General features: G+C 41.0%; 1 pseudogene; it reads right to left on the bottom strand.

The window, feature by feature from the left end:
* Positions 1-40939: 40939 nt before the first annotated feature.
* On the bottom strand, positions 40940-41016 carry LOC112298209 (U4 spliceosomal RNA; annotated as a pseudogene).
* Between the last annotated feature and the right edge of the window lie 31073 nt (positions 41017-72089).

Here is a 72089-nt window from a genome sequence, read left to right as displayed (position 1 = left end):
ATGACTATTTCTACATAGGGTGGTTTATATAAGCAGTTTGTTTTTGTCGTAGTTGTTAACTCTCTTGCATTTTAGGTTTCCGAGTATTTTAATGGTTGTTAGTAATTACAGGTAGATGAGCTTCCTTGCTTTCTCACAAAAGAATTTTTCTCCCTTTTCTCTACTATTGCTTAGTGATTTCTAGGCCAGCTGCCTGGTGTGACAGGGCAACCGTTCTATATCCAAATCCTCCCACCTGATGGTCATTTTTTGTCCAATATCTGAGCTCATTTTCCTGTCATGTAAATCTTTCTACTCTACATTGAAGTTTGTTTTTTCAGCTATCCTGGCTGTTCTTTTAGATTTCAAAGCCCCTACATTTAGAACATCGAATGGAGGAGAGAGAGGAGAAAGGGAGGAGGTCTGAGATGCTGCTTTCTGACGCGTTCCCACTTGGAACAGAGTTCAGGCAAAGCCAGGTGTGCTCGAGTGCAGGGTAGCACTTGGGTCCCTTCTGGCTTTTCATAGAGCGGCGCTTCCTGTTGCCGACCAGACAACCAGGCCCGTTGGCAGAGGTTGTTCTGAGCATCCATCTCCTGCCTGCCCAGGGGAGAGGAGCTCACAGTGTGTTCCAAGCACTTTTTAAAAGACTCAGAGTCAAAAATTACTGATTTTTTTTCACAGAGACTTTTGTCTCTTTCTACATGCAGGGTTTCTCCTGCAGGGCAGATTTGCACAAGAAGCAGCCTATACTGTAAATGTCACATTGCCAGTATGGAAGCAAATCTGAAGTCATATTCTTGGTTAGATGTTTTAGTTGAAGGAAGATTGTCCTCGAAAATGAGAGGTAGCTAAGTTAGTTCTGAGCATTTTCTATGAGGCGTCATGTTCTTTGGGGATGACGTGCAGGTAAATCACGTTGATTATACTGAGCAACACTGGGCAGTTACAGTCAGTGAAAGCTCAGGACAACAGAGTGGAGGCATTGCCTACAAGGGTAAACTTCCCCATTGAAACTTACCCTAAGCCTGGTAAGTTCAAGAATCCTGAAAGGCAATACACTCCATGTAGGGATGGGAGAAAGATTCTCCCCTCTTTCACCTTTAGTGAGTTAGGTACCAAAAGGAATAGATAGTTACAAGAGGGGAGGAGGAGACACGGGAAGGAAGGCTACCTCCATCTGCTAGCCTCTTTGGGGAAACTAGCAGAGAACAGACCCTGCAAACCCATCTACGTGGACTTGAATCTCAGGTCTGCTGCCTCCCAGCTCTGCAGCACAGGGAGGGCTACGTGACCTCCATTCGACTCAGTTTTCCCACCTGTGCATGGGGACTCGTGCAAACCTGCTGTTCATATGTGTGTTGTCTCCATGAAATGAGTTAATCTGCTCAAGAACCTAGTGCTTGGCATGCAAAAACTTTATTTCAATTGATGGGTTCTTTACTGTGTAAATTATACATGTTCTCTGAAGGCATCCACAGCAGTGAAGACCTGTATTAATGTGGAGGTCGCTGTCTACTTCAATCTTGTATTTCTCCCCATTTTTTTTTCTTTTTTTTTTTTTTTTACTTTTTTTTTTTTATTGTTATGCAATTACAGTTGTATGCCTTTTCTCCCCATCCCTCTACCCCACCCCAGGTGAACCCACCTCCCTCCCCCCTCTCCACCCTCCCCCTTGGTTTTGTCCATGTGTCCTTTATAGTAGTTCCTGTAATACCCTCTTCCCACTATCCCCGCCCCCACCCCCCACCCCCGCCCTGGCTATTGTTAGATTGTTCTTAACTTCAATGTCTCTGGTTATATTTTGTTTGCTTTTTTCTTCTATTGCTTATGTTCCAGTTAAAGGTGAGATCATATGGTACTTGTCCCTCACTTCCTGGCTTATTTCACTTAGCATAATGCTCTCCAGTTTCATCCATGCTGTTGCAAAGGGTATAAGCTGCTTCTTTCTCTCTGCTGCGTAGAATTCCATTGTGTAAATATACCATAGTTTTTGGATCCACTCGTTTGCTGATGGGCACTTCGGTTGCTTCCAGTACTTGGCTATTGTAAATTGTGCTGCTATGAACATTGGGGTGCACAGATTCTTTTGGATTGGTGTTTCAGTGTTCTTAGGGTATAATCCCAGCAGCGGAATTACTGGGTCAAAGGGCAGTTCCATTTTTAGTTTTCTGAGGAAATTCCATATTGTTTTCCACAGTGGCCTCACCAGTCTGCATTCCCACCAACAGTGCACAAGGGTTCCCTTTTCTCCGCATCCTCTCCAACATTTGTTTGTGGATTTGTTTATGTTGGCCATTCTGACTGGTGTGAGATGATACCTCATTGTGGTTTTAATTTGCATCTCTCTGATGGCTAGTGATGCTGAGCATCTTTTCATATGTCTCTGGGCCCTCTGTATGTCTTCCTTGGAGAAGTGTCTGTTCAAGTCCTTTGCCCATTTTTTAATTGGGTTGTTTGTCTTCCTGGAGTGGAGTCGAGTGAGTTCTTTATATATTTTGGAGATCAGGCCCTTGTCTGAGGTATCGTTGGCAAATATGTTTTCCCATACTGTTGGTACTCTTTGTAATTTGGTGCTGTTTTCTTTAGCCATGCAGAAGCTTTTTATTTTGATGAGGTCCCATTTGTTTATTCTTTCCTTTATGTCCCTTGTTTTAGGGGATGTGTCTGTGAGGATGTTGCTGCGTGGAATGTCTGAGATTTTCCTGCCAATGTTTTCCTCAAGGACTTTTATGGTGTTACGGCTTATATTTAAGTCTTTTATCCATCTTGAGTTTATTTTCGTGTATGGCGTAAGTTGGTGATCGAGTTTCATTTTTTTGCACGTAGCTGTCCAGATCTCCCAACACCATTTGTTGAAGAGGCTGTTTTTGCTCCATTTTATGCTCCTGCCTCCTTTGTCAAATATTAATTGATCGTATAGACTTGAGTTTATTTCTGGGCTCTCTATTCTGTTCCATTGGTCTATGTGCCTGTTTTTATGCCAGTACCAGGCTGTTTTGATTACAGTGGCCTTGTAATACAGTTTGATATCAGGTATTGTGATCCCTCCTGCTTTGTTTTTCTTTCTCAAAATTGCTGCAGCTATTCGAGGTCGTTTATGGTTCCATATGAATTTCTGCAATGTTTGTTCTATATCTGTGAAATATGTCATGGGTACTCTAATAGGGATTGCATTGAATCTATAAATTGCTTTGGGTAGTATGGCCATTTTGATAATGTTGATTCTTCCAATCCATGAACATGGTACATGCTTCCATTTGTTTGTATCTTCCTTAATTTCTTTCTTCAGTGTTGTGTAGTTTTCTGAGTACAGGTCTTTTACTTCCTTGGTTAGGTTTATTCCTAGGTACTTTATTTTTCTTGTTGCTATATCGAATGGGATTTTTTTCCTGATTTCTGTTTCTGCAGTTTCGTTGCTGGTGTACAGGAATGCCTTTGATTTCTGGGTATTGACTCTGTATCCAGCTGTTTTGCCAAATTCATTTATTAGGTCGAGTAGTTTTTGAGTGGAGTCTATAGGGTTTTCCATGTACACTATCATGTCGTCTGCAAACAGTGACAGTTTCATTTCCTCCTTTCCAATTTGGATGCCTTTTATTGCTTTTTCTTGTCTGATTGCTGTGGCTAGGACTTCCAATACTATGTTGAATAGGAGTGGTGAGAGAGGGCATCCTTGTCTAGTTCCTGATCTTAGTGGGAAAGCTCTAAGTTTTTGTCCATTGAGTGTGATGTTGGCTGTAGGTCTCTCATATATGGCCTTAATTATGTTGAGGACTGCTCCCTTTATTCCCACTTTGCTGAGTGTTTTTATCAGAAATGGGTGCTGTATCTTATCAAATGCTTTTTCCGCATCTATTGATATGATCATGTGATTTTTGTCTTTGCTGTTGTTGATGTGATGTATTATGTTTATTGATTTGCGAATATTGTACCATCCTTGCATCCCTGGGATGAATCCCACTTGTTCATGGTGGATGATCTTTTTAATATATTGCTGGATGCGGTTTGCTAATATTTTGTTGAGAATTTTAGCGTCTATGTTCATCAGCGATATTGGCCTGAAGTTTTCTTTCTTCATTGTGTCTTTATCTGGTTTTGGGATTAGGATGATGTTGGCTTCATAAAAAGAGTTTGGGAGTCTTCCATCAGTTTGGATTTTTTCGAATAGTCTGTGAAGGATAGGGGTTAGTTCTTCCTTAAATGCTTTGTAGAAATCTCCTGTGAAACCATCTGGTCCAGGGCTTTTGTGTGATGGGAGTTTCTTGATGACTGCTTCAATTTCCTTTGCTGATATTGGTCTGTTCAGGTTTTCTGCTTCTTCTTCATTCAGTTTTGGAAGATTATATTTTTCTAGAAATGTGTCCATTTCATCTAGGTTTTCAAATTTCTTAGCATACAGGTCTTCATAGTAATTTCTTACGATCCTTTGTATTTCTGTGGTATCAGTTGTAATCTCTCCACTTTCATTTCTAATTCTGTTTATTTGGATCCTCTCTCTTTTTTTCTTGATGAGCCTACTTAAAGGCTTGTCGATTTTGTTTATCTTTTCAAAGAACCAGCTCCTGGATTCATTGATCCTTACAATTGTGCTTTTAGTCTCTATGTCATTTAGTTCTGCTCTGATCTTGGTTATTTCCTTCCTTCTGCTTGCTCTGGGCTGTCTTTGTTGTTGTTCCTCCAGTTCTTGTAGGCGTAGGGTTAGGTTGTTTGTTTGAACTGTTTCTAACTTCTTAAGGTAGGCCTGTATTGCTATGAACTTCCCTCTCAGGACTGCCTTTGCTGTGTCCCATAGGTTTTGGGTTGTTGTGAGTTCGTTTTCATTTGTTTCTAGGAAGTTTTTGATTTCTTCCCTAATCTCATTCTTGACCCATTCATTGTTTAATAGCATGCTATTCAGTCTCCATGCTTTTGAGTGTTTTGGGTTTTTACCCTTGGCATTGGTTTCTAGTTTCAGACCCTTGTGGTCAGAGAAGATGCTTGATATGATTTCAATTTTCTTGAATTTGTTGAGGCTTGCTTTGTGTCCTATCATGTGGTCTATCTTTGAAAAAGTTCCATGGACACTTGAAAAGAACGTGTATTTTGCTTCTTTGGGATGAAAAGCTCTGTATATATCAGTTAAGTCCATTTCCTCTAAGGTATTGTTAAGTGACACAATATCTTTGTTGATCTTTTGTTTGGAAGACCTGTCCATTTTTGATAGTGGGGTGTTAAAATCCCCTACTATAATTGTGTTGCTGTCAATATCTTTCTTGAAATCCTCCAAGATTTTCTTTATGTATTTGGGTGCTCCTATGTTGGGTGCATATATATTTACAATGTTTATGTCTTCTTGGTGGATTCTTCCTTTGAGTATTATGAAGTGACCTTCTGGGTCTCTCTTTATGGCCCTTCTTTGGAAGTCTATTTTGTCAGATATGAGTATTGCTACCCCTGCTTTTTTTTCCTGTCCGTTTGCTTGGAAGATTTGTTTCCAGCCCTTCACTTTCAGTCTGTGTAAGTCTTTTGTCCTGAGATGGGTTTCTTGTAGGCAGCATATGTGTGGGTCATGTTTTCTTATCCATTCAGCTGTTCTATGTCTTTTGATTGGAGCATTTAATCCATTTACGTTTAAGGTTATTATCGATAGGTAGTTATTCATTGCCATTATTTCCTACCTGTGTTCCTCTGTCTTTCTCTTTTCCTTCCTTTCCTTAAAGCAGTCCCTTTAGCATCTCTTGCAGAGCTGGTTTGGTGGAGCTGTATTCTTTTAGACTTCTTTTGTCTGGGAAACTCTTTATTTGGTCTTCTATCTTGATTGAGAGCCTTGCTGGGTAAAGTAGTCTTGGTTGCAGGCCTCTGGTTCTCAGTACTTGGAATATTTTTTGCCATTCTCTTCTGGCTTGGAGCGTTTCCATTGAGAAGTCAGTTGCTAACCTTATTGGGGCTCCCTTGTATGTTACTTCCTTTTTCTCCCTTGCTGCCTTTAAGATCCTCTCTTTGTCTTGGAAATTTGCCATTTTAATTATGATGTGTCTTGCAGTGGGTCTCTTTGGGTTCCTCTTGTTTGGGACTCTCTGTGATTCCTGGATTTGGGTGACTTTTTCTCTTCTCAGATTAGGGAAATTTTCCATCATTACTTTTTCAAACAGGTTTTCTATCCCTTGCTCTTCTTCTTCTCCTTCTGGTATTCCTATTATACGGATATTGTTACGTTTCATGTTGTCCTGCATTTCCCTTATTGCCTCTTCATTCTTTCTGAGCCTCTTTTCCTTTTCTTGCTCCTTCTGGGTGTTTTTTTCTACTTTGTCCTCCAGCTCGCTGATCCGATCCTCTGCTTCGTCAAGTCTGCTTTTAATTCCTTCTACTGTGTTCTTCAATTCAGAAATTGTATTCTTCATTTCCGCTTGGCTCTTGTTGATATTTTCTATTTCCTTTTTCATGTTGATATAGTTTGCAGTGAGTTCATTGTAGTTTCCTTGTAGTTTCTGGTAGTTCTCTTTGAGCTCAGAGAGCTCAGTGAGTTTCCTGATGACCATTGCTTTGAACTCAGTATCTGATAGTTGACTTGCCTCTTTTTCGGTTAGTATTCTTTCTGAGACTTCCTCCTTTCCTTTCATTTGGGAATTATTTCTTTGTCTTCCCATTGTTTGTGAGGCTCTTCTTGTTGGCCTCTGTGTCTTAAATTGCTTTGTTCTGACTCCCTGGATTTATGATATGAACTTCTATGGTAGAATGCCAATGGGATTCGGTGGTGCTGTCTCCTTACTCTCCTGTGCTCACTGGTCTTGAGCTGACGTTTATGTGTTTAACACGGTCTAACTCTAGTCTTTTCAGCACTCCAGGTTTTGTTGTCTCACCTGCTAATCTCAAGAGAGGAATAGCGCTCCAGCAAACCCTGAAGGCAGGACTGGAAGAACCGGTCCTGCCGACCCCTCAGCAACTCCAGCAGCTTTACCTCACATTCACCCACCAACCACTCAACCTCCGTTCTCTATTTCTCCCCATTTTTTACAAGCCTCCTAACAGTATCTCTGTTTGAGGTCTTCATGTTTCAAACCAGTCTTCCGACAGGCAGCCACAGTCATCGTGCCCTTTCCGAGTCAGTCTTTGTCATCATTCTTTTGATAAAAACCCTAAGTCTTGTCCCACTGCCCACCAAGCCCGAACCACCAAGTATGATGCTCAAGGCACCCACAACATGGTCTCAGCTGTCCTGCGTGTTGCGATCCACCTCATCCCGCCCTCTCCCAGGTCCTCTCCCACGTCAGCGATCCTGGAATGACGTTTCCTCTGCCTGCCTGTGCCATGCATGCATATCTATATTTCACCGCAACTTCTATTCCTTTGGCCTTAGACTTTCTTTTAAAATCTACTCGTGAAAATATAAGCAATATTAGAAAACATAAAAAAGGAGGTAAAAAGATGTTCTCTGTTCTTTAAAAGTCTGGGTGAAGATACATGAAAAACATTATATATTAATATCTGATTAATTCTAATTTATCAATCTCTTAATTACTGTATTTACTACACTAGGTACCTAAAGAGGGACACATCTTACTACAAGTCAATTCACCATGAGTTCAAAAGTTTCTTCCCTTCCAAACCTTCTCTCCTTTTCTCCATGCCTCTATCGCATATCCAAGTCTATTCAAGAATTCCTTCTCAGCACTTCTTCAGTGGGTTCCTTCTTCTCCATTGCCATAGCCCAGGTCTCATTACCGGAAACCTGAATTTTCACAACTGCTCCTGCATCTAGTCATATACTTGTCCTAAATGCTAATTCATGTTGCCTATCTGATGAATATTCATCAGTAGATTTCTCATCACCGGAGTACAGTCCAATCCCCTTTAGCTGATACAGGAAACATGGTTTTAGGAGTCTCAGTTATGTCCATCCTTGTTCCAGGCATGTATGAGCAGCTATGGGGACTGCAAGATGGGCTATCCATATAGGTTTGCAATGAGGACCACACGAGCCTGTTGGGAAGGGCTTTCCTGAAAGGGCACAGTAGTCAGGCACATGGGAGTGATCCCATCACATTATCGCAGCTGTGGAGGATGCTGAGCACAGACCAGTGCGTATGGTCAGAATGTGGTCTAGCCAGCCCCCTGGAGACATAGCTAAGCTTGAAGGGAAAAGACTGCAATAAGAAAATTACAGACTTTAGAGGTTCTTAAAAAGAGGAAGAAAGTGACCTTTCAGATATTGAGAGAACAAAAGAGGAATGATATGATAGAAACATGGACCCCATGACTTCTGACTTCATCCCAGCATTCCAGTCTCTTGGACAAAACAAGGCAGGGAGTGGGGTGACGAGTGGTCCAGACAGGTCAATAATGCAGTTTGGGAGTAATGAAGAGGGTTCTCCCCTTTATGTTTCTGGTATCTGCATGACAAGGAGAGTGCTTGGGTTTCAGATCTCCCAGGAAGACTTTGCTCTACTTTGAATGTTTTTATAAACTCACTGTGTGGCCCTGAGCAAGCCACTTCCTCCCAGGAGGCCTTGACTTCCTCCTCTGTCACCAAAGAGTCTTAGATGAGAAGTTTAGGGTTACTCACATACCAAACATTTTTTCCCACTACAGAGCATTGATTCTGCATAGAATCCCAGCTCTGTAGCAACTGATGCCACTGTCCTCTGTGACTCCGAATCAATGCAGAAGCCTCACGGTGCCACAGAGCTAGCACACGTAGGGACACTCACCCAGGTCTTTCTGTCTTTTCCTGTACGCCACTTCTGAAAATGCAAGAATTCTCTTCCCTTTCAGTCAATGATCCATCACTCAACCAAACCCTGAGAGGTAACACAAGTTCTTGGCTCACATTACATGTGACATAACATCTGTGAATCCACTAAGGATTGGAATAACTTGTATGACTAATAATTTAGAAGGGAAGAAAGGGAGAGGAAGGGAGGGAGGAGGAAGGGAAAAGGGGAAGGGAGGGAGGAAGGAAGGAAGGAAACATACCCCTCTAATTCTAACTAAATCCAGCTGAACATATAGACAAAGTGTCCGTGACATACAAAGACAGATAATTTTTGTTGAAAGCAAAGCAGTCACTCAGTGGGATTTAACATATACAATCATACTTCATTCAAATAAACAGATCTTACTTCTGATGTGTCTTATCATAATCCTTAGCAGGTCTGTTTACTTAAGATCTAAAAATATTGTCCTCAAGAAGAGTTACCCCAGGTAACTAGCTGGTTACTTATTTCTGCCTGCTTACCATCGCAATTTGTGTTTTGTGAACTTCATTTTGCGTTTCTGGTGGAAAACAAAACAAACGAGATCAGCTAGATCTCGTCTGACCAGCAATGTCCCGAGGCATATCTCTAGGGGAAGGAAAGAAAGAACAGGCCCTAGAACCTATAAATGGGGCACACTTTGTGATGAAGTAAAAATGGACATTGAGCAGCCTTCAGAAGTTGTGGATAAAAATCCATTTTTGCTAAGGAATCTTCACTTTTCCTTTAGTTCTCTTCTCTAGGCAAGTGGCTCTGGGTGTAGTGCATGTGGTAATTGAGCAATCAGTTTTGTTTTAAAGAACAAAAATAAGAGTGCCTTTACTCTCACTGCTAAATGACTCATTCTTACTCAATAGTTTTGTCTTTTTCAGGATATTAGAATCGTGCCTTATGTACTATTGATACAATTTTGTCTCCCTTGTTTCATTTTAAACCTAGATCCACATAAAATTGACATTCAGGCGTTTTCTATACATGGCAGACATTTCTACATTTTCTCAAATCATTGGGCTAAGTGATTGTTAGTACCAATTTTTTTCAGTATCTTTTTCATGTTGTATACTTCTAAGGCAACGGGAATTTCTTGGGGATATTTTAATGCTAGAAACAAAGTCTTAAAAAATAAATTCTAGTTGTTGGTTATCTTCCATGGGACAGGCACTGTGCTAGTTAACCTAAATTTATCCTTTGAATTATTCCGAGCAATACTGCAAATACGTGTCATTTCACAGATGATAAGATGGTTGTTTATCGATGGCAGCAGTATTAGTTCAGTCGTTTTATAGCTACAGACACCAGAAAAATATTTAGACATGCCTGAGTGAGTCTCTGTTCTTCTTTCACACTTTAAGCCTTACCCATCTTCTTGACCAGAATTAGACCTTTCCCTTGTTACCTCAAATGGTTTAAAAATGTTTGGCATCTCCCCAAGACTAGGCTTTCTGTTGGCCAATTATAATCTTAAACATGAAGGTCTCGAGTTGTCCTTCAGGGGCCATTGAGAAAAAATACCTACATGCTCTGTTCCTTAATAGCTCTACTGCCATAAATAATGCATGCGACATGGCCTCTATATCAGGCCTCATTAAAGACGATGAAGTTCCCAACCACTCGCTCGTGTAGCCAGCTATGGATCAAAGACACCGTGTGATTAACTGGGAGCTCCTGCTTGCTGGTTGCCTGGTTGGTTGCTTGGTCTCTGTACCTTCAAAGTCAATCACTTGATCTTAAATAATAATTATCGATGTTATACAGTTCTTTTTTTTTTTACTGAAAACATTTAATATTTTCCCAATTTATTTTTACTTGTAGCACATACAGATAAAATTTCTTTCAATCAGCTTTTGTTTTACAAAGGTTTCTATTTTTAAATTTAATTGTAGTATAATTATATACAATTCTTTTTGCAAAGTTAAAAGGCAAAAAAAAAAAAAGCATATTGAACAAAGTCAAACTCCTGTCCTTGTTTTTTCCATCATGTTTTCTTCACGCCCTTAAGTGTAACTTCTGTTGTTTTGTTTTATTTTTGGTTCTTCCCATTTTTATTGGTAAAACATATATGATATGAAATTTACCATTTTAATCATTTTTAATATACAGGTCACTGGCTGTAATTATAACATTGTTTTGCAACTACCCCCAGTATCTATTTCCAGAAATTTTCCATCATCCAATACTGAAAGTCTATACCCGTTAAACACTAACTCCACATCTCCCTTCCCGGACACCTCTCCTCAAAGGAACCATTGTTCTAATTTCCGTCTCAATGAATTTGGTTACTCTAGGTACCTCATATAATTGGAACCATATAGTATTTGTCTTGTGTTGTATAGCTTATTTCGCTTTGCATGGTGTCTTCAAGGTTTATACATATTGTTGTTATACAGTTCTATGTGCCTGGTCCCTATCAGCCATGCTGCTGTGGTGTTGGTGAAGGGGCGAGGAGCTATAGTTCATAAGTGAGACAGTGAAGGGGTGAGGAGCTATAGTTCATAAGTGAGATGGTAGAGGGCACGGACCAGAGTTGAGGCTTTAAGGAACGACTACTTACTTGGCAAATAGAAATCAAGGTATTTTCAAAAACCAAAGATCTAAAGTTTACTGTCACCTGGTTTACCACTACATTCAGGCAGGATGTGTTTGCAGGTCTGACTGGTTGGCGAAGCCTAGAGTCTGTCCTGAGGGAGCCCAGGAAACCTCCTGGGACTGAGGAAGAGAGCTTCCAAGTGCACAAGTTTCTTCCAAGGCCAGCGTGTTGAGTCATAAAGAGTGTACGTAATTTGGAGGTACTGTCTTGTCTGCTTCTTAAAACTTTTAATTTCTCAGTCCCTAGGGAACTGTACTTAAATTCTAAGTAGGGTTGTGATAAAAGAGTAAGGAGAAGGTAAAAGATCTAGAAACTGGGGAGTTCGTCTTAGCAGTTTCTGCAACAATTAGGTGAGGCACCGTGGGCCGACCAAAGAGCCTCGCGTTGGGTCCGGCAGAGGTGCCGACAGTGCTGGGGATGCCCTCAGAGGGCGCTCACGTAGGGCACCAGCGCTGTGGCAGCCTTCAGGTGATCTGCCACTTCCCTCCTCTTCTCCTGGTGCTCAGAAGAGGAGGGAAATGTCAGATGTCATGGGTTGCCAAAGGACTAACTTAATTAGTGTGCTGGAGACCCTCTATGGAATCTGCCAGGTAGGGAGACTGAATTGACCTTCACAGGAGAGAAACGGGAGTTGGGGAATAGGATCGAACAGCTGAGGGTGTGGATGGGCCCACAGATAGGTTCCATATTACCTACCTTTAGAGGGTTTTACTCACTCAGTGAGCATGTGACAGGCTGTGTATTAGTTAGATTTCTAAATCCCTGTGGGATTGGGGTGTGGGGCTGAGCCAGTAGAATGTAAACCAAAGGGTTTGGCACCCAAAGGTTAATACTCAGAGAGAAAAATAAAGACTTGAATTTATCATGTGAACAGATAGAAAATAATTAATACCTAAGAGAATTAAGAGTTAATATTCTGTAGAGACATAAGGAATTTAGAGAAATTACAAACTCTATTAGGTGAATAATATAAGGGGTGTATTTAAATAAAAAGAAGAAGGATTATTACCAAAACAAGAAATCACCATTCTAAATATTCTAAGAATTCGAGAAAACAGCCCACACAGGTATATAAGGGCGATTATTAAATAAGCTATATAAACCACCCTGAAAACTCTTCATTTTGCACAGTCAGTCAATCACTAAAGGGTTTTTTGGTCAGCTAAATTCAAGGCTTGCTAATTTATCCCAACCTTTCTACATTCTCAGGTGAGTGCCAAGGCCCGTGGGTGCTCACCCTGCTGAGTTTAAGCAAAGCTGCAGAAGGAATGGTTCAGGGATGGGGAGGAGGAGGTGGTACCTGTGTCTCCATGGAGTTGATATGAAGCATTAAGGCTAAGATGGGGACTAATCAATACAATCTCTAAGTAGATATAGTTTCTCAATTAGCTGTCCTAACTTTGAACTTCTTTAGTTTGTCTAGAGATGTTACCTGAGCCAGAGCTGCTGGTCCCAGTTTTCATCAAACCAGATGCATGAGTGGCAAGAGGCCGCTTCGTTTATCAGCCTGTGTTAAGGGCGGTGCGCGTCTGAAACAGCGCCCATGTTCTCCCAGGGCTCAGATCGCTAGTTAATTGTGTGAGTTTTACAAGAGTTCTTATGGGTCCACTCCTTGCACAGGGCGTGGTGATGCTCAACAATCCACAGCTCAGTGAGGGAGTTGACAGACGAACGTGAAACTGTAGTTCAGCTTAACAAGAGTTTTGGTAAAAGGCCATGGTGAGCCATGACGAAAACAATGAAGGGCCATGAGCCCCACTGGGGCGTGGAGCTGGAGTTCCTGGAAGAGGTTTCACATAACCTGCGTGGTGGAGGACCCCCGTGACAAATGGAGCAGACAGTGAACTGGAAATACTGATGGGCAGTGTTATTCTCTGCTTTGCAAAACTCAAAATGCTCCCCCAGAAGTTACCTCCAGCAAGTTGTAAACATGTCGAGGGGCAGGACCACCTCCTGCCAGGCCGAAGGAGGAAAAGAATAAATAAACATCCACCATTAAAAAAAAAACAAGTCCTTTTCTTCTATAAGAGTGCATTTGTTTAGAGTTGAAAGTGGAAAACCAGGGTGCCCAGGTTCCCAGACCAGCTTACAGGCTGCTGGCATAGCCCTTAAGAACGGACTCAGCCACCAGATTGTCTGACACCAGAAAACCCCGTCATGTAGTGTCAGGCCAAACTCAGCGGCTACCTGACCAGGGCTGGTGGTCTGTCAAAGGGATGGATTCTTGTGATGGCGTCTGTGGTGAGCCGGCCTTCCCTGTGCGATTCACTGTGCTCTGCCCGGACACTCTGGTTAGGTGCACCCAGGGTCTGTCACTTCTCAAACGATAAGAACGCCACTGCCACGGAACGGCCGAGGCCCGGATCTCAGAACGTGTCCTATGATTACAGTGTTTCCTCTTAGAGAACACTAATATACTTCCTGTCCCTGCAGAGTTGCCTATTCTGGACACTTCCTGTGAGTGGAATTGTATCACATGTGGTCCTTTGCGACTAGCTTCCTTGCCTTAGCAATTTGGTTCAATGTTTTCCACAGCCATCCACATTTTAGCATTAGTTACTTGATTCCTTCAGTTGGTCTTATATTTAATAGGATGCTTTACCCCTTGGTCCTAACATTGTCCAGATACACACATACAAAAGTATATTTAGTATAACTTCACAGGTTTGTCTTAGTATGGTAAAGCCTCACTGGAGTTTAGGGCTAATACGTTTGAAAGTGTGTTCTAGTCCTGGATAGTTTTCAAAAAATATTTTTTGAATTAGTAGAATCTCTCTCTCTCTTTCCACCCCCCTCCTCTTGTCTCACAGAACTTTTCCCCCTGACATGTAAAACCTATGAGAATTGAACTGCTTTGGTTGAAGTCTGCACGCCGAATGTCTGCTCTATGATCTGCTGGGTGATAACTGAGCTGCACACTGCAAGCATTTAGCTTTTGCATCTAGCATGAAATTCAGATTTCTCAGTAGCAGGTGATGAAGACACACCGTAGGAGGAAGGGCTCCCACCCCCGGGTTCTGGTGTGCTTCTAATGTTCTTTCCACTCTTTCTGCATGGCAGCCAGGGGCATGTCTGTGGAGATCCTGTGATGTTTGTCCTAATCGCCCAATCGAATTCCAGCCACACCTTCCCGGACTTTCTGTTGAGCTTCACAATGTCATGGGTACATTGCCAGGGAGTCCTGCAGGCTTTCCTGCCCATGGCTTCCACATGGGGCCTGCCTATGTCCTGGAGCGGCGGTTCCCATTTGCCTTGCTCAGCTGCAGCTCCCTGGCCTCCTCCTTCAGCCCACTTGGGACATGGAAGGGTGCGTCCTGCATGCCAGTCCAAGCTGGGGCTCCTTGTCTACCAGCCTTGGTCCATGCAGCAACAATGGATCAGCTCTGGTCCGGGAAAACCAGCTGAACTTCTCCATCATCTTTTTGGTTTTAGCCGTATCTTCACCAAGGCCTCAATTCCAATCTTGGTGAGGACTTCTCACTCCCAAATTTATTCTTTAACTTGGATATGCTTCCTTAAATCTAGGTTATTCAGAGCTCTATGTACCTTCAAAGTCAATCCCTTGATCTTAAATAATAATTATTGATGTTACACAGTTCTTTGTGCCTGGTCCCTGACTAATACAAAGTTGACATTGGAGACAGAGCTGAAAGTTTGTCTATTAACTCCTCCTACCTCCCTGTGGGAAGAACGTGAGAGACCAAAAGAGAGACACATTTGCAAACCACTGGACGAAGTTATCTTTCAGTCCTTCTGCCTGACACTGTCAGGGCCACACGGTGGCAAGTAGAGTGACCTCGGGCTGACAGAGGGGTTTACATGCAGAGATCGCTGGGATTCCTCAGCACCGACAGTGTCTTATAGCAGAAAGTCCACTCAACATTGAATGAAAAGATCTGAGTTTATGACTTAGATCTACTTCTGACACGTATACTTAGAATACAAAATCTCTGTGAGCCTTTGCGTCCTCACTCATAATTTGGGATCTGTCACCCTACCCTGTGAGCCTCACAGTACTGTCACCAAGATCGGGATAACATACAGGGGACTTGCTTGTATACCATGGCCACCCACTCATGTAATAGTGGTTGTGATATCTCTTGCTTATGTCATTATGATCTATCTTATTTCTCATATTGAAAAATCGGGGCCAGAACGGATTAGAAATTTACCTAAGATCACAGCCCCGGTAAAGATCATCTCTCCGCCTGCCCAGTGCACTATGCACTCCTTGTAATAGAAGCTCTGAAATGTAGGGACACCAGCCCAGAAGGACCCACCACACATACCGTCTCGTTTTGAGTTTGCATTTATAAAAAATCATTTTTAAATGTGTAAAAATTAATTTGTACCCTGTATTTAAATTGTATATTAAGCACTTATTTAGGAATTCTAAGGAAGATTTCTGGTATTCTCATTTTTACCAGAAGAGGCCACTATGGCCCCACTGAATGAATTCAGGACCACGTTGAATAATTTCATTTGGTTTACAAAACTTCGGCAGGCGATGGTTAAAAACATACCTTTCTTCTCTCTTTACTCTCCTGCTAAAATCAGCCACTTGGACGATCAGGGGTTATAGCTAAGGTGTGAGAGACAGACAGGTATGGAGTCATAGATTGGTTCTCCCACAGACACAAACTGTTAAGGGACCTAAGAGGTCCCTTAAATGTGTTCGCTGTTACAAAAAGGAAATGATAGCAACAAGATTGTTCGCTTTTTAAAAGACTAGATTTGCTATTGTCATTGACATACTTAAACAGTCCTTGTCACACGGAAGCTGAGCGAATATTAGTCCCTAAGCCTCTAGGGCCCCTGAGGCCCTGCTGGTCACACGCGCTTCTTTCCGTTTTTCCGTTGTATGGGAAGGACACAGTGTCTGACATGTTGTAAATACTGGCGTTTAACAACAAAATATCTCAATATTTACGTGTGTTTTATAGAATACAACTTCTCTAATGATTTGATGCCCACAAGCATCCATTTGAAAGTAAATGAAAGAGCTCTTTAGCACAGGAAACTTACATTTTCCCTTTTCTCCTTGAACTTAATTTAATTTTCACGTCCTCCATGATTTCCATTTCCATGAAATATATTTTTAAGTTTTAAAATCTTCTACTGATTGCTCCATCATATCTATATATATTAAAATTTATATATTAACTGTATTTTATATTTGCTTATTGTGGAGATTCTGTATGTTCCAAATTTCTTCTAAATTGAGTTAGAAATGATAATTAATAGTATACAGTTAATCGAAATGATGCAGATATATTACAAAACTTGATAATTATAAAAATAAGGTAGAAATATATCTTAGTGAAATAAAACCTTATAAAATGCATTTAATAAAAAGAGGCCTATAGATAAAATCTAATCATTTGACACCTAACATATTACCTTTCTTTGGAGGTAGAAAAAGTCATATTTAAGAAGAAACAAGGCAAGAATTAACTATAATTGAAATAGTTTTTATGTTATGATTTGATACACTGTTTTGACTACCTTATAAATAATATGCAGCAAACCTGGAAAAACTGATATAGAAACTTTATGCTTGGGTTTTATCCGATATCATCTATAAGCTTTATGGTCACAGAAAATATGCTGGTTATATTTAAAAAACCCTCATGATTAAAATATTCCCATTTTGCCTCTCAAAGGAGCAGTATTTTGCGATAATGACTGGTCCAAAGATGAGTCTTAGGGTGGCTGGAAAGAATTTCTTAGGTGCAAATTAATAAAATAGTACTGTTTTAATGTTAACTATTTCTTATAGGGTCTCTTTGTTTTATTATCAGGAGCCTCCCCTTTGAAAGGAATAATTTCTCTGAAGAAGCTCAGGATGGAGGAAGCAAAGAACGTAGGTGGACATTATTTGTGTTTCTACACCAGTCTACCACATACCTGAGGTCAGGGGATGTGAAGACACTTTCACCCGGCTTCATCTCCCTACTCCGCCACGCCCCCAAACTCAGAGGATTAGAGGAACATTCATACCCCGGGGCAAGTCACACAGTAAAACTTATCGTAAATAAGGCAAGTGGGTTTCTTTTATTAAGAGGAGAAGACTATTTGTGAATTCAGAGACATTTATAGGCAAATCTATTGTAAGAGATTTTACCAGTGAAAAGTAAAGATCTAGGAAATGATGCCTCTGGACCTATGTTCTCAAATGAAGACCCTTCCTTTCACATACTCTAATCACATGCAAGTATGTAAGACAAACACAATATTGAAACAATGTAATACTTGCAAAAGAATCAAAAACCATGGACTGAACGTTTTAAAGATTCATTCTGTAGCTCTGAAATGAGAACTGAGATTTCTAGATCAGGGAGCCTGAGGCACGTGCCCAGATTTGATCTGTTGGCCACTTCCTTCAACGACGTCGCTCTTTCTACCCCTGGGCATTTTTCTCCATGTGGGAAAGGATCCTTTGCCGATGAGGCAGAGCGGTCTGGAAAGTATGTTTCCATGAGACTCTGCACACCCCCTGGAAACCAAGGCTCTGCCAAGCTGTACACTTGACAGTGGACTACGGATCTGAAAAGGTATGCTAGTTGCCCACCTAGATGCACAGCATAGTCACACAGACGCACCTGCCGGCAGAGGGGATCTAGGGGCTGCGGTCTGTGGCTGTGTGTGCTGCACGGGGGGTCATTACAAGAAGAAAGGAAGCACTGAGCACGCATCCCCTGGGTATTTCTGGGTATTGGGAGAGTCCGTCTCATCGCCAACTTCATTGATTTTGATTATTTACACCACACGTATCTCAAGAGAGTAGCAGAATCCCAAATTAGGAAATGTGGTTACAATGGTTTTTCTGAAAACGCAGTATGTCAATATCATAGCATCGTGACATCAACTATATCCATGTAATGGTTTCTTTGCTACCGCCTGAGCCTCCATATTCCTTACAAAGCTTTAAGCTGTGCTGAAATTAAATATTCTTTTAGAATAATTAGCATCCGTACTAATAACATAGTGTGATGGTTCTCTTGAGGCCAACAGAGGGAGTGGTTTTGAGTTTGACGCCTGATGAAAAAGTACATGCAGCCCAATAGACAGCACTGTGCTATAAATTAGCTAAGTTGCAATGTCGAAATAAAAAAACAAAAATGTAATCGCTATCTTTTCTCCTTCAAGCAGGTTTTATGATGCATTACTCAATTCAGAGAAGCTAATAAAATGCCTGAAAAATTGAATCTCAGTGTTATTTAAATTATGGATGTTTATCAGTAAACACAAGATATTTGTGGGCCAACAACGGAGTTTACTGAAAGGCAAGCTGGTCAAATAGATTTGACCCCTGATGAAGTCTGGGGATATTTTTGATGCAAATAACATAAAGTTTGAACTTGCCTTTATTTGCAGAAAGAATTCCTTTACCATTGTCTGTACAAGGCGTCAACTTTCACAAAACCACATTGAAATCAAATCACCTACGCAGCAAGTTCTTTTGTAAATTTTAAAATCCTGCCAGCTCTTTGCCCGAGACCCTGGTCCTTTAATGTGTTGGATGAATGTTTGCCACAGTGAACTAACATTTATTTTTGCTCTAAATTAGAAAAACAATGGCACTGAATTAGCTTGCCATGACATTTCGCTGAATTCCACCAGGGATGTTTTTATTGGTGAGCATGAAGAAATAGGCCAGATGAGTCTGAAGAACGGAGTGTGTGCTACAGTGAGAATGGGGCCATGTGAGGCGAGGCTGGCTGGCGAGCCGGGGAGGGCTTGCTGATCACCAAATCCCTTCCACAGCCAGAGTCTGGGAGCGTGCGCAAAGGTTCCTCACCTTACAGAACATTCAGTGAGCACTGCATTTGATTCTTGGCCAAATTTTCAGTACGAAATTAGGGGACAGAGGAGAGTGAAGTATCATCATATTCTGATGAGGAAATGGAGGGACAGAGAGGTTGCCTTACCTTCGTTCATGGCCAGTATTGGACAGGACTGCTGGACACAGGTACAAATTCCACTTGGTTGTTTCTCATTCTGAGGATCTGCCAGTGAACAAAAGAGAGAAAGTGTTCACTTTAAGAAGTCTTTCTTTATTCAGGGTCACTTTTTTGCAATATAAGAGCTAAGAGATATATTCTTGTAAATGACAACTCGCTCACACAGCACCTTCCCGGCCCTGGGAGGCAATGTGATGCTGTGGGCAAGACACAAAGCGGGAAGCTAGGACACCCAGATCCTGCTGCTTCCTCTGTCCACGCCTGTGCTACTTCACTGAGACAACAGCAGAGCAGAGGAGACCAACGCTAGACTTCCTATTAACACTAAAATTCTATTACTACTGTTTTCCTGATGCTGAACATAACACATGGTGTAGTTTGATGATCTCCTCATTCCACACTGTAAATTATGTTTTAGAATCTAAAATTAAACATTAGTAAGACTGTGGACATAGCAGTGAATTTCTAGGTTTTCCTGATAACATCACTGGTTTTGGAAATAAGTTCTATAGAAGGAAAAATTAGATTTTATTTGAAGAGAGTTTGGTTTTGTTCCCTCCTGCCCTTTCTCCTCCCCTTCTCCCCCACCTCTTTCTCCCTGTCTTCTTCCCTTCATCCCACAGATATTTATTGAACAATTACTGTGTTCTAGGGCCTATACATGGTACTGGCAATAAAGAAGTTTTAAGTCAAACTTCATACAACCAGTAGACAGCCACGTTAATGAACAATTACAGTAGAAAGACGGGTGCTAACAAGGGTGGAAATAAAGGCCAACACATGGGGCTGCATGCATTTGGTTCAAAGGCAGAGTCCACCTCTCTGCGTCTATCAGTGTATTTCTTTGCCTCTTTCCTTTTCTAGGTTCGAAGACGGCGTTGTCATGTTCTTAAAGAGTGTGCCAAGGCGAAAACCCCTGGATACTCTCTGTACCCGTTTCCTCAATTCCATAACAAAATAGGGAAAAGAAGACAAAAAGGAGGGAGAGGCTGTACTCCCTCTCCAGGTCCGAGGGAAGAACCTTTCTGCTTCTCCGAGCTTCTCATGCTGCTGGCAGTCGTGGGGTCCCTTGATTGTGGCCCGGGAGCTACAGTCTCCGCCTCCACCTTCATGTGTCCCGTTTCTCCCCTGTGTCCTCCCTCTCTTTTTCTTTACAAAAACACCCATCACTGAGGTCAGGGCCCACCTAACCCCGTAGGACCCGATCTCAAATTGCTTACTCCAGCAAATGCCCTGTTTCCAAGTCAGGTCACATTCACAGGTTCCACCTGGGCATGGACTTCTGGAGGACGTGATTCCACTCAGTACAAGGCTCAGTGGCATAAGGGGAAAAGATACATGATGGAAGAAACCAGAAGTAGAGACTTCATTTGTTAATACAACTTACATGTATTTTTATGATTATGCATATCTTATGTTTATGAAGAGAAAAAATGAAACCCGTTTTTTTAATAATATATGGTTATGCATTTATATAGTACAGTGATGCTTCCATCAAAATGGTAATAGGACACAGTCAATCCATAGAGAGCGGGATTCTGGGATATCATAAGCAACGGTAATCCTGGACTCTGCCCGACCTCACAGAGGCCAGCAGTCTCGTCTTCTTCGCCTACTAAGCCAGAGTGGAATGTCCTAGTCATTCCACTGCCCATCATCCTCCAGAGGAGACGCTAATGAGGCAGTCGAAGAGAAAGGCCACGGGAAGATGACAAACGCAAAGTCCGAGCAATCTTGGAACAGAGTAATTAGCTTCTGAATTATTGAAGATGTGAAGAATTGTTGACAACATAATGATTCCACCAAATTTCCTTGCAATTTTCTTCAATTCAAAATCAATTTTAGATTTACTTGTTTTACCATTAGAGATGACATATGTAATACGAGGGACTTTAAACAACGAGAACATAGAATCCTTTTATAATACATTTGTTGCCAAGCCCTCAAGTCACAAATCAAACTCCTTAAGACATGGTTTATGTTCTTTTCAGTTTTTTCAGCCCTTGGAGAATTTTCATTGAGGGGAAACTTGCTTCTGTAAAATGCAAGTAGAATTAATCCTCCAAAATTTTAGGCTTTTCCCCTTCATGGGTCAGACCCCAGTTGAATGGCAATTTTGAATGAGTTTTGTCTCCATTTCATAGTCCCTTCCCTTCCCTTCCCTTCCCTGCCCTGCCCTGCCCTGCCCTGCCTGCCTTTAGGGACTAGAAATGGTTCTTCTATAATGAGGGATGAAAGTTCATCAGTGTGCGGTTTTCTTTGTAAATCTGTACTAAAAAACAATACACAAAATTCACATATTGCATTCAAAAAGAGAGAAAATGGTAACTATGTGAGAAAATACATATGTCAGCGTGATTCTGGTGATTATTTCACAATATATGTATATATCCAAACATTACATTGTACCCCTTAAAATATATAATTTTTTATTTATCAATTATAAACAATTGATAAAAAGCTAGAAAAAAGATGAAGCTCCTTTTGCCAGTTCAAATGCAATTTCTAGAACCATATGCTTAGGTCCCCAAATGGGAGGAGGTAGAAGGAGGTTAGAGAAGAAAAGTGCCTTGTCCAAGATCACTCAGAGAGTTTGGGACAACCCTGAGGGAGGGTAGGAGCTCCTTTCCAGCATGTGTGCAGCTCAAGCTTTGAGTGAATTTTATAAACTTTTCAAACTGCCAGTTCACAAAGGTGCTTCCCTGAATACAGAAGCGCTACTCAAGGTGCCCTTCTTTTTGCCAACACAGACCGAACAGGGCCGGGTCATCCCGACCTACACCCTTGGCTGGGCCACTCCTGCAGGTGTCACACACACCCAGAGGGCGGCCCTTATTCAGGAAATGGAACTACTTACAGATTTCAAATTTGTCATAGGGACACATAAGCATTTGGTACGTAGTAGGTGTTCAATAAATCATAATTGCTATTTTGGGAGGTGGGAACATTTCCTGGATGTTCATAGAAATACCACTTTGTGTTTCTGCCAAGAGGCAGACCATTTGGCTCCCTAGCAGCCCTGTTGGATGGCGGTCAGGCCGCGAGTCGTTAGGGGATTACTAACAAAGGAAACGCCAGCTCCCCTGAAGTGTCTGTGCAATTCTGTTCCTAATCCACAGAAACCTTTATTACTATTTTGCAGCAGGATGTAATGATTCGTTCTGCTCTCATTTACTAACATATGCCACATACAGAAGCACCGTGTTACTTAATTTTTAGGATTATTACCGACAGCGATCTCCCTGCATACATTCTGTGATAGCAAGTTTTTGATTCAATTTTTTTTAAGATTTTCATCAAGTTTCCTGCACTGTGTACCGACAGCCCACTAACCTGCCCCTTGGCCACCGCTCCCTCCCCGATTTATTCTGTCCTCGGCAGTAGAGCCAGAGTGAACTTTCTAAAAATAAGGCTTTTCTTATTATGCGGCTTTTGATATTTGAAACAATTATCCCAGTGAGTAATGAGATGTCCTGCGGGATCATTGTTTGCAGAAAGAGGCTTGTGAGAATCGAGCAAGGATTAGATGGGCTTTGATGCTTAGACAGAGTGCTTTTCCCTGTAACCCAGGGTAGAAGGTTCCAAGCCCCCTTTACAGGAAGAAGAGAGGATGCTCAGCAACTCAGGACATGGGAGGAGATCATTCTGGAGAGACTATATCCTGTGACATCACCTTCACCCCACTGTCTATGAATATTCTGGCTGCATTTATAATTGTGATATACTCATTAGTGAGGAAAGGGATGGAAGAGGTGAAATGATACTATTTCCAGGCATGCGCAAACAGGTCTGGACACAAGACAACAACGAATACATTTTTGAGCACTAAGTTGGAGCAGGGAGCTTTCCATATGATGCTTCCTTTAGTCTCATCGTGATTTTACAAAGCAAGTATTATGGTCCCTGCAGTGGAGATGAGAAGGCAGAGGTCTGGAGACACTAGCTTACCTGGGACGACCTCACCAGCGAGTGTCAAACCCAAGTCTCTCTGAACCCCTAGGCGTTACTCCTTCTTTTGCATGGCTCCGCCTCTTGGTAGTAAAATCTCATCTTGCAATTGTCTATATCCAATATGCATGCTTAAAACTTTTCAAAATAGTTGTATTCTGATAAATACTTACTAGATGTCTGTAGTTTATATGGCCTATACTGCTTCTCCTCTTCCCAAATTGTACTATGAAATAGGTATTGCTTGTCGTTTTCCCTCCTGTATACCTGTTTTCTAAATGCGATGCCATCATCTGCCTCCTGTGAAACATGAGTAAGTGTAGGAGAAGGGACGGTCTCAGATTTCTGGAATATGCATGGGGCATTTCAAGTCCAGAGACTTTCAAACATGCAGCAGACATTTCAATAGATTTTCCTGGGTACCATATTCAATGCGATTAGTTTAATACCGCACATAATAAGGACTAAGATACAGCACCAAATTACGTAATACATTATTTTAAATTTAAATTTCTTAGAAACAATAAATTCATCCCTACACAATATGCAATATATGCTCTAGCCACAAGCATAAATTTTAATTAATTCAAGAAATTGCGAAGCTTAGAATGGAGCAGGTGCATTATGGTTCTGTTAATGACCACTCAATACTTGTTGTGTGAACTTTTAGTATATGTGACTAACAGCAGACAACTGAATATAGGTTTAAAGAGTATGAGACTGATATGCCTAGTTGTTAAAAATTTTCTACATTCTACCTAGTACCCTACATTAACACAAATTGGAAACAAATAACAAAAAAACTTCCGTGATATACGTAGTTCACAGATCACTGCAGATCAATAATGCCCCACAGAATCCACCCAGAACCCAGTGGAAGTGTTGCCGGTGGAGATTAGGCTCTTCTACGGGATCGAGAGGAAGCATTCCAAGGACCCATGTGCAGGACATTGTGGTTCTGGTAGAAGGCTGCCCCTGGGTTTCCAACGTCCCACCTCTGTCTGTCCCACCACGGACAAAGTCCAGTCGTGTCTGCAGCGAGGCCAAACAAAAGCCAGTGTCCAGAGTTTCTGCCTCATGTTAAAGCTCAGTCCTTTGGAGCCCATGTCATCTGCTGTGGGCCCCTGAGTCTAGCTGCTAGACTCAATGGTCCTATGATCCTGGGCAAGAGAGTGAATGAACACAAAGGGTGAGTGTGGGTTCCCAAGGGGTGGGGAGGTGGGGGGGGAGAGAGAGAGAGAGAGAGAGAGAGAGAGAGAGAGAGAGATGATTCTTTGTTTCCCTGGGACTATAATAGCTTGAGTTTGGGACAGACTAGGTACTTTTCCAAAACCACCAAACAACTTCCAAGTTTTCATGGGCTTTTTATAGGTCCACCCTTAGTTAGGCTGACAGGTTTCTTTTATCAAGCCCCCTACACCAACACCCTCCCAAGAATCCATCACTGGAGAGGTGGAAGGGAGGAGTGTTAATCTCCTAGGTGGAGCAATGCTGTGATCTGGGGTATGAAGCTATAGATCCCTGGTGAAGCGAACAGGCTCCTGCTCCCCAGTTTATTAAGCTCACTATCTAATTCCCTTTACATCCCTTCTTTTTTAACTGATAATTAGTTAACTATCAATGGTAACAAAAGCATTAACTCCTTTAGACGAGTAATCTCATTTTTTTTTTAAACTGGACACAATGAGGGCCAGATAAGAGGTATAACTTGAATTGTCAAATTGTTTTTACTTGTGAAGATGAGTACCACTGATTTTAATCCTCTTATTTCTAAGGAGAAGAAGATGCTTTGGGAAAACACCTTTCTAGGGCTCTTTGCTGGTAGGAAGGGGCTATGACTGGACCTTCTCCACCTGATACCTGTGTACATACATACACACACACATTCTCACAGTTTTAGCTGCTTAAAGAACATGCTAACTTTTTCCTTTTTAAGGAGCAATGTGAGCTTGTTCTCAGATTAAATGGAAAAATGGTCAAACTTTGTAAAGAAGAAAATAAAATGATCTTATTTTTCACCAATTTCAACAATAAATTTGTTTAGGGAAGAATGATAAAGATTAAAAAAAGAAATAAAGCTTTTTATTTTTTTACCTTATGTTGTAACTATTCACCAAGATTTCAATACATTTGTCAAGAAGTTAACCTGTGTCCTGTGATTTTAACTAATATTTTTACATCACTCATACTGAACAGGGTCTTTTGAACGGGAAATAAAACCAGTTTCAATGACACAAAGACTGAGTTCCATCTACAAATCTCTCCACTTGGGAATTAGCCTCTATGACAGAGCAGCTCCTCCTTAATGACCTCATTCCTCTGTCAAATTCCCAAAGACCCACTACCCAGTCTACCCATTTTATCTTTGCAAACGAAATCCTCCTGAAGTAAGCCTGATAAAGATGACTTAAGTTGTTGAAAAAACATGCTTTTATCTTTGCATTCTGTTACATCTTACTGGAATGAATGTTCTTCCTCTTCCTTTTTTTCTTTTTAATTTCTAGGACCTTGATTTAAAGCTTATCAACTACCATTATTAAACTAAAGTGCATGTAAATGAGAATAGATTTTCTTCTGAGAGAAAATGCTTTTAATCTTCAAAGAAAAAGTACTTTCTGCTACTCAGATCAATTTGAGAGGACTGAGAGAAATCTGGCCTCCTGCTGGTAGGAAGTCAGAAGGGAACTGAAAATCTGTGCATTACAAGAAGGAGCAGGGATAAAGAAGCTAGCAGAATTGGGAACCTTGGTGTCATGGAGACCGGAATTTGCGGAAGTGGAGCCTTGACGCTTTCTGTCAGTCAATGGCATTACCCCCAAGTTCCCCTGCCATTACAAAGGTCTGGAACAAGTGACATAGTCTGGTTAATTAACTGTCATTAATTACACTAGGGCATTATTAGTTGTCTAATTCAAAATAGAGAAAACTTCCAGAGAAACAGGGTATTACATGGTTAAAAGCTGATTCAGGACCATTTCTTACCTATTACAGAGCCAGGTATTCTCTGGTCTATGGAGAAACATGTTCTGGAATGAAGGGTACCCATGGGGTTCTTGGGATGGAAGCCCATTGCCCAGGTTATGACCTAACTAGGAACAAGGTCATGTGAGATTAGACCTATTATTTTGGACCCTGTCCCTCTGGGCAATGGTGTGAGACCTCACCCCTCGGAGCTTGCCAAGCAGGGGTGGGTTTCCCTGTATGACTGGCAGGGAGGCAAGGTTGCCACAGCTGTTCTTTATACCAGGAGTTTTATAGTGTTGAGAAAATAAATATAGGGAGAGGAAGGTGATAGAGCAGTTTTAAATTCTGAAGAATTTGGCTCTCTGGGTCAGGGTGACATCAAATGCCAGAGAACCAAGGCAGGACATCAAAGGCAGGCAGTGCACCTGATCAGTGGATAGTACATCTGCATAACAGCCCTTTCTAGCTCAGTAGAGGCAAGTGATATCACCAGGGACCAAGAAGGTGGCTCTAAGCTCATCTCTAGTTTGAAGCAGAGAGAGAGTGATGGAGTGCATGTGAGGTTGATCCAGGCTTTTCTGCACAAACTCTTGTAAATGGCAATCCTAAAGAAAACTAGAGGTGGCAGAGGAGCTGAGCAGAGAGAGAGAGAGAGAGAGCGGAAAGCAGATGACGCCCTGCAAAAGCAGCTGTAGGAAACCACAGGCTATTGTTAAGAGAGGGGGTTGAGTCTTATTCTGGAGTGATGTTTGAATGAAACATTCCTTTTATTCAAATACTGGTTTGAACTATTAAATTATTATTTTTTGGTCTGGAAAATGACTATAGGATCATGTAATTACCTAAGGATGAGCTTGAAAAACACATGAGGTTTGCTGATATTTCCATCCTATGGTGGGGAAGGATGATTCCTACATAAGTCAAGGTAAAATCATGATGGAAGATAGAGTAAAGTTGTCTTTTGTTGTATTTTATGAGTTATCTTTAGAGTAATTAATATAGAAAGAAGCATAGGAAGGGAATGGAAAATGAGTAGAAGGAAGGAAGGGAAGCAACCAGATGATTTTTTTCATCATACATGAATTTAAACTGAAGACCATAGGACTGACTTGCCCCAAGCTTCAGAATACATCTATGAGATCTAGTCTATATTCTACATTCTATTCTACATTTACAAAATTATGTCCAAGATATAATTCACATCCCCTTAAACCTTAATCTTATTTCTCTCATTCAAACGTATTCAGATTTGAAATAATATTTAAAGGAAGCCAGACATAAATAATGTATGGTAATTCAGACTTTCATTTTTTCCAATCTGCTCCTTGCCTCATAATTTTAAAACAATTTCAGTTTAAAATTCAGCTAAGCATCATTGAACTATTAAATAAAGAATTGAATATGAATGTATCAGAAACTAATTCTTCCATCTGGCAACGCACTCAAATATATCAAATTAATAGCTTCGTTCTTCCCAGGAATCTACTGTACGTTAGCAACAAGGCCTGCTCATTGAAAATGTTGTTTGGGGGTACTGGCGAATCATCTCAATGAGCACTGCTGTAATTATAATTATAAATTAAAATAATAACAGCTCCTCTGAGGTGTAAAAAACTCTTTTCTGAGAATTTTATGATTGCAATTTGAGCTTAACATTTTTCACCCAGAGTCGAGCAGAGGGAGAAAATTGTTTAATAATAATAAACTAGAAAATAAATGATAAGAAATGCTCAGAGCTAAAGAACCAGATGTAGAATTATCAAAAGAGAAATTATGAGAAAAAGAACTTCATATCCACCTTCTATCAATTTAAATCAGAAGTGGCTTGAGGAAGACATTTGAGAAGATTGCTGGACTGATGGTCAACCATGATTGGTCAGGCACAGAATATTACTAACTTCTTACATCACGCCCTGTGCTGAGTTAGGGTACTTTGCAAGAGACAAAAAGAAAAGATACAATCTTTACCCTACCGAAGAACGTACTGGGAAGTTAGGACAAAATGAAGCCATAGTGTTTAACACCTTGATGACAAGTGCTGCTGTGTGGGAACCAAACGAAACGCTGGAGGGATTTTAGGGGTCATGAGAGACGGGCAAAGGAGCCAAAGGAGGTTGGGATAGTCAGAGGGGGCTTTTAAAGGGTTATTGTAAGAGTAAAATACTTTGCTTAGTAATATACTTGGAGATTCTATGCGATCCGATTGGTCACTACCCTGTCCATACCCCTATCCCCCTAAAGGGCACACAGTCACGTCCATACCACTGGATTCTTTGTGTCTTCCGTTTCTGCATTATCCCTCATAACCGGCTTATGTCCGTTGTTATGTCTAACAGGCATCAACATAATGAAGCCCTGCATGTCCACTCTTTTCTTCTACCCTTAGCCCAGTATCGTGTGAGTTAGATAGAATGAGCATCCAGGCAAAATGTTACCCAGTATCCCTGTTAACTTAAACAACAAGATGAATTCCCGTGGAGAATGCAGGTCACGGGCAGTTCATTCGAAGCAACAAGAGTGAGATAGGCAAGCTAACTGACGAGTAACCACGAATTACACTTATAAAGTACTCCATAAGGTTACCCAAATTGAAATAGTCATCCATTGCTTTGCTTGCATGTGGCATGCGTGTACTTGGGGGGGGGCTCCACCCACAGAGCCCCCCGTCTGCCACGGATGAGAATAAGTCTACCAAGACATGATCTGCTTGCAGAGGAAAGGTGGCTGATCTCTCAAAGGAGAAGGACCAAGAGCCTTTTCCTAAGTGGGCTTTTATTGGGTTCATTTTGCACAGGAATACAGGTAAAGCTCATCAATCATTGCCAGGCAGTAAGAATCAAACAATAGATAACATACAAAGAACTCTGAGGGCTTATTCTGAGTCAGGGTCAGTTAGCTAAAGGGCTATAAGACTTTGGGAAACAAACTCATTTCAGACTTGGACCCTTATCATTTAAATTGAGGGTATTAGCATAGCAGGTTTCACAGGATTTTATGCATTCTTTCTTAGGCCTGATAGCCCCAGGGAATCCGCCCTTTCCGGCACAGGACTGCACCACCCTCTGTCATGTTTCAGGCTTATGTCAGACAGGGGAAGTAAGGCAGCCAAGAGATTAGGAGACTTCTTGAAGACAGAGTGAGGACTCAGGCTTTGTCAAAGCCAAGGGGCGAGGGTCCATCACCCCCTTTTTCTATGGCCTGCCATATCCTTCCCTGTGGGCCTCTTCGTGACCAAGCCTCTCTTAGGTCGTCCCTCCCTTGAGGAATCTTCCCCGTCATTGGCTAACTGGTCAGGCTCAGGGCCAAGCAGGGTAAGGTAAAGTAGGCAGAGGTGGCGCCCCTGCCAGGGAGATAAGCTTTGTCTACTTAGTGGCTTATGGTCCCAAGGTCTCTGAGTCAGCCTTAGCCATGGGGGTTTACAGCTTCTGAAACCAGGCAGGGCGGTTCCCAACATGTACTGGTTAATTTTTGCAAACACACACACACACACATATTTTTTCTCTCTCTCTCCAGTTATTTACAGTAATTGAATATATATCATTTCATTGACTATGTCAAGTATCACGTGTCACTTTATGGTAGATGCCTCTGGTTTTAGAAGTCTTCAGGAAGCAAGTCAGGAACAAAGTCTTGCATGCGTGTAACACAATAGCATTTTTTTTCTTGATGTCCACAAGCTCTTTCACAAACCCTGTTACACTACCTGATCCAGTTTCTGAATTTAAAAATTTAGATTCCTGATGTAAAAGTTACCAGAAAAAAGAAATTCGTTCAGAGCGTGGTGGGGAGCTGCGTGGTACAGTTATAACTTAAAGTTACTAATGGTCTCAGTACTGATCATTCTAACACAGTCAGAACTTAACTGTATTATCTTAATAATGAAGAAATTACCTCATTTGTTTTACACTCACGCCTGTTACACTTCTATGCTATTCTGTACACATTTTACACATGGATATTCTCCTATATTCCTGCTCTCACATATGCCATCCCTGATGTCCCCAAGCTGGGAAGTCATTCATTTTCTCTGTCTCTGTCTCTCTCTCTCCCATTCTCTCCAAACTCACCCCTCTCAGAAAGCCTTCCAAGGTCAGCCCTAGCACCCTAGCCCTGCCAATCACACATCCCCTCACTTCTATTTTATTTTTGTGCAAATGTGACTCCCTTTGCTTACATCGTGGCCCCCTTGCCTCCAGCTTTCTTGGGAATGTTACTCCATTAGTTTTCCTTTCTCTCTGCTCTAGTGATTGAAATGCCTCTCTCTGCCTGGCCCTGCCTCTCAGCATCAGCACTCAGCGTCTCCCTGGTTTCTGTTCTTGTTACCCCAGCTCTCTGCCCTCCTTCATAGCCAGCCTTCAGCACAGTGTCCCCATACGCATGCTTCCCTTTGTTGATTTTTCCTTTTTGTCTGAAGCCGTTCCCAGTCTGACCTTTTCGCCTCAGCTACTCAACCAAAGTCCTCAGGCGGAGGTCCCCATATCCTCCTTATTCTAAAGCCAATGAACATTTTTCATTTTTTATTTTGCTAGTTCAGCAGCAGTCAACACAGTTGGACATGTTCCTTTTTGAAATATGTCCTCTTTTGTGCTCACTTACACGATTCTTTCCTAATTTTCTCCTCACTCTTTCTTGAAAGTCTCCTTTGGGTACAATTCCTCTACCTCTTTTATGAGCTGAAATTCTTCTGGACTGAGACCCAGGCTCTATTCTCAACATACACAATTTCCTTAATTTATATCATCTACTGCCGGGTAAACACGGACTGTCCCTAAAGGTATTATTCTCAAACAACCTGTCTTCTCTACTCCAGACTCACAGAATCAATTGCAAGTCAACATCTCTTCTTGCAGGTGTCGTAATTGCCACACACTGAATGTGTCACTTCTGAAATGTACTCCACTTCCAGTTCTTCCCATCTTGGTAAATGCCACGAATATAAACTCATCTTTTCTCCCTAGGATCTTGGCAGCCATTCAGCATTTCTCTCTTTCTTACTCTTCACTTTTATTTTTTATGTTTTCCAAGTCCTGCCCAGTCTGTCTTCCAAATATTTCCTGAATCTGATCACTCCTTTTTGTCCATTGTTTCAAGTTACCATCAACTCTCACTTTTCATACTGTAGAAGCTTCTTTAAGAGTCTCTCCAAATTCATTCTCCATTGAGTGAAAAGAGAGATTTGAAATGTGCAAACTTATTCGTGTCACTCTCTTTCTAAGAGCCATCCCATGGCTTCCCACCGCTGTGAGGGTGTGCAAATCCTTCTCAAGGACTGAGGGGCTCCACACTCAGATGCTGGCTGCCACCCCAGGCCCCTCCTGTACTCTCTCTGCATGAAGCCCTGGTTACATTTGCTGTCATTTAGTTTATCTTATAAATGGAAGATTCGCATCCCTCTGGGTCTCTCTACGTCCTCTGTAGCTGCTTCACAGCCTCTACACCTATTTCCTTTCTCGGAGAATTCTTTTTCATTTTCTGGATTTCAGCTACAAATGCTCATCCAAAAGGAAGCCTTTGCTACTCTGCACCACCTTGCACTTCCTGCAAACTGTCCCAAACCCCACACTAAGTTGGTTTCCCTGGTTATGTGCTCTCACATGTCATAAGGGTAATTGAACTGGTAGTTTGAGGTCTGTTTTTCATTTCAGACAACATTATACAAAGAGAGCATATGTGTATGAGTCTTCTTCATTACTCTGCCCCCAGCACCTTTCACATTTAAATGTCTTTATAAATGACTGTCGAGTGCATCCGCCTGCTTGCTATTTCATGCAGCATGTCTGTCTTTGCTCATGAAACTCTCATTTCAGTTTTCATATAGATCATATATCCATTTGTCAACTATTATTTTTAGTTAATAATAATAGTTGAACATCCTACGTACCAGGAATGCTCTAGCACGTAGGTGAATTATTTCATTTAATAAACATGATGGGGTTCTCACTGTTATAATTGTTATATCATAAATGAGGAAACTCCGTTGTCATAATTACCAAATACAGAGAATGCAGATACACAGAAAACAGTATCGGGACCAGGTTTCAATGTGAGGGATCTGTTTTATGCTGTGTCCTATCATGGACCCTTGCTGGGGACAAGGACATGTGTGTGAATAGTGCATTTCTCTATTCTTGAGAAGCTCAGAGGCTAATAGGAGAAGCAGACACATGTAAATATACAATTATGAGATGAACATAGAATGGTAAAATGAGAATGTAACTCTGGGAGGGTTGTGAAAAAAAACATTTCATGAGCAAGTGACATTGTTCTTTGTGTCTTGAAATGATTTCACCAAATTGGGATGCACAAAAAAGAAAGTGTTTCCAAGGAAGAAGCTGAGCCAAGGGGCCAAGACCTAAAGGACAATGTGAGCTCGTGGGGGCCGAGGCTCCAGGCTGGTGACAAAACATGGCACTTGGTGAGTATCTCAAGGGACATGCTCTAGAGATAACTTCCATCTCCCTATGTTTTAGAAAAGCTGCTTAAGAGAAATGACTAGATTGCAGTCATCATTTTGCTTACAAACCATTTGAGAGTAGAGCAACTTTGAAATGATATAATAATTGATAATTGAGTAAAACAAGAATAAATTACTTTGTGTACACACAACTGTAGACCTGCTCCTGTTTGCCTGCTCCTGTACATTAGCTAAACATGTGTTTCCCTCCAGTGCTTTGCCTTTTCCAGTAAGTCATATAATTGGAATCATACAGTAGGTAGCTTCTTTCATACCACTGGCTTCTTTCACTTAGCAAACGCATTTAAGATTCACCCATATCTTTCTGTGGTTTGATAGCTCATTTCTTTTTATTGGGTGCAGGTTTTTGTGGGGATAGAATTTTCAAGCCAGTTGGGTAGTTGTATTAGCTTCCTAGGGCTGCCGTAACAGAGTACCACAAATTAAGTGACTTAAGAAAATAGAAATTGATTTTCCTGTAGTTGTGGAAGCGAGGAGTGTGAACTTAAAATGGCAGCAGTTTTGGCTCCTTTGGGGGACTCTGAGGGACAATCTGCTCTATGAGTCTCTTCTTCCTTTTCTCGTTGTCATCCATCCTCCGCATCCCTTGGCTTGTGGACACGTCACTCCAATATGTCTTAATGTGGTGTTTTTCCATGTACCTCGCCTCTCCTCTTTTTATGAAGACAAGAATCACATTTTATTAAGGACCTACTCTATTCCACTATGACCTCTTCATAATTTAATTAGTTCCATCTGTAATGACTCTATTTCCCATTAGAATAACTTTTAGAGGTCCCGGGAAAGACATGACTTTTTTGAGGGACACTATTCAATTAAGACAGTAGTTATGCTGTTTCTCAATACCCTAAAGATAGACTCAACATTCTGACATAGCACACTGTACTGATTTGACAGGACTTGGGAGTCACACTCAATTCTTCGTCAGAGGGAAGTGCTAAAAAGGCTTGGTCAAATTTTCCTAAAATGATAGGTTGTGTTCTGCTCTAGTCAGACAGAATTACATTTCTCTTTAGCTTTTTCAGTGAGTTCCTAGTTGTTCCATATCTCACCTCTCAGACTTACTAATTACGTGACTTTGGGTAAGCTACTTGACCTCCTCTTTGTATTTTTATTTTGTCATCTATAAGATGGAATTACTAATAATAGTTTCTACCTGCAGAAGAAACCAAAATGTTATGGGTTGGAAGCCATCACGGGAGCTAAAACAAAGGTACAGTAAAACAAACATTTCCTTCACTGAGAAGAAGCACAGTTGTGCTCATCTGATCATAGATATTTAAAAAGAATACCCCCCTCCTCCCTGTCCCACAGGGAGGCCCCTGCCTCCAGTGAGCTTTGATCGGTCTGGACAGCTGGCTATAGTCAGCTCACCTATCTTGTGTAGTCAGCTGCTACTTGATATTACTAGGAAAAAAAGTTGACCCAAATCTGGCTGTACCAGTTTCCTCCAGGTAGCTGTTGTCCTAAAAAATAAAAATAAGGAAAAACAAACTCTCATAACCATTTGGTGTAGAGAGAAAGTTCAAAGAAAGTTCATCCTCTCAACATCTCTGTTGAAAAAGCCTTCTATAAACTATCTACATGACAATGTTGCCGTGAGGCTTAAATAAAACAATACATATAAAATAATGAAGTCTTTTGGACACACAGTAAGTAGAATGCACCAACATTTCTATTTCTTAAATCAGATCTTTTCAGCTATACGTAGAACAAAATTCAGTCTCTATTTACGAGGTTAACTCAAAGTTCCCTTTAGTAAAAAATAGTTCCCATTAGTAAAGAAACAAACCAAACTGAAGGTCATTATTACGAGTATCGTTTCCTACTGTGTGTGTGGCAGAAGGCCTACGCCCCCGGTGCGCACTGCTTTGGAAATGATGTCGGGCTGGACCTGCTCTTTTGAAGGGAAGGCAGCTTCTCACTGTGTCTACAGGAACACACACCTCTTCCTCTCTCCCCTCCCAGCACTGTGGGCAAGATCACTTTTATACTTCTACACATGCCTCCCACGTAAAGCCAGTTTAGATGGTTTCTCATGGCACCACTGTCCCCACCTTATATTATGTAGTTACACCAAGAACAAGAAAATGGGGCAAAGTTAGAAGAAGACAATGACAGAAGTAAACCAGATAAATTCCCTACCCCTGAGGTGGGCATTCTCTTACCTATTCACTCAGCCTGCACGTGGTTATTGAACTTCGTGTCCCTAAATGACTGAAAATACCTGCCTGTGCGGTGTTTACATTCATGCAGAGAGACAAGTGGGTGTGAACTACACAAACCAAGGCATCCAGAAGATCTAGGTGGAACACAACACAGACTCTGGAATATGAAGTTGGACATGAAATAAACAACACGATTTCTCCAGTAGAACCACTGGGAGCCGTTCGGAGCTGCCTCGTAGTTCATAGGAAGAGCTACCTGGGGAAGGAACATACTCTGCTTTTCTCTATTGGCCCAGCAAATGGAAAGATCATTCAGGGATTGGCCCAGAGCGATGTGGGGCCCTGGGACTTGTGCTGTGCCAAGAAAGGGAACTCAATTATTTTATGTGGCAAAACTAGATTTCTCCTGGCTCCATGGCTCAAACAGGGGTGTCCAACCTGTCACCTGTGGGCTGCATGCAGCCTAGGATAGCTATGAATTTGGCCCAACACAAAATCGTGAATTTATTAAAAACATTATGAAATTTTTCTGCTATTATGTGCTGCAATGTATTTAATGTGTGGCCCAAGACAACTCTTATTCTGCCAGTGTGGCCCGGAGATGCCAAAAGTTTGGACACCCCTGCAAGGGTTGCATGACTTCACTTGGGAATTTCATTTTTTTCCAAGCAAAATGCATTTCATATTCTAAAAATGATGCTGTGGCATAAATTTCTGGATATTTGACTAGAGTTCATCAGTTGGATATTTGCATAACTTCATCCTTTGGTGGCAACACATTTTGTACCATTTCATGTGGGGACGTAAGAATAAATACGCAATTCCTTAGTGATGTCAATATTCATCAAGGACAATAATTCTAAATAATAGTCAAAATGTGCACAATGCTTCAGAATCGGTAAAACATTTTTTTCAGCCACTGTGTGATTATATTCATCCATTTTAGAAAAAGCAAATTTAGCAAGAGTGGTGGTAGGAATGCCTTTGAGTGAAATAAAGCATGGATGTTTATGTTTATTAAGCACTAACTACTTGCTTATTTTGCTATGCTCTTTTTATCACTTTATTTTTCACAAAGCCATACGACCTGTGCATTCTCTCTTCCACTTCTATGGTTGATGATATTGAACTTAATTTTCCAAAATGCTTCCTTCCTGTCTTGGCACATCTCTGGTCATGCGAATCTCATCCCTGGAATAAAGATTTTTCCACTTGTGTGCCTGTTAAACTATTTTTAAAGCTCAAAGGTGATGCAGCCCCTTCAGGTCTCTCACGACGGCCTGGACAAGAAAGAAACTAGTATTTACAGCAGGATGTAACTAGAGTGTCCAGGGTCTACGTCTGTAGGGGGCGTGAAGCTGGTAGGAAGGACACGTGACTGAATCTGCCAGAGGAGCATATCTCTTCCGTGCTTCTGCTTAGTTCCAAACATTGTGGAAAACTGTCTTCCAGAAGCTTGTCCTGATAAATGTGTACATGAGTGATTTCCGGGCTATGAATGACTCCCCCTTCGGATGGGGAGCTATTAATGCACCGCACAGCCCTTTCACAAACGCTCAGAGGCCCTGGAGGGATATATCATCAGATTTGATGGGATCTACTTTGGAGCTCTAAGCAATGCAAACAAAGACCAGAGTATATTTACAGCTAATCTATGGGAGGTCAAGGCCACATTAAGCCCAGCTTTCAAGGGACCTGGGCAAGACAGCCAGTAGATCCAACACTGGCAGCTTACTTGCTTGAAGAAAGGTTCTCTTTGCCTGTCTTGGATGAATCACATGCTTAAAGCACAGAGAACAGCAGCATTTTACTAACATCAACTATATAATGAAGCTTCTAGTAAATCCGGTCATTGTGACTTTACCTTGACATTCTGGTGGCCTCTGAAGTATTAGAATAGTATGCAGCATTTGTGGGTGTGTTATAACCTTTTACAGAAATAGTCAAACATACAGAATAAAATCCAAGTCAAATATTCACAGAAATGCCAAAGTACACTGCAGTGGTAGAGGTCTACAGAACTCCGTTTAACATCCGCCGAGTTAGGGGATGCCCCTGCCTCGAAGACCTTGTGCCCAAAGTTCTCAGAAGCACAGTGTGAGTTGGGGATGTTTGGAGGAGGTCGCTGCACGGCTGGATTTAGTGACTATAACCATGGTGTCAGGAAGAGCCTAGCCAGCTCCCCTCTGCCAGTCCCATTGGTTATGCTGCCTCCCCTGCAGAGGCACCTTGGGTCATGCCTCAGGGATGTGATTCCTCAGGGGACTGCTTGTGGCTCATATTCAGCCACCTCAGCATCACTGCGATTCAAACCAGACAGAAAGAAGCGTCAGACTCACTCTGGAGATTTTCAGAGTCGCAGGACTCACTGGTCCCTCTCAGATCTAGGGAACCAGAATCTGCATTGTAACAAGATCCCTTGGTGATTTGTATACACCGTACAGTTTAGAAGAATGGCTTTAAAGAATTAAAGGCAAAGTTAGGTAGGCTAACATTTTCTTTAAATATATGCATGTCTTACCCCAGCTGGTGTGGCTCAGTGGATTGAGCACCAGCCTGTGAACCAAAGGGTCACTGGTTTGATTCCCAGTCAGGGCACATGCCTGGGTTCTGGGCCAGTAGGGGGCACATGAGAGGCAACCACACATTGATGTTTATCTGCTTTTCTTTCTCTCTCCCTGCCCCTCTCTAAAAACAAATAAATGAAATCCTTAAAAAAAATAAATATATACATGTCTTTTTTTGTTAAAAGATCTACCACTTTTAGAAATTTCCAAGTACAGAGTATAATTGATAAGGTCTATTCCATAGTCTAGTGTTTTAATAATTCTAATACATCACAATAATAGAATAATATTGTAATAATTAAAACTAAGAGTAGTTAATATAATAATTAGAACATATATATGGTTTCTCTGTAGTCTGATCTTATATATGACATATATATTATATATTAGTCTAATACATACTATAGTATAATGTATACTGCAATATACATTACATATTTTACATTAGTATAATGTATTTATATGTAGTCTAATACATTACATATATTAGACTAGAGAAAAAACATATCAATCGTAGCCTACATTTGGAATGTACAATACATGCGTGGTTCACATTTTCCAAGAATTCTTGGAAGGGTGTTATGAGATTTATGTCCTGAGACCGATTCTGTAGAAAAGGTATGACATGTGACTCAGGGAGAAGAAGCAGGCAATGCAGTCATTGCTTACACACTACTTTGTGTAAGTTTTACACAAATCTTCCAGAGCCCCAATCAGACGCTAGCCCAGGGAGCAAACCAAGACCTTGCACCGAGGGGCTGGGCTGGCTTTGGGGACTGGTGGCTGTCAGGAAGACTACGTTTGTGAAGGGAGAAATGCAGGTTTCTGTAACTTGCAGTCAGCTCTCTGAGACACAGCTTCCTCCTCATCAGCCACTGGAGGACAGATGGCAGAACAAATGCCCAGAAAGCCAATGGCCTGGTTCTTTACCCCGGATCCCCTGCATGTGACGAGCTCTGTGGGCAGGCTGCAGGCCCTCACCCCCGGAGCGCTGTACAAATAACTGCACCTATGACCTCAGGGTTGTTCTAAAGCCCACTCAGATTATTTCACATTAAAAACTGTTAAATGACACAGTGCTCTTTGAGTATTTGATGTTTTATCATATTTATGTGAAAGTCTTTCCTAGGTCAACATTATAGTAATTGTTTGCTATGTTCCTGAAAGTCCATGTGGTAAAATGTTTGCAGTCACTTTATTATTTTTTAATAAATATTTTACTGTTGTTCTATTATAGTTGTCTCAGTTTTTCCCCTTTTGCTCTCCTGTGCCCATCCCACCCCCGCTCCCACAGTCAATTCCCACCCTGTTGTCCATGTCCATGGGTCATGTATACATGTTTCTTGACTAGACTCTTCCCCTTCTTTCCCCCATTACCCCCTCCTCCATCCCCTCTGATCGCTGCCAGGCTCTTTCTTGTTTCCATGCCTCTGCTTCTATTTTGCGTGCTTCCTTGTTTTGTTCATTAGGTTCCTCTTATAGGTGAGGTCATGTGGTGTATACCGTTCTCGATTGCATGCTGCATTTACAATGCACTTTAGTGATAGAACGTGTGTATGAGATGTCATCAACACACTTCTGGATGGAAATGGCCAGAAACACAGCAAACTCCGAAAGGCCTTCGTGCGTCCTCAGTCCCTCAGGCTGCAACAACTTCTGTATTTAATTAGGATGGCAAAGTATTTTTATTAATTTTTGAAATCAAGTCAAATATTTTGTCTGTTTAGTTTAATGATTTCTGATTAGATTTACCAAAATACAAGAGCTCCTTTGTCTCTTCCTTAAAGTGATTCTCCTTTAAGGAAGATAGTCAGAACACAGTCAGATGTTGGCAAATTTCTACTATCTGGTCCCAGTGCTGGCGTGTAGGGCCCACTGTCGAGTCACGTGCACAGGGGAAAGGTTAACTAGGGCTTCGTCGGTGACAAATAACATTTCCAACCGGAATGTGACATTGTAATGGACATTTATTAAATGCAAGTTGTGTGGTCATGGTTTTTAAATTCATTGTGTCATTTATCATACACTCACTGAGCACCTACTCTAAGTAAAGCATTGTAGAAGCATAAAAAAATCAGAAGATCCATTTTTTTTGGAAGATCTCACATTTTAGCTGAAGACAAAATGATGAAGAAAAAAAATTAACTATAGTGTGCTAATTGTTATGATGTTATATAATACATAGGAAGAGGGCATTATGGGATTAGGGGGTCAGAAGTCAGAGAGATTAGAGAATTTGTGAAGAACCAAGAACCTGTTCTTAGTGATAGAGAACAGGGCACACACAACTGTCTTCTCTATTTCATCCCTTCCACATTTGAGACAGTGCCCTGCCCATGATAGCGTTAGGCCCACCCTTAGTTCTTCTGGGGCCTGGATGGGATGGATGTCCTGGCTCATAACCCTTACACCCAGCTCTGTCCTAGAAAGGTCCAGATCTCATAGCCAAGCTCCCTACTCCCAGACTCACCCTGGGCACACCTGGCAGTGTTGTCTGCCCTGGTGCTGACTGACAAGGGAGAGACCTACACGGGCCCTGACAACGAGTTCCTAGCACAGGGCAGGACCTAGACGGGGCTGCCTCCTTCTGACCCTGCCGACTCCCAGGCCCACTGGAAGAGATGTGGATGAAGGGTCACAGTGCCCCTTCCACTGCCCGGGGTCCTGATCAGGGCGCCAGTAGTATTGATACAGTTGTAGCACAGGCACGGGAAGTGTTTGTTATTGGCTCTGGCCCCTCTTCCTTAGTAAGGAAAAGGAGCTGAGGGCTGCAGTCAGTCCTAACTGACACCGTGGCTTCAGGACATTTATTTCCCTCTAGGAAAATGATCCCCTTCCCAAGCACGACGAGAGCTTGGGATAAATACTGTTTACGATTTCCAGGCTTGATTCCTTCTTTCTAAATGCACAATGCTTGGAAACCACTAAACCCCTGGGGACTCACTGTCTTGCTTATATAATGAGGATTCAAATTTCCACTCATTTCACTCACTGTTAGGAGGTAACAAGATAATGTAGCCAAAGTGCTTTCAGTATTGGAAAGCGCAACTCATATAAAGCTGAGATTTGCCTCAGCTCTCTTCTCGCTTGAAAACTCAAATATTGATTCTATGAAAGGTTGTAATGGCTGACAAATATTTTATTCCTGCTGCTGATTTGGCATTGCATAACGCAGTCTCCTATCACAGCCAGCCGGCCCCTCCCCTCCGTCCCTCCAGACCCCCACAAACAACTGCTTCCCCACCCAGGTGAGATCCAGCAATGGGGATTTTAGTCCAGGCTGCTGTGTCTAGTGCTGTTTGACTTGAAGCAAATCACCCTCCCTAAGTCTCTCATCACTTATAAACTGTTCAGTGAACACACATAGCACAGTGTTATATAGGTGCGAGAGTGGAAGTGACGTAACTTTAAAACTTAGTATCATGGCTGCTATTTGATAAGAATTTAACAAGTAGTAGCTAATACCATTGCTGCCCCACCTACGGTTTTGCCTTAGTCATTTGAATAATGCCACTCCCCCCAGCTTTAATGAGATATGATTGACCCATAACACTGTGTATTTTTTCAATTAGCAATAATTGCACCTCGGATAAACCTCATTGGCTACGATGCTGCCACTGCGCAAAGCTAATATTGTGTATTTTTAAGGCGTACAACTACTGATTTGATGCACCTATGTGAGCAATATGATTACCGCAGTAGACTGAGCTAATACCTCCGTCAGGTTACACAATTCCCTTAAATTGTTTAATGTAGCAAGAACATTTACAATTTACTTTCTTAGCAACTTCCAGGTATATAAGACAGTATTGTCGACCATACCCCAGTGCTGTGCATGAGGCCCCACAACTTACTCATCTTCTACCTGGAACCTTGCACCCTAGGGCCATCATGACCCCAATTCTTCCCCCCACCACCCAGACCTGGTAAGAACCATTTCAGTCTCTGTTTCTACAAGTTCTACTGCTTTAGATTCCACATATAAGTGATAGAAAGTATTGGTCTTTTTTCGTCTGACTTAAGATCCATCTATGTTGTAGCATATGACCAGCTTTCTTTCTTTCTCATCTGAATCACACCACCTTTCTATAAAAAAAAAAAAGAAAGAAAAGAAAAAGAAATAGTTGAGAATATATATAATCTCCTCTCTTTCATTGTGGAAAAAGCTTCAAGTAAAGTTACTTTCTTCTGTCTCTTCCAATGCCAACCTAACTACTCCTGCTTCCTCTCTAGCAAAAACATCTTCTCTCTCTATCCTCTCTCTTGCCATCAAGGGCAAACATGCAACGAACATAAAATTGTAATTCAGTAGCAACCCCCTTGGTTGTTGCCGCTCTGCGGTGTCACATGATTGACACGGATACGCACAGGTGCCTCCGGGGTTCGGCCTTTCCTCCCAGTGCTCCTAGGACTGGACACAGACAGTTGGCAGACAGGCCCTAATGCTTGCTGTTTCTGGGTGTCCAGGAGGAAATGTGTCTTATTTACCGGAATTTCCTCAGTACTGAACAGACTACAAAGACAAATGCAAAGGTATGTCTTTAAGATGCTAAATCAAATGTATTTGTGATAATGTATGATTCCAAAATGGTTTTCTTATTCCATTAAAAAATAAAATATTAGCCCTGAGTAGTGTGGCTCAGTGGATTGAGTTCCGGCCTGTGGACTGAAGGGTTGCCAATTCCATTCCCAGTCAGGGCACATGCCTGGGTTGCAGGCTGGGTCCCCCCGGTTGAGGGTGTGCGAGAGAAAACTGATGGATGTATATCTCACACATGGATGTTTCTCTCCCCCTCTTTCTCACTCTCTTCCCCTCTCTCTGAAAATAAATAAATGAAATCTTTAAAAAATAAAATAAAATAAAATAAAATAAAACAAAATATTAGAAGTATGCAAGAAACTACACTCTTATCAGTAACGGCAATGGCAGCTGGTCATGTATTTTTTGTTGTTGTTTAAGAAATAAATGTAATTATGGAACAGATACTTTTATGATACAAACTTGTTTATTAATGGACAATCACAGCTTACAGACTGAATGAATTTCAGGGTAGGAATATGAATTAGAAAGCATAAAATTCTTTTCAGATGCAAGAGAGAGCCTAATAATTCCACAGTCAACCTTTGAGCTTGAGAATTTCTGATGCATTTATGTTGTCCTTTTGACAGCTAAACATTCTTTCAGAGGCAAGAATTTTTTGAGAGCTCTGCTTAATACGGCATGAAGCACTTTGGGTGGTTTGAGGAAAGGTAATTTTGCAGAAAGCCATTAAGCTTCAGAGACTAGGCGGAAAAGGCAGATCACTGGGCACTGGGGTGGACCGGGAAGTACTGGGCCTGTTGGGAAAGACGCAGGTTTGACAACCTTCCCTCTCGATTCTGGCCCCTCCCAGCCACGTATGGGATGAAATAGTAGTATACATACTGCTATTATTATTGTTTTACTGTTTTTAACTTTTTTTGAACTCCCCTTTCCAGTTTCTGTCCTCTAAACTTCACACTTGCAAACCAGGTAGTTCCGAGATAATTCAGAACAACAAACTAATACATACGTGTATATATATGTATATACATCTATACATACACACGTGTACACACACACACACACACACACACATATATCTTTGTACCTACTTTGAGACTTACAGAATTCTCATTTGCCTGTTTTTCATAGCGAGGCTGTCTTAACCTACCCTTTTCCTTGCTTTAATGATTGCTTGATATTCAATACTCCTGTGGTGGTGGTAGCATGATTTCTCCTGACAATCTGCAATTGATGGGTTTTCACTGATTTTCAATTTTTCTCTCCACAAAACAATGTTCCAATAACAATTCTATCACGTATACCTTGACATATTGGAGTTTTCATTTTGTGGACTAGATTCCCAGGAGTGGGACTACGAGGTCAAAGGAAATATGTTTAATTTTATATTTCCATGGATGTTGCTAGACTGTTGTCTAAAAACTCTGTAACAATTCCTGTTTCTATCACAGACTATGAGATGGTTTTGCTGCATTCCTGACACTATTGGGTGTCATAGAACTTTAAAAATTTTTACATCTTTTAAAGGTAAAGAGATATATTGTTACTTGGATTGTATAGTCCTCGATCCTAACCACTCTGATTATTTTCTCATAAATATATTGGCCCTTTGAATACGCTCTCTTGTTTTTGGCTTCTCCGTATAGTTTGGATTTTATTGCATCTAGAATGTCTTTATTTCCAAAATAGACATTCTTGTAAAAGTAACTGGACATTGGATATCTAAAATAGATTCACTAGGAAGAGGAGAGAGAATCAATAAAGCATGTCTCAAAAAAAGCAGATAATGAAAAAAAATAAACGTTGTTGTTGTTGTTGTTGTTTTTAGCTCATTTGGTCCGGCCTCTATTGTAAATAACTAAGATGAGTAAACGCACCACGGTATCTGCGTTTCAGCCTGATAGAAGGGACGTGTAAGAAGACCCAACGAGGTAACAGCAAATAGCCGTTTAAAGTGTGAAATTCAGTACAGTAATTATTATTACTATTATTATTATTATTTAGTTAATTTGCTACTAGAAAGGACCCTCAAAGACTGACAAGAAGCCTCTCCTCCACCACCAGGCCCTGGACCCAGGACCCTCCAACCCCACTGGAAGAGGGCTGCTGGAAACAACCTAGCTTGGGCTGCCCCTTTGAGATCAGGAGATGAAACGGAAGACTGACCTCAGCTCAAGCTTCCCGTCTCCCCGATTGCACTATTACTCTTGGTTTCATTGGACTGCTGGTTCAGTAGCCAACTAACATGAAGCCGACTTGCCTGAGTCTAAGATGCCATTCTCACTACTGAAGTAGCCTTTGGGGTCTGGCAGGGCTCAGCCCCCAGTTCCCCAGTTTCCAAAACTTAGTTAACCTGCAAAAACCCTGTTTTCACATAATGCCACATTCACAGGGACTGGGGATGAGAACTTGTACATATTATTTCAGGGGCCACAACTCAACCACAATGCAGAGCAGGCCCTGCGACCTCTAACTACCATTCTGATTCTAATGTGCCATGACCCCGCAACCTAGAAGACTGAAGATACTTTTATAGTCTGGGAAGTTTGCTTTAATTGAAAGGGAAGAAAAAAAACTGCTACCGCACACATGTGCAGCCCCCCTCCCCCCCAGGATTCAGGGGGATTATGTGAAGCAAGCAGTGTACTGGTGGGAGCAGAGAAGATTTTAAGGATTTTTTAAGCCCTCCGTGGGCCGCTGGAGCTTGCCTGCTGCCCTGCGCTGAGGTCACCTGCCAAACAGTTTATGGGAGCTTTGTTTGCACCAAGGTTAATTTAGAGGTTAACCAGGTAACTTTGCAAAAGTCCCTGAAGGCTTTTAATAAAAGCTCATAAAACATATTTGTGGGTGGTTGCTAACACTAATGAATGTGTGTGTGTGTGTGTGAGCATGCATGCACACATGTGTGTGTTTATCCATAGTCCCGGCTCTTAAGGACAGATCTGCAGTGACCCCTTATCATTTAGGGGTGCAACCAGCTACTCATTGGGTGATAACTACATGGTGTATTCAACACCAGGCCAGAGATTACGGAATTTTATTCTTAGTGTTTCTGAAAATTATAGACCAAGGAGAGACTGACACTTGTGTGTGCTTAGAAGATCAAGAAACCCAGAGATTTAACAGGGAATTTTCTCCTGACTATCATGCATGGCCCTTTGTCAGCAGACAATACAGAGGAAGCTGAAGAACAGAGGAGGCAGAGCCAGCATCTGGGTGCACTCACTAGGACGAGCATGGGTGCACTCACTAGGACGAGTGGAAGAAACTGCTATTTGTAGTTTTTGAGTGACAAGTGGTCTGTATAGCTCATCTCATCTTAACCTATGGGTAACTTCTCTTGTGGTCCCCAACTTACAGAAGAACTAATCGAGGTTTCTAAATTAAGTCATTTGCCTCTGATCACAGCAGTAGAACTTGTAGCAGGAGTCTGGATTGAGATCTGCTGGACCCCAAACCCTGAGTCATTTTCTCTGTGCCGGCACAAGAGTGTGTGTGAGGATCTGAAGTGTATTCATGCCCCGAGGAAAGGCTGCCTGGCGGGTCATTGTTGGGACACCTGGAAGTGTCTACTTCGCAGATTCTTTATCTCAGGTAGCTCCTTGTGAAATACCAAGTGCTTAAAAACAGAAGTCTGATATCAATGTGAAATCTGCTTTAATCAGTCCACTGATTTCAATGAAATCTCATCCAAAAACACCCTCTCGGAAACCCTCAGAATCATGCTTGGCCAACTATCTGGGCAGGCCACGGCAAGTTGAAACATAAAAGTAACCATCATGCATTGGCGAACACTTCCTTTCAGAAAATAAAATGAAGCTCATTCAACTTTCCAAAATGAATAAAGCTTAACCCCATTTGGACCCAAAAGGAACAGTACGTACAACTTCAAAACCAAGAAAAAACATTATTTCTGCAACAAAGCTCTTTTCCTCCTTCACATCTAATTAGAGTTCTCTGAAACTCTCTGTGAACGTCGTACCCCACTGTTTTCCCCACTCACGCAGTGTGCTAAAAATGCCACAACACTTCTGTTCCTTGGATCCCCGTGCAGCCGCCACGCAGCACCTGCCTGTCCCAGCCTTGATCGCGCTGGGGCCTCCGCAGAAAGTGGCCTTTCCCTCCCACACCCTCCACCAGGCAGAGAACCCCCCGCCCCACCCCCAACTTCTAAGGGCAGTGTGTACCTCCCCTCCTCTGCAGAGCCAGCGCTGCTCCTGCCCTGGGTCAGCACTGCTCCTACCGCTGGCAAACATGTGTGCTGACTCTTCACTTGTGGCAGGCACCGTGTCCGGGCCTCGCAGCCCAGCGGTCAGCAGCCGCTGAACAGGCCGCTCCAGCTCCTTCCGCAGGCATCTCTCAGCACTCTCTCACTTTGTTCCCACTGCCTTCCCTTTGGCTCTGGGCACAGTCCTTTGCTTCTACTCGGTTATTTCATATTGGCATCTGTCCCTGCTGATTTGTGCTTCTGAGGCTCCATTATTTTCTACATTACTGCATTATTCTGGATTTCTCTGAGCAATAACACCCTCTGCAAAGGGCCAGACTCCGACCGAGGGCTCTCTTCATCCCTATATGTGTGGACTCATTCACAGAGAGTCCGCCACTCTAGGAGCGGTCTGTGTAATTATTTCTCGCCTTCTGGATAGTGAGCTCATTCCACATAGAAATCATATCTCATTCATCTCTGCACCTCTTCTGATCTCCTTATGCCTAGCGTGTTTACCATGCCTAATAAATGTGTGTGACAGGAATAAATAAGTAAAATTAAATACATTTTTTCCTTGAGTGTCCTCTTTGGTCCTCAAAGCTTCTAAATTCTTGCTACCCTTTAAGTGCTAATTCTAGGCCTCTCCAATTACCCCCACTGAAGGTGATTTGTTCTTACCCAGCCTCCTGTTTCCCCTAGAAACCAGATATTATTCATTTTAATGTGTCTCTCTGCTAAGTTTGGAAGCTCCATGAGCAATCAATGTTCTGCTCTTTTTATGCGGCTACATAATACTGAAGAGACTGCCTGTTTTCAATGATAACTTTGCACTGAAAAATGGGCTCTGACTTGTTTTCTTTAATTCACTCTTTGTGCCGGATGCAAAGAAGTGATGGCGATAACTGCCATCTGACCACCTGTCCTGTTGGGGTCTGCCATCTGGGAGTCTGTTCCCGGGCGTTGGTGAGCATCTCCGAGGGCAGCAGCCAGAGTTACTCATCGCCTGGAACCCAACTTCACACGCGTGCCTGGAACTAAACAGTGACTAGGGCAAAGCTGAGTAATAACTGATGTATTCTGACAATCTTCAAACTGCTTCTTAATCGCTGAGTAAGGGGTAAAGATAATTCATATTTATTGACTATTCCCTTGCATCTTACTTACTATTTTTATATTTATGATTTCATTTAAGGCATTGGGGAAATCATGTCACCTTTCTTGGCCTTAGTTTTATCATCTATAAAATGGGTACGATATTAATTAATATTTACCTTGTGGAGTTTTCGGATTAACTGAGTCAATAAATACAAAGTCACTGAATTATAAACTTTAAAGGAATTAATATTATAATATTAATTATGTCTTGATAAACATGGTTATAATTTTTTAAAAGCCCCTGGTTACAGTGAAAATATGACTTCATGTTTGAGAGAGGAAGGTTAAGAAGATGGACGCACCTTCTCTGCCCAGCTTCTTCTGTGATACATGCAGTTCTACCCTCCATCGGGAGATGCAAATAGTTTTTCCTAAAGCTCAGTCCAATAGGAAAGAAATATATTAATATTATGTTGTTGTTGTTTTTTAATAGGATCAGTTCAACCAAAGGATCCTATAGTGAGGACTGTGTTTTTATTTTAATTAAAAAATATTTTATTTATTTATTTTTAGGGAGATGGGGAAGGGAGGGAGGGAGAAGACAAACATCGATCGTTTGCCTCTCAAATACGCTCTAACTGGGGAACAACCGGCAACCCAGGCACGTGCAGGTCAAAGCCCAACCAAGGGAGCCACACCGGCCAGGGCAATACTTGTGTTTTTAAATCAGCATGTTTTACTTTTTTCCACACAAAAAAACTTACAGTGCATTTAAAAATATTGTATGAGGGTTGTCCTAATAAGAAATTTAAAATATATTTTTAAATATAACCTATACACAAATACACATGGGTTAAGGATGACAAATTATCCAAAAGTAAACACATTAAGATAAGCTCCACCCAGGTCAGGAATGATGCATTACCAGCTCCCCTGAGCTGCCCTTATGCCCCACTCCACCCGACAATGTCTGCAAGATAACCCCTACTCTGACTCCTACCAGCATCCAAGAGGTTGGCATGAGTAAAATTTGTATGAATGAATCACATAATACATACTGCTAGCCAATATGTTATTTGGTCCAAAAACATACTTGTGAGATGAATCTACGTTGTTATGCCTTTCAGTAGATCATTCATTCTAATCGTTGCAGACTTTTTCATTAAGTTAGTTTTTAATGTCTTAATTTGTACAAGCAGACATATGAGCATCACCGACCACTGGGGTAATGTGTCTATTATAGAAGGGGATAGTATAAAACAAAAGCAATATTTGGAAAATACAGAGAGAATTATGTAAAAACAAAACATCAATTTGCTCAGAGAGAGGAGAAATATATTGTAGTTATAAAGCAAGAACTAAATGAAATAAAAAGGACACTTCAACACTTAAAAGATCGTGGATTTTAAAAATTCAACTAAAATATGGAAGACAAAGTAAATCTCCAAAAAAAGATGAAGCAATGGAAATAGGAGCAAGAAGGGAAAAATAACGAGAGAGTGAATGCAGGGAGCCCCAGCATTATCTGAGGGGTAAAAAGACAATCCTTAGAAAGGAGGTGGGAGAAATCAGCAAAGAACTATTGCTCGGCAGTCCCCCAAAGGAAAACAGCGCTGTTTCACACTGAAATGCACAGCCAGTGCCTAGCTCAGTATGTGAATTGAGGACCGTGTCTAGAAGACAGTTGTGAAACTGCCCAACAATAGGGGCAATGGGATGACCCCACAAACTTGCAGGGACTGGGGGTACACTGCCTCACATAAAATAACAAGTATCAGAAATTGAAACCGGAAATAATAACGTTTTTTTGTGTTTTTAAGAAAACTAAACAAAGCACTTTCATATCAAAATTTCTATATCATGACTATTAATTAAATGTCAGGGCAGAATTAATGCACTTTTAGATATAAATCAATATGGTATGTACTTTTTATAGAGAAACTCTCAGGCCCTATGTTCTAACTAAAGGAGAAACAAAACCACAGGGAGGAAGATAAGAGATCTAGGAAATAGGAATCAAACAGCTTAGAGATGGACCGAGACTACAATGTAATGCTGATGAGAGATCTCAAGACAATGGTCAGTTCACATCACAGGAGTCTGAAACACTTGGAAGAGATTTCCAAAGAGCTTATGTTACCATCGCTAATTAACAAGTTATTAATCAAGGAAAGAGAACAAAAGGACTTAGACATTGAGCTTAATAAACTGGGGGACATAAACCTGCTTGCTTCCTCAGGAAGCTGTGGACTCAGCCCAGGGGATCACAGCATTGTGCTCCTCCATGGGGATGAACACTCCTCCCTTTCCTCTTCTGGTACCGGATTGTTGGGGGTGCAATCTGGGGATGCAATCGGGGGGGTGCAATCCCCTGCAGAGGGAGGTGCTGGACCATAGGGGCCTGTCAGTCTAACTAGGAAGTGGGCCTATCAAAATCCCACAAAAACTTGGGAAATTCAGTGGCCAATTTGACAAAGCTTCTGGTCTTCTCCAAGCCTGAGCTAATATAATTCCGGAGGAACAAAGAAGCACCCTCTCCCCCACCCCCTCTTTCTCTCTCTCTCGCCTAATGACCCACACTAACATGGTTCACTTGCCTGTTCTCTCCATGGCCACGTGGTCCTAGCAGCTGCATGGCCCATGGTCATGTGGACTCCATATGCAGGCTGTAGGCAGGAGTCTGAAGACTGCAGTGCAGCTGGAAACACACGCTAAGCTAGCTGGATGCTGGACAGGGCCGGACTTTGATATGGAGCAGACACCCTGGGCAGTGGCCTTCATCCTGGCCCCAGCAAACAAGATTGGGTCTTTCCCATGGTGGGACAGAGGGCAACGGGACATGGAGAAGTCAGGAGGGGAACCCCTTTAATTCTACATCATCGATAAAATTGACCACAGAACCCCATCCTCCCATGTGGATCTTGGGAAATTCTTTTCTGCTCGATACTGCAAGAACTCCACTTCCACCGATAACCGTTACGTCGATAGGCTGTCTAATGCTTTGGGGTTTGGGCCTATGAAATTGTACACACCTTGAGAAATGTTGAGGATGAACTAGACATTAAAATACAAAATAAGGTAAATAAAAAAGAAAATTATTCTGTCTAAAATAGCATTCAGAAAATAACAAAATATTTCACAGAATATAAATAATAATCCTAGTATACTATGTATCTCAGCCATGAATAGCACCTGCCTAGTCATAATAACTTACTGACCATTCACTCAACGAAAGTTGCAACATGATTGTATTAGAAAAATTCAGATTGGGTAACAGGACATATACATATCATATAGTGGGATGGGAAGGAGAAAGACTAAATCATTATGGTATATGAGTCTGCATAGAGATGTAGACATGGAGTATAGAAAATCCACAAATTATAACAGAACTACTGAGATATGTAGCAAAAAACTGCAAAGAAGTCAACTAATAGTTGATAATGGTGCCTCTGGGCAATGGGAATATGGTTTCTGCATAGCATGGTAGGCTGCCGGGATTTTTCAACAAGTTCCTGTAGAACTATTCAATTTGTTTTTTCTCTTTAAACTATGTGATTCCATAATTTGAATAAAGATCAAAGAAAAATAAATGTAGTATATATGAACTTTGCATTTGAATTCATCACTACTCTTCATTGGCTCTACTTTGTAGGTATATATGCACATAGAAACATACCTCTTGAGCACATTTCTGTGACTAACTGAAACATTCTATGTCCCTTGATCTCTAGGAGCTTTGCAATGAGAGCAGAGAACTGTATTTTCCTCTTTCAGAGGTGCCATGATGCTCGCATCGTTTATAGCATCACCATCAACTCATGTTGCCGGCACCTGTCCCAGAGGCTGCACAGATTATGTGACAGGGTGCCCTCTGTCTGTCAACATTAGGTAAAAAGGTAGCACTCGTGAGCTGTTCTTCAGCACATGTGGTGTCCTGGTGGTGAGCACTCCAGGCCCCACTCTGTGCCAAGGACAGGGTTGACTCTGCAGCTCTGATAGGGACACCAAGTGCAGCCGTGTGCATAACACCCAATGCACTGCCTTTTTGTCACTGATGCCAACTTCTTGCCCACTACAGGACATTAAAATGTAAATGTCTACATTTGAAAAGCAAGGCATGGGTTTCATTCTTCTTGGGCTAGAAAGAGCACAGAGTTCCTTCAAATACAAAGAGAAGATTAAAGAATTCTGGGGGAAAATTAGATAAAACAAACACAAAATGTGTTTATAATTTCATGTCCAGCAGTTTGCATAAAAGCAGATAATTCTCTCAATTATGTTTGCATCTAAAAATGTTTTCTTATCTAGCACTGGGGGAGGAAAATATCCATAGGATGATAAATTTGGTAAAATGAGAGTCCATTGGAATATTTTAGGAGAAAAATTTAAATAAATAAATTCATGGTTACGGCATAGCTTTCACTGAGCCGTAAACAAAATGATGTCAGAAGATTTGCATCAAGTGTGAGTGAATGCTTCAGGAACTTGTTAGGGTTTTCAGTTGGGGAGAAGAAACGGTCAGTCAAGAGACACGGATTCCCTTTCAGTCAGAGGTGAGGGCACGTTGTTCTGAGAACAATACACCCATCCAGGGCTTTAGAACAACCAGGAAAAAAATTGCTATGATTCCACCATTTTCACAGGGAAAATTGTTTCCTTTCAGTAGGGAAAATATTTCCGCAATAAAAATGATGATATTGACTTTTTAGTTAATGGTGAACTACTGTCTTCAAAATCAGAGGTTTGATATTTTTATTGAATATATTTATTTTAATGCAAGATTATTATTTGATATTTTTATTTTTTACTTACAAGGGATAGAAACTGCTTATTAAGGATATGGATGTACTCATATATGGTTATGTGTGCATGTATATTACAAAGATCAGGTGGAAGAAAAGAAAGTTACATTCATTGCAAAGTTACTACCGATTTATTTTATTTCTTTTACTTCTTCTCATCCTTACAATTATAGATGGAGAGAGGTATTGCGATTTCCATTTCATATATGTAGGTTTGAGGCAGGAACAGTGAAAAGACCTGCCCGCTGTCATGTGACTGCCATGCTCTGGAGCCAGTACTCCACCCCAGGCACGTCTGATCCCAAATTCACAGCCCCAGTGGGACAAAGGGAGACAGCCTGTGAAGTTCAGACACAGGCAGCTGTTGCCTTTCAAGGACTCGGAGAGCTGGGCCAGTCACAAAGCCACATCTGCCAGAGTGACCTACATTACAGCTAAGTCTGTAATTCTGTGTTGCATAGCACACATCAAAGAATCACTGGTCACTTGATCTTTTTAATTGCCTCAGAACGCACAAACAGCAAAGATTAACAGCACAGCATGGAATGAGAAAGCCAGGTGAAATGCTACATCGTATTTAAATTTAACAGACATTCAACCCAACCGAGTATCTGTGTCCCTATTCCAGGGACTGTGCTAGGCCCTTTCACGTTGTTTTTATTTATACTTTATAAAAATATGGTACCCACTAATGCATTCCACAGGGAGAACACTTAACATAATGGACAGAGTGGGTTTTGGGGCACCATGCAGGATTTTGGAAAAGAAGAACTTGGATTTCAATTCTGGGTCTTTTATGTATGCTACGAGGCCTTGGAGAAGTTAATCCCTTTAGGCAGAAATTGTTGGATCCTGAATGGGGCTTTGGAGTGGCTTCATGAACTGTTTCTGTAAAGTCTCATTCAATTTCTGATCAATGGATGGGCATTAAACCCATAAAACCCACTCCCTATGTTTTTCAGATATTTAATCCTATGTTTCCATTTTAACTTTTTGTAAAAAAAAAAGGGCAGTTAAAACAATAAGTTTGTGATTTGTAACCAGTTTTAAAACATGGTTAGCCCCATTTTCTTATGATTTCTCCATTATTCTCTGATTTTCACACTTCCTGCTTTTTCTTTCATGCTCCCTTCCATGTGCTTGGTTTTGTCACTTACATAGTCCACATTTTAACACCAAAAAACAATTACTTCTCTTTGCTCACCTGTAGGTGGAATTTGGTTTCTTATCACTGAAAATGAGAAAAAGTAGCCAATGGGGAACAGATTTCTAATTATTTTCCCTCCATTCAAGATATGCCAGCAACCTTTGAAAGAACTAACAAAGAGAAATAAAGGCTCAATTAATCACAGAAATGGTGGCAAGATTCACTTCCAGCTGGAGAGTATAGGCAGGAATTTATCTGGAAGTTTATAATTGGGCAGGTTGCTATCTTTCCTACAGGACATCAGTGCTTTTTAATGAAATCATGGATCTAGAAAATATCCAGTAATAAATCGAGTAACTAACCAATTTATTACTGGGTTTAAGAATATATTCAAGCATTTAAAATTAAATAAACATATAGCCATCGAGTAATCCCAAACTATGTGCTGCAAGTCCTTCTTTTCTAATGGGTTCTCTCACTTTATCCTACAAATCACTATTCTATTCTCCTCTGAAGTATTGATATAAGGAATACAGAGTGACTGCTGTGATAAAATATGGAAATCTGTGAAAATATAATGCAAGAAATATAAGAATGCAATATATCGGTATGAGGTAAACCCTTCACTTTCCCTTACTCACAGGGAGGCACATTCCAACTGTTTCCTTCCAGTGCCAGTTTGATCCAAGCCACTCAGATGGTGTGTGGATCATGAGGGGGATACAAAATGCAGTAGTCAGCCCTGACCAGAGTGGCTCAGTTGGTTGAGTGTCATCCTGCAAAGTGAAAAGTCGCTGGTTTGGTCCCTATCGCCACATGAGTGAGAGGCAACCAGTTGATGTTTCTCTCTCCCATGAATGTACCAGTCAGCGTTCTTCAGAGAAGCAATAGGATGTGTATGGAGGGAGGGAGGGAGAGAGAGAGAGAGAGAGAGAGAGAGAGAGGCTGAGATTTATTATAAGATTGGTTCCTACAGTTATGGAGTCTGAGGAGTCCCAAAATCTACTGTCTGCAAGATAGAGATCCAACCTAGGAAAGCAGGTGGTGTAATGAGCTCTGAACCTGAAGATTTGAGACCTGGAGAGCTGATGGTGTATCTCAGCCTGCATCCTAAGGCTGGAGAACCAGGAACACCAGTGTCCAAGAGAAGGAGAAGATAGTTGTCCCTCCTGAAGCAGAGAGTGAATTTGCCCTTCTTGCATGCTGTGTTATTCAGGGCCTCAACAGATTGGATCATGCTCCCCACACAAATTCAGATGCTAAACTCTTCTGGAAACACCCTTCCAGACAGACCCAGAATTAATGTTTTACCAGCTCTCTGGGCATCCCTTAGCCTCGTCAAGTTGACACATAAAATTAACAATCAGACGAGGAAAAGAAGCAGGCTAGGGTCCCAGAATCCTAGGAATTAAGAGTTAGTGACCAACTGCTAAGGAATTAGCTAAGAGGTCAGCAGTCAGCTTTCCCCCAGTCCTTTCCTCCCACCTACATCTAGGAAGTTCATCTATTACTTGTCTCAGGTTCAAAGTAAAAATGTTCTTTTTAAAAAAACTCTATCAGTATCTTTATGCCTTTCAGATATAAGAAGATGGAGAAAAACAAATTTAAAAGAAAAATCATTAAAGTTTTCTTACTGAGCCAAAATTAAAGCATCTGACCTGTATCTTTCTCCCTTTGAGAGAGTACATTTCTGGGAAATAAGGTCGGTTACCTACTCTAATCCCATGTAAACATGACAATGTTATAATCCTCTAGACAATTTGAAATTGGGCCTGTGTGAAATGGCTAGGTGAATATATCCAGCCTTAGTTAGATTTATAAGTCTAAACACAGAGGTAACTAGGGAAAAATAGGGTAAGAAGTGACAATTTGGAGTCACATGGCTGTCCGGAAAGTATCCAGCCATACACTATGGAAAAATGACACCTTAGTTTTCTTCAAAGTAGGCATCTTGGGACCTCACACAGTGCTCCCAGCATCTCTTCCATGTTCAAAACACTCTGCAAAATTCTTTGTTGGGATTGTTATCGGCTGCCTCATCATATTTTCCTGAATCTCAGTCACTGATGGTCTGAAATCTCTTCCCTTTCAAAGGTGGTTTTAGTTTTGGGAAAATCCAGAAGTCACACGGCACCAAATCTGGGCTGTAGCGGGGCTGAGTCACCTGGGTGATTTGATGTTTCACCAAAAACACTGCACAAGACAGTACGGATGAGCGGGTGCGTTGTGATGAAGCTGCCAATCACCAGCTGCCCATAGCTGTGGCCATTTTCATCACATCGCATCTCTCACCTGTGAAGAACATTGAGGTAGTGCTCCTTATTAATTGTTTGGCCTGGAGTGGCATACTCATGAGGGACACCTTCCCAATCAGAAAACACAGTTGATATGGTCTTGATCTTGCCGCAACCTTGCCGCACCTTTTTTGGGTGTGGAGAACCAGGCAACTTCCATTGGGATGACTGTGCCTTTGTTTCTGGATCATAGCTGTAGAGCTACGATTCATCTCCAGTTAAGACCTTCTTGAGCAAATCTGCTTCATTGGTAGCTGTTTGAGTCAAGTCATTAGCAACTGCAGCACGATGTTCCTTCTGCTCTGGAGCAGAACCTGTGGAGCAAATTTTTCCACGACACATTTCATGCCAAGGTCCTGCATCAAAATCTCAAACACAATAGTTTTTGGAATCCCCAGATCAGCTTCCAGTTCTCACACTGGCAGTTGCTGATCTTAGGTGATTGCAGCCCATACACATTCAACATTCTCAGGTGTTCTGCTTGTTGCAGGCCTTCCAGAACACGGATCACTTTCCACAGATTCTCAACCATCTTTGAAGCATTTGTGTCACATTTTCACTTGCACTACACTCACTGCATCGTCCCCCAAAGCCTTCTGAATCATCTGAACAGATTCTGTGGAGGAATGCTCAAGCTTAATACAAAATTTGATGCATATTTGTTGCTCTACTCAGTCATTTTAAATGTGATGGCCACACAGTACACATGCTCACTCAATGACATCTACTGCTCCCACTGACTAGTACAGTGAAGTCATCATTGTTCATTCATGCACATCCAGTCCACTCTCCTTGGCTGCCAGGTTACATCGATGTCGTGCAAACCGTTCTCATTATATCATCAATGGGTGGACTTTTTATGGACAGACCTTGTATATATGGCAGGTGGGATAATGTGATTGGATATAACTGAATTATGAGAAGAATAATGTACTAACAGCAGAGAGTTATTAAAAGGAAGAGCAGAAAAAGATGTTTGTGAAGGTAAAAGAAGAGGAAAGTAGATGATGACATTAGCACTAGAGAGAATTTCAAAGTAAGGGAAGAGATCATTATTGCCAAATGCAATAGATAAACTTAAAAGGGAATAAAAAGATTCCATGTGATTTATCAACTAGTAAGTTAACAGTAATTTTTATCAAAGCAATCTAGGTTGAATTGGGGGTCTAAAATTTGTATACCGTAATTTTAGGAGGAAGTGAGAATGTATAGACATTATAGTTAATTTGGGAGAATGCCATTAATAACAGAGAGTTGAAGTTATGGGAGGCAGATGGCATAATGGGCGGTAACCAGAAGCTGATGGGCATCTGTCTTCAGCCAACCAACACACCGATGAGCACCCTGTGTGCAGAGTTGGGTTAGAATTGTGATACTGCAAATCCAATGAGATGGCTGTTCTTTCCATTTGCCCTGATGTTTCCTACTGGTGATTTTGAAGTTTCCCTCTGTTTAAAGTCTTTGTGTTCCTCATGGAGAGTGGTATCTCCTCATAAAACTTTTTTTTTAAAAAAAAAGCATTGAGTAATTAAGGGGAAGTAGAAGCCTTGCTAATTCATAACCTACAATCTTTTTCTTCAGTCTTTAAAAATTTTCCATTACATGTACTTTATACCCATGTCAAGAAAGTGAATCTAAAGCCATGAATATCAGTAGCCTGAGGCAAAATAATAAATATTATTCCTTTCAGTTACACTTTTTTTTTCAATTTTATTACAGTTTTTTTCCTTCACTGGCTTCTTGTTCTTAGAGCAACCTCCATTTTATTCAATCCTTGTTCTATTCCTCTGTTTAATTTTATAATGCTATTATGAGACACAATTTTAAGTGTTTATTAAAAATTTAAAGACATAGATTGGTGTAACTTAATTGAAAAATGTTGGCATTTCTCTATAAAATTAGTAAACTCCTTTTAATGATTTATGTTCTAAAATTGCCTCGGGGGTGAGAGGGGAAGACACCCCTGTTTTCCTTGCACTGTTATAATTTAAACTCAGCTCAGTGTTTGTGTGATCAAATTTGTAATAATCTGTCACGATTGGCAGAAAAGAAAATTAAAGAGACCAATTATTACAAAAGAACAAAAAAATAAGATTTCTCCTCGCTCCATAGAAATAATAAAGTTCTAGAGTAGTTTCAATACAATATTTCTCTTTCTGCTGCAGTGACAGGAACATACAACAGGGAGGAACTTTATCTCTTCACAACACCAGTAATGAAAATTCAATTCCTCAGAATCAGGTGCTTTATGTACTCCCTAATTCACTGTGCTGTGCTTTGCGGGTATGACTTTTGCTAAAATCTTCCACTCGAATGAATGATCATTCTCTCCCCGTCTTTCTGCAGGTCACTGAACACGCACCTTCTCATGCTGTAGCCAACGAGAAGGTCAGGGATGAGAGAACATCACCCCATCTCATGAATTTACGGACATTATCCTCCATATAAAAACTAAACCTGCAGTTAAGGCTTTCAGTAAACCTCTCTACGTTACCCAGAATGAACTGTTAATAGATGGTAGAAAGTAAAGATTTGGACTGTTTGTCTGGCTCTGGTGGTAATTAACTGCTTACTTACACCAATAAATATTCAGTGCTTGAGATAATTAGAAAGATAGAGAGGCCTTGTGTCTGCTCTCACTCCATCAATATCCCTCCATTGCCACTGCAGGACATATACAAATGTGTCTGTTTCTTTCAGCCCCAATTTAAATTCTGAGAAATATATTCATAAACATAGATTGAAGGACAGGTGAATTAGGATCCAATTCAGCCTTAAAAAAACATTTCCTCAGCAAAATAGGTCTTTTCTGGCTACACCAAAAGCTTATTTATGGATTTCGGTGTCAAAGATCATACTTACTATTTTTTTAAGTGTAGTGGATCTCTGGTTTAATAATGTTAACTCTTGTCAAATTAAATTATTGTTTAAAGAAAATTCTAATCAAAACCCCAACAAGGTATTTTCACAGGAGGTGTCAACAGATTCTATAACACGTGGATGTGTAAGCATGCAAGATGAGTCAATATCGTTGGGAAGATCATGAGGGAGAGCTTTTTCTATTATAAAGAACTTTATGACGCAATCGTAACTAAAATAGTGTAGTAGAGATGAGACATATACAGAGTCCAGTGCAGCACAGTGAAGGTCCTGGGAACAGACCCACTGAAGCGTGGTCATTTCAAGTAGAATACATTGTGTATGTCACATATGGAATCACAAGGCACAGGGTGGAATACAGGACACTTAATGAGTGAATATTATAGTTGGCTAAATCTCAACCTCAGGTCATAGTCTAAAATCTATTCCAAGGGCAAATGAAATTCTAAATTCTAAGCAGCATTCACTAAGTAACATTCTAGCAGAGGCCTAAAGGGACTGATGGGGGAACAAGGTCAAAGACCTGCTCATCTTTAAATGTATTAAAGAGAGGTATTAGAAACAAACAAAAAATCAACAACGTAGTAAAGAAATAAAAGTTTGTATTATGAAGTTCCCCATTACAAGTTAAAATTAGAGCAACTTTATTATCTATTGTATATAGATATTTAATAATAATGCCTCACGTTCAAAGTCAACCTCTGTTTTTAAACAATCTTTAGGAAGCCCTGGCCTGGTCGCTCAGTTGGTTAGACCATTGTCCTGATACATCAAGGGTGTGGGTTCGATCCCCAGTCAGAACACATACAAGAATCAACCACTGAATAATGAATGTGTAGATAAGTGGAACAACTAATCTCTCTCTGCGTCTCTCTTCCTGAGTCTCTCTCTCTCTCTCCCTTCCTTTCTCTCAAATCAATTTAAGAAATCCTTAGAAACACATTTGGTGCATACTGTCAATTTATAAATAAATATTCATTGGCAACAAAATGAGTCATTTTGGGGGTGTCTGTAGAGATTGAAGATAATGTGGAGCCACAGCCCAAGCTCTGAGTGGGCTTAAATATTATGTGGGGAAAATCGGATATGTGAATATGGAAATTTAATTAGCACTTTAATAGCTAAGGACACATATTAATCAGAGAGAAAAACTAGAAAAAAAAGCATGATTGCTTGCGAAACAAGTGGTTTCCAGATGCAGAGGCTCGTTGCTCATCCCACCAAAGAGCCAAGTGTCATCCCTCAGTCAGTTTGCTCCAGACTCCGGAACGGTGGTTTCCCGTTGAGCAAACACGGTGTTCCAACGTTTCCTCCAGCCATGGGCTGATACCACAGACTACAGTCCGAAACAGTTCGTCATTGGTGTTAGAGTGCGAACGATTTGGGATGATGTGAAATCAGCTTTTCACTAAGTTTTTCTCCCTTCAATACACATGAAAGTTAGTCAGAAGCCTTTTGCTTTCATTCTCAGAAGAAAACATTTAGCACTGAAACTATTTGGTGGGTTCACCTAGGTGCACATATTTTCATCTTCTAAAGTGTGAGTTTTAAGTTTATATCAACTATAGTTGAGACTTTGTTTTCTATTTAAGGACTTTTTTCATTCATTTTCCATTTTATCATTCGTGTAACTATTCAGCATCAGTGCGGTACAGAGTCTAAACAGAGAGAAAAACATAGCTCACCCCCTTCCTTCGGAAACTTAGATGCAGTAACAAAGACAAGTATGTCAGCTAATTGCAATCAAAACAATTATTTTTTAAAGAAGTACAGTAATTAGGCACAAATTACTGAGAGATACTTAGGGCCTATGGAGAGAACAGTTTTCCCACATCTCAGAGAACTGAGGAAGGCTTTGATAAGCTACAATATTTGCTAACTGCACACTGAACAAAATCTCCAAACACAGGTAAGAGGGGCAGACTCCTGGCCGATGGAGCAACTCCAGTGAGGCTCTGGAAACTCAAAGTCGCTGGCCGTCAGCGGAGTGGGGTGTCCTCCACTGAGCTGGGGCTCTGCTTGTCTGTCCCTCAACCTGTGCCAGTATTTGTACAAATGACAGTGAATAGGCTGTGCCCTCTATGGGCTTTTTAGGTTTCTCTCTCTCTCTCTCTCTCTCTCTCTCTCTCTTTTCCACTTGCCTAAATGAATTTAGAAAATGTCTCTTTAAGAACACAATTCAAACACATTCTTTGTTTTTCTCCCTGTGTAAAGGACCAGAAAGCCTTGGTGTTAACCGATTCTATGAGGCACCGAGAGAGGCTGCCATCTGTTATATGGGCCTGGGAAACGGCTGTGGGACTCCTAACTCTGGAAGCACTTTGCCCTGGTCTATGGTTATTTATTCTGTAAGCACCACAAGAAACAATTTCAGGCTAATTTTTCCAGTGCGTTGAAAGCCCAAGTTATAGACTCAGCTGTTTAGATACTGGAAGAGGACAAGGGAAAATGTTGGTCATGGAAAAAGAAGGCTCATTCCTCTGTCTTTTTGGCAAAGGAGGTCCTTAGTTGCTTGGCTAGTCCGTAGTAACAGGATTTCACCACGACGGCCAGCACCTTGCTCCAAAGCATACCAAGCTGCCCCCACACGTGGCACAGAGAAACACTAGTGAGTCTCTTTCCTTAAGGGAGAAATGAACTGACTCATGTAATGCTTTGCAGCATATAGAGATTCTCAATGCACAAACCTGTTTAATTCTTACGCACATACATCAGATGGAAAGAGGTGTTCTTAGACAGAAGTCCTGAATATATGTTTTGTTTTGGTGCAGAAACTTAGGAATGCTGTTAGGAAATCCTTAACAGCATTTTCTTCGTGGTTAAATAGGAATGCCAACCTAAACAAGTCTCTCAAGACTGCTTACGGAATCACCTGAGACAATGCATTTTAAAATGCCTCGTAAAATGTTATTTATTTTTAGAGATCCATGGAAATGGTGTGGTAAACACGGCTAGTGCCCTCAATATTCATTCCAGTTCACTTCCTTCTGTGTTGTGCGGGACGCCCTATCTCAAAGTCCTTGCAGTGAGGCTGGGCCCTGGGACTAGTCCTGGCCAAGGACCAAGGACATGGGGGCAGAAGGACATTATTGATGTCACTCTTACTTCTGCAGTGAATGGTACAGTCAATTTCAAGTACAAAATATACACTCCTTTAAGGGTGTTGCATGACAACTGGCACTGAGAGAGACAGTCCCGCTAGACCCCAACAAAGGTGAGCGTGGTAACTCAGGAGAAGGCCACAACAGAGAGCTCAGGCCGAACCTCTGTAGGTCAGAAGCCTTAGATGTTTCAAGTGACAATTATAGTAAGAAATAATTTTTATTAAGCATTTAGTATGACTTATTTATTTTATCCTTCCATTATCATTTCATATTAGGGTAAAGAAATTGAGGTCTAAAAAAACATATGGTGGCTTGCTCCAAATCTTATACTCCTGGAAGATGACTGTATTAGTTCGGGTTCTCCACAGAGACAGAAGCCATAAGGGACATGTAGATGTGGAAGAGGGAATTTATAATAGGATTGGCTCATGAGTTAGGGAGACTGAGAAGCCCCAGGGTCTGTTGTCTCCATGTAGGAGAATTAGGAAAGCTGGTGGTGTAGTTCAGTCCATGTTGAAGACCCGAGAAGGAGTGTGTGTGTGTGTGTGTGTGTGTGCAGGGAGTAGGGGTGCTAGTGTAAGTCCTGGAGTCTGCAGGCCCAGAGCCAGAAGCTCCTGTGTCTGAGGGGAGGAGATGGATGTCCTGGCTCCAGAAGGGAGGGCTCATCTTCTCTACTCGGCCTACTGACTCAAATGCTTATCTCTTCCAGAAACACCCTCACAGGCACACCCCGAATTAATGTCCGACCAGCCACCTGGGCATCCTCAGCCCAGTCACATCGACACGGGGAAGTTTTCATCACAACAACGAAGGTTGTGCTGCAATGCAGGTTGCTGTTCCCCACTCTACCAACGCTGTATTTATTTGACAAATGCCCACTTAATGCCTCCCGCAGTCTGAGACGAACCCTCTTCTGAACTGAACGACTCTGGAGGTAAAATCCCGACCCCACTCTGACGCATCATCCTGTCTTCTTTCTCATATTCAGGGGAATGTGTACCAGTAGGTCTGTGTTTGAACTGTGTTTGAACTCTCATGTTCACTAGTATCAGAAAGGCAAGTGATTCGTATGTGCGATAATGAGGAATAGGGGAAAGAACTTCTGTGAGTCTTAATCAGCATATTAACTTGTTCTTGCCACACTGTGTGTGACTCCTGAGAGAGGAATTAGTTACTCTTTAAAACTGATTACACTTAGAGAAATAAAAATCTAACCCAAGTTCACTTTTGGGAGTTTGGAGTAGAATTTAGGTTTAATAAGGGACAATGGCCAATTTATTTCCTTATATAAAACTACTCCTGATGCTATGGAGGAGAGACAATTGGTAGGAATTCATGGTTCTCCACATGGGAGGTTCCACGCCCCTATTTCTTACTACAATGTCACCCCTGCATTACTAAAGACATACCAGCACAGTGTGGGAAGCCAAATAATATAACACTGTAATTTTTAGATGGCTAGACTCTTTGTTCTGCTGAGCTGAGCCACACCACAGAGAAGTTGTAAGGATTCATTTTGTTTGTTTGGCTAATAATGACAGTAAAATTAGGTCCTTTTGTCTCTTTTCCTTTCCTTTTGGCTAATAATAATCCAGTAATCCAACATGAATGTGACATACCCTGAGATTTTGCTAAAAACACGTATGTTTCAATCTCAACTCATCCCATCAGACTCTGAGATGAGACCAGGAAATTCAATAAGAACTCTGAGAAATAATTGTTATTATAGTAATAATAGCAATTAATGTTTATTGAGCACGCACTATATATGCATCTTCTTAACTAGTTGCTAAAACACAACTAAATATTATTATTGCAATCATCCAACTAGAGGTTCTACAACTATGAAACCAAGTTAATAATTACTGCAGTCATTAAGACATTTAGTATTCACCAAGAAACACCATCTTTGACTTTCTCCAGCCAAGGGCACCTCCCAGAGAGAAGAGATCACTCCAAGATGGTCTTCAGGAATAAAGGAGAGAGGGAAACTAAGCAAACAAAAATTCAAAGAGGCAAATAAAACTAAGCAGGAAAAAAGCTGGTCTCCCCTACTTTTTTTTTTTTTAAATTACTTAGCAGACTGGAAAAAACCCACATCCATTTATGTCAGGGTATTGGGTTTAACATGGCCTCACCTGATTAGTTCACTGGTTTGTTTCTCTTGTTAGTGTGCAAACTATACGGATACATCATTTTAAAGCAATGTTTTGTCATAGATAAGCCTCGCCCAATTTTTCATTTCATAGATGGAGAAACACATACCAGGAAGAACAAAGGGAGTTTTGTCCCAATATACAATGAGTCACTCAGGAGACCGCAGTGGGCCCCGGCTCCCGCACTCCCCACACAGTGTCCTGCTCTTTTCCTGCTGTTCTTGGGCTCGGCCCACCTCTGGGCCCTCGTGTCACATGTGTAGGAGATCTTAAAATTCTAACCCAAATCCATGTATAAAAAAAAATGATAGTAGTAGTAGATTATGCTTATTAAAAACTGAAACATGTAATTGAAACAAATACAAATTTTTATATGCAAACCCCCATAATTTTCCTAATGTTATATAAATACTTTTATAAGGACTCTGACTTTTTTGGCAAGAGGGAAACATTGGCTTGTATCTGCTGTGACTTAGAATACTTAGAGATTTTCCGTTTCCAAAGACGTTTCTTCTTGGAAGTTCCGATTTTTACATTAAACTTATCGAGGTGCCATTGAGTAGTAAGATCATACAGGCTTCACGTGTATGTTTTACGATACAGGATCTGTGCATTGCCTGGTGTGCCCATCACCCAAAGTTGAGTCATCCTGTTTCAGATTTTAATTGTTAGAATGACTAGCATTACTGGGGTTGTAAAAGTATTTTGCTTAGATGGTTTCTAAAATTTTTTTCTTTAATGTTCAAACTAATGAAAGTCAAAAGTGTAGTAAAATTGAACATTCGTAGATGATTTCAGAGCTGAACTTCAAAGCTGACTTCAAAGTAAATCATAAGAATTTACCTGACAGAATTCAATTCTTAATCCTACAGAAAAATTTTATTCTATTTTTACTTAAGATTCGCCCAGAAAAAAAAAATAACAGAACGATTTTCCTCAAAGGCCTTGTTTATAGTGAATGTATCAGCATAAATGAGGTTGGATTTCCATATTTTTCCTCTTTCCTGGGACAGTGCTTGCTATTCTTTTACTTACAGAAGACAAATTTTAAGTTACATCCTCTAGACACAAATACTTGGCAGAGATTTAGCGTAATTATGAGTATTTATTCTAAGCTACAATAATTCAAAGCTACTTTCCCTTTGGCTTGTCCCGATAACATTTCTAATTGAATAAAGGGAAAGAAAAGGCAATTTCAGGACATTCCCCATTTTCCTAGCCGCTGCGCGTTTTCTGCCTTCTCTCCACCCGCACCCTTACCAGGTATCCAATTCACAACTAAGAAATACTGTGAATCTCTAGTAATCAGGAAAACTACTAAATTTGAAACAAATACCTGTCAATCTCCATGATATGTGAAGGGACAAAAGACTATTTTTGAAAGCATTTATTGTATACCATGAAGTCATACAGTGAGGCCTCATGTTTACCTACTCTGAATAACCACATAGTTACATAGAATACATTTTGTAATACCAAGGAATGAAATTCCAAAGATAATTACATACCATAGTGTTGAAAACAGGTTGTGTGGTATATAACTTTAACAAAAAGACATAACACCCCACAATATATCCTCCCAGTGTTGGAACTAGGGCAGTAAGTCAGACAAACCCTGCCCTCAAGGGGTTAACATGGTTGTAGGGATACCCAATAATCAAAGAGGAAAACAGATAAATACATGAACATGGGCAGGCAGGGAAAATGTCACTAGCATTAATGTTAGATAAAATGATAGAAAATGATAGAAAGTAGAGCATGTGTGGTGATGGAGAGGGCAGAGAGCTATTCTAGACAATGCGCCAATGTAGGAATCTATGCTTTATGAAAGGGTGGTGTTTGAGCTGAGATCTAAATATTGAAACGTAATCAGCCAGGAGAAAGTCTGGGGAAAATTCACCAGGGGCAGATGAACAGTGAGTGCCAAAGCCCTGAGACAGGAGCCAGCTTAGAATTTTCAAGGACAGTTAGAGTGACAAAGTGACTGTCGTTGAGGTGCGTGAGGCAGTGTTGGCTGAGATGGGTGGGTGACCTGGGCCAGGACTATGTCACATTGGTCCTGTGGAGCAGGACAGGGATTTGGGGTGTATTCTAGAAACGATAAAAATCCATCAGAAGGTTTTGAGTGAGTGATGTGATACGATATATTGTACCACCTCAAACCATCTGAGATCTCTAAATACAGCATTCTGACCTAGAACATATTGGTGCCCCACGTTCTGCCCCAATACATTTTTACTGAAGATCATTTATCGTATTGTGTTGACAATGAATCGTGACATGGTGGACCTTAAAGAAGAGAGTCAGGAGAGTACTGCAGTCATCTGGCAGTTGATTTGATTCATATCAAAGCAGTGGAAATGGTGTGAAGCTAACTGATGTGGGAATTCAAATGAAGGTAGAGCTGATGTAGCTTGCCGGTGGATTGGTCTCTTCTGTGGCTTGGGAGATGTGCCCAAGAAGAGGCACTCTAGGAATCTGTAGGTAAGTAGCCAGCATTTAAGGTATGCTTTCGACTCTACCAGAAATGCAGAAAAATTCTGTCCGAGTTACACCGTAATATCAATATATCTGAAATAAAATCAGAGGTGCTCAGAGTTTCTAAATAAAGACATATCTTTATGTTTCAGCAAGAAATTTACTAAACTTCTTAAAGGTATGTAGCTGAGAATTTGATAAGTCAAATTGAAGAAGACATTACAGAGATTTCAGTAATTTTAAAAGAATTCCATATTAAGGATAATTCTTTCTTATCCTAGCAAAAGAGCCTCCATCTCCATGGAAGAAATCATTAAGCTCTTTTAGTGGAATGCTGCTGACATTTGTTGAACTCTGATTCCATGTTCATCAAGTAATCTCCTCGTTCAGGAAACATATTCAAAGGAGGAGAGCTTTATCTGCAGCTCATGGATGGGCTTCAGGCCACTCTTCACCCCCAGCTATTCCATGCAAATGCTCATCTGAGATGGTAAGGGGAGGTCAACATGTTTTATTAAATTACTGAAGAGGTTCTTTATACCAAAAAAGGTAAACGCTCTTGACCTTCAGAGAGAGATAAAGTATGGCCATGAGAATACCGACAACAATTACTTTCTAATGCTTATCTTTCCCTCTAAAATCTGAATCATCTCAATTGTACTTATGATTTTCTTTCTTCTTTAGTCTTTTTCTTACACTGGTCGTCTTGTTTGGTTTGGGGCTTTGCTTTTCTTACCTTACAAACCACATCGCAGCCTTTCTTTTCTCTTGTTGCTACAATTTTTCGGGAGTGGTTGCTTCAATCCCTCAAGTCCTCCATAATTTTCATCCCACCTTTGATCTTCCCTGGGTGTCATGTGCCCATCTTGCCCATCTCCAAGGTCAACGTCACATGGAGACTTCTTTGAAGTAGATGCAACAGCACCGTGCGAGATGGGGGTGTGTGGTGACATGTTGGCATTCTTCATCTGTGCTACCCTGTAGTCAGACCTAGCAGCCTATAAATGTTGGATTCTGCATTTTTTAGAAAGTGATTATTGAATATCTAATTAATGTTAGGAGAATCCACAGGCTGTCTCATTTAATTCTCAGAGCAGTGAAAGTCATTCACACAGAAGGCTGAGAGTTAATTCTTGCAGAAGATCCTCAGGTAGAGAAACTTGCTTATATCTATTTCAATTAACACTGCTCATTTATTAAAGGCAAGAGATTCCACTAGAAAACTAATAGCATTATTACAATAAATCCCTAAAACAGCTCTTAAAATTGGAACTGCTCATCTTATTACAAATGAGCAGTGAGATGACCAAAGAAAGTAAATAATGTGAGGAAGCTTAGCTAGGCAGTGGCGGAGTGAAGATTTAGACCAAGTTCATTATCATTCCAGAACCTGTGCTCTTTCTCCTGCAGATAAAACCCATCTCTTGACTGTTTGATTAATATTTTTCCCATTACTTAGAGTATTTCCTCACATTTAAACTTCACACTTTAAAGTCAAAAGGCCATCCATATGGATTAGTTCAAAAGTTTTATACCCTTTAAATAGAGAAACTGAGATTAGCATATAGGTTAAAAATAGAAAACTGATAATAGAAACAAAATAGCCTGATTCTCAATCCAATACTCTTTCTGTGGTTTTCATCTAATGAGCAGCTATCTCAAAATAAAATACACTTTGAGGAGTATTTTTATAATGCAGTCTGTACAGTTTTCAAAGCTTACCAACACTTTTTCCTAAGTCAAAGCAATTGATATAGTCATTTGTTTTTCAGGTAACCTCTCAGAAAACTGTTTTCCATGCTATTTCACACCTGGCTCTTCTCCTGCCAGATGTTTCTAGTAGTAAAAAAAAAAAAAGCTGAAAAGAAAGAATAGGAGGAGAACAGCACGAATCTGAGATTGAAAATATGTATGCTCTGAAACTCATCTGCACTCTATAGTTTTCTGTTTAACAATAGGCATTCTAGACAGATTGTTACCAAGGATTTGGAAAGATTTTCCGCACGGTCAGCGCCGTGGATGTCAGGTGTCAGAATCAGGTGTCTGCAGAGTCTCATACACTCTATTGGGCAATAGCCGTGGAATTTGCAAGCTCATGGAAACGGGGCCATTACGAGTGTCACTGTCATTCACTCATGAAAGATGCTGTACTTGGTTCCTAAGGCCGCTGTAGCAAATGACCAGAAACAGCATACATGTATTTCAGTTCTTCAGGTCACAAGTCTGACACAGACCTTGCTCAGTTCTTCCACTGGGGGTAGGGGGTCATCCTTTTCTGGAGGCTTAGGGGAGGAAATATTTCTTTGCTTTTTCTAGCTTCTGAAAGCCACCTTCATTCCTTTGCTCATGACTCTCTTCTTCCATTTTCAAAGACAGCATCAGCATATTGAAGTACTATATCTCTCCGAATGCCTCTTCTGTCTCCACTTTAACTTTTAAGGACCTTTGTTTTTCCATATGGATAATCCAAAATGGTCTCCCTATGTTAAGGTCAGCCAATCAGCAACTGTAATTCCACCTAGATCCTTAATTTCTTTTTGCCCTGTGACAGGGCCTATTCACAGGTTCCAAGCATAAGGATGTGGGCATCTTTGGGGGGCTATTATTCTTCCCACCACAGGTACTAAGCAATACTTTGCTATTTATGTCATACAAACATTTCCAATTCAAGCCGGTCAGTCAGAAATTCCTGCTGAGTGGAGCTCCATGGGGAGATTTACTGAGCAGAGATATTTCTGAGCTCTTTCAATGTGAATGAGAGTTTGCTTTTTAGGTATCAAGTTAGCTTTGTGCTCGGAAGATATTAACAATCATGTCAGTTTCTTTCCCCATTCAAAGCTCTTCCCAACCCAACCTAGATCAATAAACTATTCTCATCAACTTCTCTCCCTTTCCCGAACAAACCACGTGAGCTTGTAATTATAACTATAAAGTGTTTTCCCCTCGCTGAATACTTTGAAGAAAAGATTCTGTATTGTATTCAAGGTCCTCGTTTGGCAGATGAAAGCAGTGAGGGCTCAGGAGGGGAACTGGCCTGCCCACGGTCTGCATGCTCCCATTCCCCAGGCCAGGCTGGGAGCCAGCTGCCTTCCCTCCAGGAGGAGAGGCTCAAGGTCTTCCTATCTCCTTCCAGAAATCAGTCACTTAATCTAAAACTAGTTTAATCCCTGGCAGCGTTGGTTAATTCCCTCAGTCCCATAGTAAGGGTGTTGCAGATCCACGCTGGTTTGCAAGTCTCCTAGTCGTCTGCAAGCAGAGATTCTCTAGGAGGTTCCCCAGTTTTAGGGAATTATGTTTCCACCCTCTTCCTTGACAAACAGAGTAAGAAATCAGTTTGAACTCTGAATTATTTCTTGTAAGGGCTCAAGTCTGGATTTTATTCTTGGTCTGATTGATCACCAAACCTGTTACTTCTGATATTCACATTGTTTATTCTTCCAACACTGAAGCCAACAGGAATGAAAAAAGATGGATATACTAATATTTATGCATATTTCACTCCCTTTAATTCCACTCCAGAGGTATTTCAATTCCAGCTCCTCTAGATAAAAGATAACCATAATCTTTCATAAGACCATTATATAATGTCTAATAGAGCTTGTCATTCCCATATTTATAAATCTATATTTATGTATCTAGGTATCTATGTATCTATATATCTGTGTATCTACTTATAAGTATAAAATGAAAGTCTTTATTACATTCTTTTCTGCATTAATGAAGAACACAGAGGAATTTAATTACTTAACTAGAAGAAACTAAATATTTGAAACTAAATTAACTCCTGAATTAAAATAAAAAAATTAAGCATGACTTCTGAGTAAATGCTTGGATTTTAGCTATTGAACATGGTAATAATTTGTTAGAGCGTGGGTACCAAGGCCACGATAGCCTCTCCGGAAACAGACCCATAATTACTTGTATTCGGTCACATAAAGCGTAGAGTGATGTCTAACAAGTTTTACACGCTCTTCACGTTAGGAAGTTTGGACTCGTCCTGACCCTCTTAAACAAACGGTCATTACCGAGTGCATTGTTCGGACAACGTCTTTGAAATGTATGCGTCGCCACGGAATTGACAGGCCGGCAGTGGGAGAGGAAGGGAGGTGAGGGACGCAACCCCCCACGAGTGCCAGCATTCCGTGGAAGGTAACCCTGGGTACACTTTGTTTAGCGGCAGAGATGGAAAAGGTCTGTGACTGCAGCTTTTAAATAATTTTTTTTTCTTATGGAAATGTATTGTTTTTGGTGTTATTACCACAGTTCTTACCTGTTCTCTCTCGTCTGTTTCTTCTTGCCTAAGAATCAGAGTGACGAAGGAACTGGGCATGAAATGTGAATTTCTGAGTCTTCTCCTTAAACTTAAGATATACTCTGCCTGTGGTGACCCTCCCTGAAGAAAAGGTACCTAAGAGCATTGAAGTCCCTTTGCCCTAGTCTGTACTCACGCTTCCCATAGGAGCTTACCACTCATGTTTAGGGAATAGATTCACCAGGAAGGAATCTCCTCTGGAGCTAGCGGGGCTTCCCTTCCTGCCAGATGTTTTCCCACAGGATGAATCTGCACAGTTAAATCTCAGCTGTATTGCCATTAACTCATGACAAGTCTTCTATTTAACCTGTGCTTATTTTCAAACTTCACTCTTCATCTCGACTCTATTTCATACTATTTTGGGTTTGTTTACTTATGAGGTTCATTTTGGTTGCGGTATCAATATTTCCTTTGATTTTGGTGGAGGGAGTAAGGGATGGAATACTTACATACATTTTAATATTCCTGTTTCTTAATCACTCCAAGATCTAAATATAAACTGAAAACTCTATCTTAAATATCACAATTTGCATTGCCTTGGGATGTTAACATTTACTGTTAGAAATTATATGATTGGCCTCCCCTACTTTTTATCAGAGAACTTACAGGAATGAGGTATTATATATTCTTATCACCCCAGAAATTTCTTTCAAACTCATGTTAATACACCCTGGCCCACACAGGCAGCACTGTTTTAATTCCTCCCACCATAGGCTAGTTCTTTGTGGTCTTAACATTCATGTAAATAGAAACACAGACCCTTTGCTCAGGTAATATTTATGAGGTTCATTCACAGTGTTGTATGTTTCACTATTTACCGTGTTTTTAATTGCTACATGGTATTCCACGTGATAAATACTGTAAATATATATTCAACATCCTGTTGATGAATGTTTGAGTTATTTTCAGTTTGGGGCTACTATAAAGAGACCACACATTATCTAGCACCAGTCTTTTTTTGTGAAATGATATTTTTATTTCCCTTGAGTATTTTCTAGAAGTAGAAATATTTTCCCAAGTCTTTCGCCGTTTTCCTCTCACACTGCTACTGCGTGAGTTATCCCACGTGCTCGGCGTGCTGTCAGTGTGGGTGTACAGGGTGGGACAAAGTGGGGTAGCAGTTGTGAGTGTGTGGAACACACAGAGGACTTCTTTCCCTCCACCCTGTATGTATGTATGTATGTATGTATGTATGTATGCCATTCTAACTGGTATGCAATGGTAGCTAACTGGATTTGGCCTGTTGGCTACAATGTGATCACTCCTATCCTAGAAGATAACATTTTAAAGAAGAAATAATAACACCATATTGTGTGTGTGTGTATATATATTGTGTCCATGTGCGTGGTCTGTTTACTTATAAACAATTCATCTAATCCACTTCTCACTCTATACAGTAACTGCTTCCCTTAAATTTTCTGAGGGTCAAGAATTTTAATTTTCTTTTTCTGTATTTGCTGCATCCTGTGTGACACCAGTTTCCCCAACACTCATGACATGCTGCCATTAATAAAGTTTTCTTTCCATTCACTTTGTTAGTAATGAAAAAGAACATTTTTTCCAGCCTCCACCAAAGACAACATACCTCCCAGGGAACCAAGCAAAGGTCGAGAAGCCCTCAGTCAACAAGTCAAGCCTGGTGATCACAATGCAGCTTGAACATGTGGGTGGGTAGAGT

Source organism: Desmodus rotundus, chromosome 5, assembly GCF_022682495.2.
Source record: "Desmodus rotundus isolate HL8 chromosome 5, HLdesRot8A.1, whole genome shotgun sequence".
In the NCBI taxonomy this organism is placed as follows: domain Eukaryota; kingdom Metazoa; phylum Chordata; class Mammalia; order Chiroptera; family Phyllostomidae; genus Desmodus; species Desmodus rotundus.
Note: the sequence above shows the minus strand (reverse complement) of the source record. Positions and strands in the feature narration are given on the sequence as shown.